The 72,089-nt window shown below is 40.3% G+C and overlaps 2 protein-coding genes across 3 annotated transcripts; both read right to left on the bottom strand.

Moving 5' to 3' along the window:
- Positions 1–31,129: 31,129 nt before the first annotated feature.
- COPB1 (COPI coat complex subunit beta 1) lies at positions 31,130–54,447 on the bottom strand. 2 transcript variants are annotated; one of them, XM_065682960.1, is made up of 23 exons: positions 54,317–54,447; positions 51,919–52,017; positions 51,080–51,231; positions 50,150–50,379; positions 48,660–48,829; positions 47,860–47,974; positions 47,093–47,185; positions 46,427–46,564; positions 45,246–45,365; positions 44,700–44,807; positions 44,459–44,605; positions 43,886–44,031; positions 42,782–42,878; positions 42,100–42,260; positions 39,793–39,913; positions 39,184–39,411; positions 38,830–39,009; positions 37,635–37,779; positions 35,937–36,056; positions 35,344–35,489; positions 34,046–34,135; positions 33,088–33,243; positions 31,130–31,461 (listed from the first exon to the last, which is right to left on the bottom strand). In XM_065682960.1, exons 3-23 carry the CDS (start codon positions 51,168–51,170, stop codon positions 31,402–31,404), a joined length of 2,862 nt encoding a protein of 953 aa, XP_065539032.1. In that variant the 5' UTR covers positions 51,171–51,231; positions 51,919–52,017; positions 54,317–54,447; the 3' UTR covers positions 31,130–31,401. The 2 variants fall into 2 exon arrangements, with proteins under 2 accessions (XP_065539032.1, XP_065539031.1); XM_065682959.1 differs by lacking the exon at positions 51,919–52,017.
- A 1,394-nt stretch (positions 54,448–55,841) lies between these two features.
- Positions 55,842–65,705, bottom strand: PSMA1 (proteasome 20S subunit alpha 1). The gene is made up of 10 exons (XM_065682958.1): positions 65,599–65,705; positions 64,744–64,788; positions 61,823–61,924; positions 61,227–61,330; positions 60,310–60,398; positions 59,521–59,591; positions 58,458–58,587; positions 57,636–57,715; positions 56,685–56,789; positions 55,842–56,186 (listed from the first exon to the last, which is right to left on the bottom strand). Exons 1-10 carry the CDS (start codon positions 65,599–65,601, stop codon positions 56,130–56,132), a joined length of 786 nt encoding a protein of 261 aa, XP_065539030.1. The 5' UTR covers positions 65,602–65,705; the 3' UTR covers positions 55,842–56,129.
- Between the last annotated feature and the right edge of the window lie 6,384 nt (positions 65,706–72,089).

Below are 72,089 nucleotides of genomic sequence, written 5' to 3'. Positions count from 1 at the left end.
CCTTTCACCAAGGAAACCTTTCTTATCTCTAAAGAAACTGGCTATTTCACCCTTTACCTGGGCTTTTGGCCAGCTGCTCTGCTCATGGAGAGGACGTGCCTTCTGAACCTCACAATACGCCACATGCACACTGGTTGTTATTAAGGATTTCTGTTTTGTGGAAAGGAGATGTCCCAGTGGTCACCATGTGGTGTGGAGCCTGCTGCCGTTTTGTGTCCTTTCAGCCTACACCTAAAAAGGTCTCCAAAGAGAGAGGGACACAGCAGGCATTATTCTTGCTTATACTCCATTGACTGGTCTACCTAGCACTTCTTGGAAGCACAACTCAGTAGCTGTAGAGGGAGCCAGAACCTATTCTGGCAGAACCTGCAACTTCTTCCCCACAACGAGTGCTCAAAACCAGAAATCCTTAGAAAAGCAGTTCACTTACTCAGGCTGGAATGAGAAGTACCGGCACAGAAGGCAGCTGATGCAGGCTTGGGGCTAGGAGTGGGCTGAAGAGGTTTCCTGTATTTGCCTTCTCTAGGGCACTCTGTGGTGTCTGTAAACAGGATCTAAAGGATACCTACTCCTTGTGACTCTTCTGCATGGTCTGCCCAGAGCATGGATATCCAAAGGAGTGTCTGATTTGGTGGTGTATTCTCACTGGAAGATGGGTTCAAGGTATCTATACCATATCGTAATATGAAGAACAGCTACTAAGTCACCACTCTGCATGGTTCTTTCCCCATGTCTTTAAGGACACCTTGAACTTGCTCTCATTACCAGCTGGCAACCTCCTGATAGTACTGCAGTGCTGTTTCCTCTAAGCTTGGTTAGGTTGCTCTGCACTGGCTTTCCTGGAAGAAGAGAAGGATTGATGTTACCAAACAAAAGAAAAAGTCCAACAGGGGTAAAAAAGAGGGAGAGAGAGAGACAGGAAAGGGATAAGTGTTTCAGCAAGGGAGAACAGCAACAGAACGTACAGCAAGCAAAGCAGGGAAAAGCTTAGGTGTGAGAAGTCTCGGGGAAGATGAAGAAGTGAGCTGCAAAAGTTAGAGGACTAACAGCAGAGCCGGACATGTTTTGAGCATTTGTACCTACTGAAAAGCCCCTCAGAGTGTCATAGGATCTCCCAGAGAACTTTAGCCCACACTGTAGGACTTTGTGATGGTGTGGCCCGCTCGCTGCCTGGAACACCTTAGGAATGGGCATACAGTAAGTACCCACCTGAAAGCGGTTTGGTTTCCTCTAGAAAGGATAGAGTCTGCGTGCACCAAAGCTGCTCTGTGGTTCAAAACACCAGGCAGCACATGAAGGCAACTGAGGACATTAGCTACAGAGCCACAGCAGCCCTCCAAGCCAAACTGCATATGTACCTGCAGCTGATGGCCAGCATTGCACAGACCACAAATGTAACTGCTGCTGTAAGGAAACTGCAAACTGAAGACAAGACAGCGATACAGCCCTGAGATAAGACAGAACAAGCAGGCTCCTGATTACAGCTTGGCAACAGACCAGATCACAAGCACAGTCAAACCAGGTATTGCAGGAGGATTAACCATCCCCAAGGGGAATGGGAACAGGCAAGTCTGTGGCTTCAGACACAGCATTAAGGATCATTGTCTCGCTGTGCCTGAGAAGCCTCCTCCAAAAGAGCACTGTGACCAAGGCAGGAGGAAGCAAGCCCAACTTGCTCTTCAAACAGGACAGAAGAATCACATCACCAGAAATTATTAGATGATGCAGCCAAAAGGTTTGGTCTGTTCATTTTGTTTGGATTTACCTGATATTACTGAAATGCTAGAGCTTGATGCTAGCACTGGCATTAAGCTTTCTACACTTATGCCCAAAGTGATAAAAAGGCTTTGGTTTCCAAATACTTTCATCATGCCATGCCTCCATAGTTGCCAAAAATGCTCCTCAGTTTGTTGAAAGCAAGATTTCACACTACATGTCTGACCAAACTTTTTGTAATTCCTGATCTCAGAAAAGTTGTTTCGTATTTCATTGTAGGAAGTCCTAAAACCAAACGTGTCATTCATCTGTGCCCTACAGGCTTTTTAGACTCTCTTCTTTTGGCACTTGTCTTACTATTGGAGAACCATTCTAGATAATCAAGTAGTGAATTGTTAATGTTTTCCAGGGTGGAGAGTGAGGAATAAGTGTTTTCTTCCAAAAAGAAACAAAATAAAACAATGTCTAATGTAGACAAAACTTCAGTTTTGCTCTTTGATAACCTTTTAATGCAGTGTCTATCTGAACAGGGATTCATCCTCACCACTTTTCTTTCATGTCAGTCTGGATTTAACAGGAAGAGGCAGAGCCCAAAGGCCATCTTTCTCACCATTCGGGAATGGATTGGATATAGTTATTACATCCACAAGAAGCATGATTGTATTATTTTTGTGTTTCAATACATAAAAAAAATCTGCCCTAGGGGTAACAGGCAGGTCTAAGTAATGTACACATAACATATGGGCTCCTGCTGTGTATTTTTGACACTCCTTAACAGTGAGAATTATGATCTATAGCTCTCATCTTTCAGCTGATAACATCATGACAGGCTGCAGTGACTACACAGAGCTCTCCTGAAATCAAATTGGTTTCTGAGCAAACAAAGCAGTTCGTGTGTTCATGTAAGTCAGAAGAATTTAGAAGGGCAGCTTAAACTGCAGCATCTATAGAAACAAGCCCTAGTTGCTGTAGCAGATGAAGCTGTAGTTGATAGCTGGCTCCGACTTGGTTCTGTGATAAAGGGTCATGTTTTTATCTGGGAAATGGACAGGAACTACCAACAGCAGCTCATAGCTGTGCAAAGAGGTAATCTCCGGTGGAAAAAAACCCCAACCATCACCAAATAATTAATCTTGCATTCCACTTGAGATCTCTCCCACACAAATGGGGGAAGGTGTGTCATGATTCAGATCACTGCCAAAATAACACGACGTGGCATTGCTTAGTTTAATTGTTTCAACAGATCATTTATTTTCTTCTGTAAGAATGAGTTTGATTTGAGCTCTCATCCTTGAAATACCAGGGTGGACTTCATTAAATGCAGTTTACTCTCACTGAATGACTAACAAGACCCCCAGTGCTGTGAGAAGTACAGCAGGCTGCACGCTCTCCAGGCAGCTAAGCCAACACTGCACATTGCCAGTCACAGCCATGCTCTCCCGTGTCCTTCAGCACGTGCTCAACATAGGAAAACAATGGCCTGTGACAGACGGTAAGCACACTGCTAGAAAGTTCTCTTCCTGAGAAGGCTAGATTTTGAGGGGGGAAAGTCCAGGGGAGATAGGGTGACCCCACTACAGGGAATTTGAATCAGACAGATTTCTACTTTCTCCCTTTTTAGCCATGAGCTATAAGAACAGCAATAAGGATGTTCTTATGTCCCAGAAGTCTCATGAGAACATCTACAGACAGCACTGAGAAGTCCTTGTGTGCCTACTACACACCTTACTCACACGTATAACTTACTCATTTCTTCAATGCTATTTTTTCCCTTAGAAATGTCAGAAGTAATTTCTTATATTAGTAGTTTCAACTCAGCACTTACTTATTAGAGACATAGTATTTTAAAATAGGTTCATAATAAGTTCATAAAGCCTTTGCAAAACCCAATGCATTCAGCATGCACTTGCCTTTCATACATCGGTTGTCTGGCTTTCTCAACAGTAAAAATGAAGACAATGAATCCCTAGTTAGACAACTGCTTCCTTAAAACACTGGATACACATCCAAGGCACTGAAATGCTTTTTAGAGAAATACTCAAGTGCACGTGTGTGACTACTAACAGGCTATTGGATTTTCTATCCACGCAATTGCCACGGAAAAAGAAAAATACACAGAAATATGAAGTCAGTTGTAGAAACAAATCAGAGTAATGGGCTACAGCTTCCCAGATTTTTCCCTGCTGAAAGATAAACATATATTTGTACCACTTACTAATACACTACGTTGAGATAAAGATGAGTTTGATTTGATCTCAATACTGGGCTCCTGAGCTTAGAGTATCCACAGCAAGCACAACAAATGAGGAAGATGGAAAACACAGTGAGGTAAGCAAAGTACTCAGCAAGTCGCCCTGAGAGTAGATCAACTCTTAGGGATCAATGCAACACTGATTGAAACTGGTAAGGATTTTACTGAAGAGACAGTAAGAATTGTGAGTTACAAGTTATGACAAAAAAGGCTTCTGCAGTCATCATGGAGGGGATAGTGACATAGAAGGGAAGAAATAGTAAATTTCTTTTTTAAGCATCCTAGTGTTTATCTGAAAATAATCTGTAAGTTCACACAAAGTGTATTCGTTCTCCATAACCAATAAACTGATAAATTCCCTTTCACCTTTGCACTGAGATAGCCTTCCACTGCACTTCAGTAGGGCAAGCCACAGGTCACATACAAAAGGTTTCTTCAAGGCAAGATGGTGTCACTCATATTAGTCATGAAAATGAAACCTGCACTGTTAGAAAGTCCCCACTACCTCCCTTTTTTCATTGACATAGAGGTTGGGTTCCAGCTTTTAGAAGCAATATTCACACTGCAATGAAACATTTGGATTTATTTCACTAATAATTATAAAATAATACGGATAAGTATAGGTACCCAAGACAGGAGCTATTCTGTGATCCAGCAACCAATACCTGCACTTAATTAACATCTTTAAAGGCCAAACCTAGCAGTAATGAAGCACAAATACTGAGATTCTAACCATACATCCTTAAAGGGCAAAGCCTCCTGAGTCTTTCAACTCCAGACAGCACCTGCCCAGAAGGTAGCTTGCACTAGGTACTAGTGAACTTGGACTTTGCCCTTACTTAAATAGCACATAACTATCATCAACAACACAAATAATACCCCTCCTCACCCCTAGCAGCAGCTGAAACAGAAGCCAGTAGAATGAGAAAAGAGAAAGATAAGCCCACAGTACATACGACAACACTGAACAAATGTGAAAGCAGAGCTGCAGTCTGATTTGCAGTAGCCCTTCACCTCCACTTAAAATCCTGGAACAGACAGCCATGACTTAGCTAATATACACATTAGAGATAAAGAATGGATTCACTTACACAGTATTTGCAGTGACAGTAATTTATTCAATAAAAAGCAGCTCATGCCCACCCAGTCACAAATCTCTAGTAAATAGATTCTATTTGTCTTTCCACCTACTTCTCATTCCTGTCTTTCTTGCCGCTCATTATTCTCTCTGCAGTCAAGAGTTGCAGCATCTGATGCACTGCTTCACTAGTGCTCATTTCTTCAGTTAAAATCTCACCAGAGACATCCCCCACTGCGAAAGCTCAATCACCACCCAAACAGATTATTGCTAACCTCCCTCTATGGCCTCCTAAACCCCTCTCAGCTCTTCCCTACTTTGCCCTAGGCTGGTCACAGTAGAGTTCTAATAGCAAGTCATCTTCCCCTTCATACTGTCTTGAAGTCCACTTCTTTTGAGGAATTCCTTTGCTAGCCTGATGCCTTTGTGTTCATGTTCCCCAGCTCCAGTGACTGACAAAGTCTCACTTATGTTTCTCCCTTTCTTTCCTCAGAGCTTTTCTAAGCATCTCTTCTTGCTGAAACCCTGCATCTTTGCCATCATCTCCTTTCTTCAGCTACAACATCCTAAAATCAAGATTTTGTTTAAGCACTTGGGAGACAGAATTAAAGTTCATGAAAGGCTTTTGAGATCATAAATATCTAAGATCAGTAATCATATATCAGCCTAATACAGTGTCTATTAAACAAGGTCCTCAAGCTATGTTTGATGCACCCATAAAAACAGAAATAGCAATAACATGAAGGAAAGGGACAATTGCTGAGTAGCACATGACAGGGATAAAGATGGAGATGACCGTAAACAAGTTTAGACTCATCTGGCTGCCCCTCATAGTGAGACTTTGCACTGAGCTCTCCTGATGCTCATCACCACCAAGAGGGCAAAATGGGAACCCATTATCCCATAAGTTAAGGTGAGTAGCTGGAGGTGTGATGGGAACTTCATCTGAGGCTTGGGAGGAGAACAATGGAGGAAGGGACTGGAAGGTGGGAAATAGTGTCATAGGTTAAAGTAATTTTAAGTTAGAACAACAACCACCAAACAAACAAACAAAAAACCCCAAAACAACACCAGAGAGGGAAGTTAGAGAATGTGGATGAAAATAGAGGTGAAATGCAAAAAAAATAACTCTAAACATCAAAATATTCCAGTATATCATATATGACAATTGCTATCATATACATGGTGGGAATACACAAAGGCATCAGAACAACAGAAATGGAAAAGTGTAAGGAGACAAGAAAGTCAAAGTGAAGCGTCCATTTCAATATTGAAACGCTTCACAGTTTTCCCAGTTTCACTAAAATAGACCATCATAAGCAAGTAGGATTTGCCAGAGGGAAGCTGGTTAGTTAAGTAAAAAATGATAAAATATTATCAGGTCTTGCTATAAACGATACTTGTATCTGTGCCCAGATATTTTGCCTTTGGGAGCAAAGTAGGATTTCTCCCTCCATCTGCTGTTCTTGGAGAGATTTTACAGTAATCCCTCATGATGTCTCCCCATGGTTCCAGTGGAGAACTTGGTGTAGTCTGGGGATACAGATATACCATAATGAATTTAATAGCAAAGAAAAAAGATGACAAATCTGGTTCTAGAAAGTTAGCTTTCAGGTCATCTGCTGCCAGATTACTGTTTTAATTAAGGTACTGCCCAGGAATATCAGACAGAAATTAGGAATCTATTTCTGAACACAACATAGTGACAAATAACACAAATTTCACCGCTTCCAATAAAAGAACAAGAAAATGCTAGCCAAATTCTGTGCCCAGTTCAGATAGTCTGATCACAGAAGCTCACAGTCCGGGGGTTTGTCTTGACACAGGGGAGCCACCAAACAGAAAAGAGCAACAGTGGTAGCAAGAAAATAGGCAACAAAAAAAGGAATTTAAATCTAATGCGAAACCAGGACTTTGAGGACACAAATTCTTATTTGCTCACCTTCTATCTTCTCAAAGCTGTGATAATGGTACCTCCAGTACAGTTTGCCATAGGGCCTTTTCGTTATTTCTGTTCCCTGGAGGAGAAAGGTGGAAACTCATACTGTACACCACTGATAAATACTCACCAGGTGTAGTAAGACCTGCACTAAGTAAACTCTGAAGTCAAACACATTTTAGAAGTTCACTGGAATTTTCTGCTTTTATATTGTAGGTTTTCTGATCAAACTTTTGCAGCTCATTCAGTATGAGAAACTATAGCTCTACAGGCACTATATAATCTTCTTAATTACTACCAACCATTACTTCTTCACTATTCATCAGTTTTTCATACTCTGGTAGATTGTCCTCATTTTAATCAGTCAACTCATCCCACGAGTCAGAATCTGCGTAAATGTCAAGTCAATACCGAATTCTGTTAAGGTTGAAATTGAATACCTTATCTCATAAACCAAACTACATTTTGCAGTCTGGGCTCTGAGTCAAAGTCAGGTGACATGAGGGAAAGCTCAGAGAATCAGAAGAAATTCCTGGAATATTTTATAAGTGAGTGACAATAAATTGCGTGTCCCACCAAATTCCACTCCAGGTAGATCCCTGTCACCTTATGCTAGAACATATTGTCAAAGGCTTACCATTTCCAGTAAAGATTACTGTATTTTAGTAAGGACTTAAAGGGATATTCTGCATCCATTAGTGGCCTGCTCAGTGCTGGAAGGCTTAATGAATTGCTAGAGATATCTAGAATAGTGTATTATCACTCACTTTTTGGAAAAGTACCAGGCAGGTTATAAAAGGATACCCTTTTATATTTTTTTAATTAATAACTAAGGAGAAGCTGCTTTTAACTGCAAGAAAATTCAGTAATCATTAAATACATAGAGCTCTCACATCACAGACAAATTAAAAGGAAATATAGAAAGATTCCTTTGGACAACAGTAGGTCCTGAATCTACAAAGACTTTCTAATTCCAAAGCTTCAAGAAGACACCATTTTCATGATTTGACAGGAAGATAGAAGTAGAGACATGCTCCTGCTTAGATATTTGCTGGGAACTCAGACTCTCAGCACGGTGACTTTTTTCTTGGTGGTTTAGATGTAAGATTGAATTTTCAGCTAAATGAGCTTCATGATATTAGTAAATGAGATGGCACTGCTCTGTATTTATAGTCTTCTTGGAAACACAGGATTTATCTGCCCTTTCCGAGACAGACATCAATGAACAGACTAAGAACTCAAAGCCAAACATTTTCCAGAAAACAATGATTTAGTCTTTTTTTTTTTAGGCTCATATTGTTTTACTTATTTTAGATATAATCAAGTAGAGGCACTAAAAGCATGGGGGTTGAGCTGCGGAGTACCCTGAGATTTCTGTGAAAGACATGCTTAAACAAGCCAGGTAGGATGCATCCCTGGATGGGACCTGCCTAGCCTCTGAGAAGTGAGGAACATTTTCTGGTTTCTCACAAGCCCCTAAGACTGCTTTACAGGCATTAGAAAGGAAAATGCAAACAAAACAGAACAAGCTCAGCTGGGAAACACAATTTCTCTTTTGAACAGAACCTACAGCAGAGCAAGTGCAGCCTTTAGAAGTGTCAGTCCTAGACCTGGGCATTCACCTCTGGAAAGTGCCCCCTCTTCTAGTGACTGTTGGGCCCTGTTACCACTAACTCAGGTCATCAAATATCTGGGGAGAGATCGTAATATTTTTTAATTGCTTGTTTTAAAGCAAGACCTAAAATGTTCAGACAGATTCATAGACTTACAAAAAACATTTCTCAGATGCAGGTCTTCGGTTTCAGCATGGACTTTAATAACTGAATTCCCAGCTAGTCTTGAGGCATGACCAGAATAACTTTGGCAAGATCTTCCATCCTGAGCAACTGAGCAAGAATTTTTACTCCCTCAAGCACAACCCCCCCTGCACTATCGACTGAAAATGAAACCAACCTCTCTTTTTTTTTTTGACATATCACTTAGACAAATAGGGTGGGGTTAAAGTGTCCTCACAGTGAGGGAAGGGGGATGCAGAGCTACAATAGAAAGGAGACAAAAGTCATTGCTTTGTTACCCTCCATGCTGGCAACCACACCCCTGTTGCCCACCATCCTATTTTCAAACCTGCAGACTGCCTCCAGCTCAGACCAACGTGTGCTAGGGGGACCACAGGTATTCCCCTGCATCAGAGCATCATTTGGCTATATTGGGCCTGGGAGAGGGCAAAGACTGCTCGAAATCACAGTTGCCTCTCCTAACCAGCAAGATTCAGAAGGGATCCTTTTCCTCTAATTAGGACACCTTTAAAGGATAAGACCTGTTTAGGAAAATGATGAAGGGTCCTCACTGTTCTCCTTTTTGTCTTGCTATCCAGCAAATAAAAGAATTAACTCTTATCTGTAGGTTCCAATTTACACCTGCTTCTTGGAAGTGCTTCTCAATGAGAAAGTCCAGGCTGCCACCATGCTATGGCCAGTGAAAGGGTCAGATGTGGAGCTCTTGCAAACCTGCGCTACCTTTCTGCTTGCTGCAAACCAGCTGGCAAACTTGGAGTCACTAGGGGTTAAAACATGCTCTGGGACACAGGCTTGGCTAGCTGCTGTTATTCAAACAAGTTGGCAGCAACTCACTTTCCACTGGAAATAAAGGCCCCTCTGTTAGGTTTGATAACTTCACCTTTCATTTAGTAAGTCTCCTCATCACGAAATGAACTGAAAAGCGAAGCCAGCATTATGGACTTTGAGCCATCAGCTTTTTCACTGATTTCAATGTTTTTTAAATTATACAGCAGAGTACCTGGGAAGTACTGGAGTAGAAAACATTAGGCCCTAGGGAGCACCTGAGGAAGACAGTTTCTAAGTCAGGTTCTCAGCTTGATTTGATTCCTGCTTCTAAGCTGCTACATTCACCATCTCTGTTTTCTTTAGCCTTTGCTGAAGTGTCTCCTCCAATGGTGAATTCCTCCACACAGGGGTTGCCTCCCACTGTGTATGTACAGAGCCCAGCAAGAGAAAAATCCATCCAGATCTTGCTGAAACACAAATAATCATCCAGCTTGACTGTGGCTGGGGATATACCTCACTACAACGAGATAAAACACTGACCTTTGCTTAAAATGAGTTCAAGAAATCAGTAAATTCCTCTGTGAGAGCTGATACTTGAGATAATAGTCTCCAAAATACAGCACACAAACCCAAGCAGAAATGCAAGCTTAGGTAGAAACCTGAGTGTGGCAGGAGGCATTTGTCCAAGTCCTGCCTTGGGAACTCATACACACATACGTAATGCAGAAGAGAGGCACAGACCAAAGACAGAAGGAAGCTCACCCTGAACAAGTATGGCAGTGTAATCAAGAAAAACACCTTGGTGAGGGAAGGAGGGTGCTGGCTCTAAGAGCATGGAGTGACAGTCTCTGTTCCAGCATTTCTCCCAAGGAAGGATGACAAGCTTCTCAAATAAACAGGGTCTGTTCGTAGCAGATAGCACAAATACCCAAACTGCACTATTTAGAACGTTTTCTCCCTTGATTAGCTGTGACTTTTACTCTGACTTTGCTACAACAATTCACATGTGATCAGTCAAAAAGACAAGTTACTGATTTACTGAATCTATGGACACCGAAAGTTCTTCACAAGCACAAAGGACCAAAGAGCCACAGGTTCATGCAGTAATCCAAACCTGCAGAGACACTGAGTAACTCTGCTTCCTTTTTTCTCCTAGCAGAACAAAAACTAGACTTACATCCTGGAAGACAGATCACCAAAGGGTGTGCTAATTGACCTAACAGACCTTTTGTATCTCTATTGTCTGATTCAGTGCAGAATGCAGACCTGTGAATCACAACAGAGAGCTGAACAAGCAGTGACATGGCTGGAGCCAAAAGACCTCCAAGCATTTCCACTATACCCTATGCCTTATCATAAGCATACAGTGAGCAGAAAAAGGTGACGCATTTAAGACAGGGACACAAACCAGAAGGCGGTGGTGCCAGCCTAATCCTTCCAGAGGCACATTTTGCTGCAGAGGCAGCAGTCTCTGGGCTAATGACTGCGTGGGCAGGGGATGGAAAAGAATCCCAAACTCGGTACCTCGTAGGTAGGTGGAGGATCTGATTCACGTTTTAATCATTTGTAATAGCCTGCAGCCATAAGGCCAAATACTTTCATCTCCTCAGATCTCATAAGCTAAGCAGTGTTAACTCGATCAATATTTGCAGTGGAAGGTCTCCAAGTGGCACCAACTTGAGCAGGAAGTGATGCTGACGAGAGCTGGGCTCAACCTGGTGCTGAGCCAGAAATGCAGGATGAGGTTTGGAAGGAGTTACTCTGCCTCTATTGCCACTTCTTACACAGGGCTATAAAGGGCAGCCCTGGTGCTCTGTGGTCAATAAAGGCACCAGGCCACTTTCTCTCTGAATAGGGTTTTCTGGTACCCTGGACAAAGTCCAGCCTATGCAATTGCATCCTAACTTCTTGCCACAGCTGGACACCACACAGATTCTCCCTGCTAGAAACCCCACACAGGTTCCTGGGCTCTCTGTATGTGCTGATCTAATGCAGTCCAGAACCACAGTGATCCACAGTTCTAATTAACTTTACAAACTTAACAGGCTAAGGCTGCTAAACCTGGCCCAAAATCTCAGACTAATTTCAATCAAACCTAAGGTTATGCTTAAGGAATGGCCTGTTTTTTTCTGAGCTGTTGTCTCTGGTTAAAAATAATGTGCCAGTAGATAATGCTAAGTTTGAAATAAGGATCTTTGCATATGCTTCAGCCCATTTTGTCTATTCTGGGAATAGCCAAAGGATTCAAGACTGAAAAAATAAGTACAAGCAAAATACAGTTGTCTCCTTGTTACTGAAACAAACACCAAGCAGTATATTATCCTTGTCATAAAAAAGATTCACTGGAACAAAGGGACTCAGTGCTGCAGCCTGCAGCAAAGATACCATTAATAAAATAAATCACATCATTCACAACTACAAGTGCTTCACTTTAAAGGCAAAAAAATAGGGAGAATAGGACTGTGTGTACTTCGATGAAACAGTACAATCTGTATCAGTGTACCGCACGCGTAAACGCCGCTTGTACAATGAATAAAGAGGAAATGCAGCACAGTCAAATAACTTCATTAATCTTCTGCACAATGACCTTCTACTAAACTCATATAACCAATGGTCTGCATGCAGTATAAGCTATCAGATTGCTCCCCTGTGAATAAATAAAATTCCACGGGAAAAAAATATGTAATAAAAGCTCTATTATTGGTATCTTTTAAGGCTAATGGGCAAATATTTCAATAAAATATAAGATGACTTGGGTCCAAATAGGAGCACACGGGAGTTTTTCAGCATAAGAAGTAAACTAATACTCCTGTTAATACCGATTTCAGCCAAATTTGACATACTACCTGAGATTATTTCTTTTGTTTAAGCAAATCAGCTGGATGGATGACAGAATCCCCAAAAAGTAGTCACATAGAAAGGAAACATGGATACAACGAAGGAGCAGCCAACTGACTATCAAGCTCATCAATACTTGGTTCTGGCAAAAAGCTTTCCGGGAGTGTTAAGAGCCCCCGCCCTAGACTAAAGGAGCAGTCAGGGGCATATTTATGGAGCAGTAAGAGCCCTCCTAACCTCGTATCCTCTTCAAAATAGGATAAATGTGGTTTAGCTAAATTGGCTCAAGATGAATTAGAAAAATAGGGAATAATTAAAACTAACTTTAAAGCAGTTGAACAAAGAACTATGATCACATAAATATAATATGGACAGCAGATCTGCTACAAAAGGGCCTGATTCAAAGTCTGTAAGGAAAGCTATTTCAAACAGCATTCTTCACAGCAGCATTCCCTTTTATAGCACAGAAGAGATGCGTGACTGTATTTAGGATATCCAAGCAGAAAGCCTGTAAGCAGAGTAAGAACCAAAGAGTTTTTATGTCAACAGAAAGGTATACTTTATTCTCCTCTCCTTTCTTCTTTACATAAACACATTATGCAGTGCCAAAAAAAAAAAGAAAAAAGAAAAAAAGAAGGAAATGAAAAGAAAATGGATCAGTTGAAGCCTCCAGGAAAGATAACCTTCAAAGGAAATTTAGCGGAAAATTGAAGAAAATAGAAGCTGAGATTTCTCTTGTACCTCGTGGCTACAGAAATAGATAAGTAGGGGAAAAGGCTGCAAGCAGCATTGCTCCTTTTTGGGACAAGAGAGAAAGCCCCAGATATATTCAATCAGTTCCAAAGGGAGAAAGATAATGAGAAATTAGAAATACCCATGAATAGGTTTGAAGTCTGCTCCTTCTGGACACACATCATTGACAAGCACATGCAATTTCAACACAGATGAGAGTGGGAATCAAATGGTCCATATGTGACACACTTTAAAAACCCACAGAAATACCCAGGCAAGCTTTCAGAAGTTACCAATGTCTTCAAACCACCGTTAGACTTTCAGAAACATTTTCCTGTTATGACAGGTATATCTGTGAATAAATAGAAAATCGGTATTTCATCTACAACCCAACACTCCCGAGGCTGTGGCATCCAAGTATAGCCACACTAATAACCAAAAATTAACTTCCTTCCATCGACTTGTTCCTGCCTGTGTGGGAAAGAGTGTCTGGAAAAGGAAAAAACAAAATCACAGGGAAAAAATCTGAGACAGAAACATTTAACATTAATATCTCAATTTGAAATCAACAGCAGTTCCAAGAGACAGGGTGGTTTTGTTTTGGGTGGGTTTGGGATTTTTCAGCAGGATCACTGGGCAAGCAGAGGAGCTGCGGTAAGAACTTCAGTGCTCCCTTGCTACACTGTCTTGACTTGGTGGCAGGGAAAAAACATCAGCATTTTCTTTATGGTTTCTGGGATTAATTAACTTGCCTGTTATGGTGGTGTGTCCCCAGAGTAGGGGGAGTCTGCTGCAGGGAGAAGACAGCAGAGAAAGAATCATGAGATTGCCCTCTTTAAACTGAGGGAGGAGGATGAGGGATTAGCAGAGCCCATAAAACAGACACTGCTGGTTTGTGCAGGGGAATAGCCTGTCCCCACCCCTGCCTGAGACCAACCAGTCCCACCACTGGGCATCCTCTGGTACCTGAAGAATCAAAGTTGATCCCAACAGCAGGAATCTTCACAAAGGGTAGCCATGGAAACAAGGCATTCCTACAAAAAAACAAAAACCAAAACAAAAGCTTTTCTGCAACATCAAGGGACTTGCCTGTTACACCTCATTTTCTCTCATGCATTTCCGTTGTAAACAAGAAAAATCAAGCATCTGCAGTTTTCAGATGCCATTTGTAAGTGACCTGAATCTTTCAAAGCAGTCTCAAAGATAAGGCACCCAGTTGGAGAAGCGGTAGACACTCTTCCAGTTGTCCAGCTCCTTCCATGAATGCTGGCCTGCGATCCGCATTGTCACCAGTCTCACAAAACAAATAAATCTTTAAACAGTAAGGTACAGATTAAAAGCCTGAGAGGGTCCCCTGTGACCCATGCAGAAATAAGAACATTACACAGAGAGGACTGGAGACCAGTGGTGCAGAAACTCAAGTCACTGGAGACTTGAGTTCATATTTGATGCATGGGTAAAGGTGAAATGGGCTTAGGGCCCTCAGACACTTCAGGGATTTGGTCTTACTGCAGCACTCATGCAGTAGCCATTTCCTGATGATCAGTCTCAGGACTAGAATAATGGATGTTTGTGCTGTAGGCAGAAACTGCTGAGGTTCAACAGCAGCACTGTGTGGAAATCAGTACCTGCTTTGTCTGTTGTCAAAAGTACCTTGAAGTACCTGTTATCTTTGGGTTTAAATGCCAAGTGAGATTAGCGTAATACTAAACCTAGAGTGAATCATTTCTGCTGCTGACCAGTGGAAGACATTTATTTCCATGCCTTATTATCTATCTCAGAATCAGATAAAGTGTCAGCACCTGATGGTAACCACCCCTCTCAAAGCGCAACTATATATTCCTAGGGACATCCAGAGGAATATAAAGCAGCATCAGGACGTGCAGTAGTGGACAGTGTGTATGTAAAGGAAGGTGTGCTGCCCAAGACTCTGGAAAATTAGAGAGGGAAAACATGGGCAGTCCACTCTTAGCTGAGAGTGATTCACTGATGGGAAACCAATTCCATGCCAGCACTAATAGAAAAGTAGCTGTTCCCAAAAAGCAGAGGAGTCAGTTGTCATCTTTTTGAAGCTGCTGTTTCTACCAACAGCACACGGCAAAAGAGGGAAGCACAACCCATTTTGGCAGCAGCCAGCCCAACGCCATGACCTGGCTCAGCACAAAGCACAGGAGAGATAAAACACAGAGCCAGAGGCTTTGAGCAGCACTCGGTTTCTTTCATCCATACAGACAGTACCACCGTGCACAACGCAGTCCTCAGGGGAACTGACCAGCACATTTGCTGACTCCAGAGCTGCTGCTGCACAGGACCTCTGGTGAAATAAGAACAATTTCACTCAAAATGTACATGTATCTCAAATCCAACTGACTATGAAAACAGAACACTGCCACAGGACTCTTACACTGTATGAGACATTGGGTAAGTAAAACCAAGTCCCTATTAAAAACAAAGCAAAAAATAAAGCCAACAATGTGAGTCCATAAATAGATTTTCCCTTACAATTGACATTGAATCTGAATTAAACTAAATGGTTTTCATAATCTGCATCCTCTGGTTTCTCCATAATTATGATGTTGTGAAAGGAGCAGGAACAGCTAATACATACCCACAGGGAAGAATTACTTTTAGTGACCTTATAATAATCCAGGATGAAGAAAGATGCAATGAAGGAACCCATGGTATTCATTAATGAATAAGATCCATAAGAAAGGAGGAAGTTAGAGTTCATGAATGTATTTAGGATTTTGATGTAGAAGCTGCAGGCAGAAGTAGCCAACTGTTTTATTCCAGCAATGGTCTCAGCCATAAAACACTTCATTAGAGATAATCATCTTCTGAAAAATTCCCAAACTCTCCCCATCTGCAGAATGCTTGAAAAAAACCCCTATTTTAAATATGTTTTGCCTTTAAAATAGGATGTAAAGAGGTATTATCAGCTATTACAGATGAAACAATCTGCTAAAAACTAATCTTAACCTCATCTGATTTTAGAATTGCTGCTTCCATCTGTTATTCCCTTGCACTGTTGAACAGTCTTTCTGCTGACCACCAAAATTAAAACAATCTCTCAGTGATACTGTGTTCTCCTTTTCTTACCCACTAGTATTCTGGGCCTGTTCAGGGTTTATAAAAAAAAAAAAGTATAAGCAAACCACTAACACAGGTGACTATGGAAAATTGCAGAATTACAGGAAGTTGGAAGGAATTTCCCTTCCTACACACGATCTTCCCTTGTTCACAATCCTTACCTCCTTGGTGAATGAGAATATATGGCATGTTAGGTAACAAGAAGGCACATATCATTTGAAGCTTATGTTATGGTACCACTCAGATAACCCAGTCATAATGATGGCACAGCATACCATGGTCCAAATATGTCTAGCACATGTTACATACATCCCTGTCTCCACAAAGCTTATTTGACAATCTAGATTAGTTTGAAAACAGAACTTTATGGTGGGAAGAGCTCATCTAGCTAACACAATGATCTGGCTAAAGCACAATTTGAGGGGTACCTTTTGCGAAAGGCAAGTTCCCCTTTGCCAACACAGTTTGCACTAATTAAACTGTGGCTTTACATTTGCACCTGTGACTGATCTGTACCAACAAAGATCTGGTTTGTGTTCACGCTTTGACATGCAGATACAAAAGCAGAGAATAAGCTTTAGCTTGCTTCAGCATCATTAAATAACGTAATATTCCATACATGCAAACTCTGTCCTGCCTACTTAACACTCCTACTTTACAGCATTAAATATACACTTGCCTCTAGTGAATAATTACATCTGGCATCAAAACTTGATGGTGTACTCTAACTGCTTGACAAAACTTATCAAGGATGAGTGTCATAGCTGCCATTTTCTTCCAAGTCCATCGCTGAGAAACCCTCCTCCTTGTCCTCAGGGACTAGGCATCCACCAGCGCTCTGAGCTGCTAGAAAAGACCAGTTATTCAGAAAACAGTTTTCTGAAGAGTTTCCTCAAAATTCTCATTTTTAGAAAATTATTCTTCGAAAATTTGAATTCTTTATCAAAAACAATCTTCTGGCATTACAAATGGTATTATGAGCAGCAGACAGTTGGACGGTTAGGATTTCCATTGTGCCTTACAAACTTCACTCATAGCTAAAGAGAGTATATAAGACTTGCTTTAGAAAAGTCTCAAACACATCTGTTACACTCAGAGCTACCAACAGAAGTTAATAAATATCTCAGAGACTCATTTCATCTCTCAGCAGTCTGCTAGATGAAGAATTGTGAAGCCATTTATTTTGCAAAACCCCATTAGTTTTCGATAAACTCTTTCAGAAGAATGGTAATTTTGAATGATTCACCTGGGCAAAATAACACACCCACACTTTCAAAATGCCATTGGGGTGAGGTCAGGCAGAGAATGAGTCTGCCACCGTAAATGGCTGCATTTGTCTGCTGTCAGAGTCCTCCACTTTAGGCACAAAAAGTACTACCCTAAGATTACTGGCTCGACAGAGAGCGAGAAAACAGATTGATTTTTAATTTTCAGGAAGTCTTCAAGGAATTCAGAATAATAGATCCTATTAAAAAGCTTCAGATGCTATGAGATGAGCCCATGCACACATGGGCTTGTGTGCATGGGGAAGCGCACCTCCCTGTAAGATTTACTGGTGTATGAGAACCAAGGACCACCTTTGTCTCAGTTATACATTGCTACATTATATACAGTTGTGAACATTTGTGGAAGTAAACATGCCATACCTGGGTTTCAAAGTACAACACAGCCCTTGACAGAGACCCCTAATCCCCTTTGGATGAGAGCTGTTATGCTTTTAGCTAGAAACAGGCTTTCCAGACCACACCAACCACTACACCCTCCTGAAAAACATATTCCTAAAACAAATCAAACATATTCATTTAAAATTAAAGCCTGCATTAACCCTCTTCAGCAAATTTGCAAGTAGTACTAAAGATTGTTTCTAAGGATATCAGCTAAGGCATCAAAACAGCCAGTAATAACTGCTACTACAACCACAGGTAGTACCTGGCATGTAGATATTACAATGAATGCATTACAGGGGAAAACCATTTACAATCCTCCCATTGCCCTTAGATCTACTCCTTGTCCTTCTCTTGTGGGGAGCAACAGACCAGCCCAGCCAGCCCCGAGCCTCTTGTGCTCCAGATTGCAAGATTCCATCTTGCTTACGCTTTTAAGAATCTCTAAGCTGGCTCCAACAGGGACACCAGTAAATTGCCTTGCCACTTGAGGACCAGTTTCCAGCAAATGATGGCATTCCTTGTCTGCCTTATCAATGACATGCTAGTCCTAAATATAGCACTGAAGAAACTTGAATTAACACTCAATTACTGCACTGATGACATTGCAGTTAACTGTGCATGAGGCTGCATTTCCTTGGATACAAACTGTAGGGCAGAGATGATCACCAGTCAGCTATTCTCAAGCTCAGATCCTGTTCTCATTCCATAATGCAAATTCTGCATGGAAAGAACTAACCAAAGATCCATTTCTCTGAGTAGCTGCTTAAGTTAAAAAAGCTGAGGTTTAGTGGAACTTCAAAGAGACAAGTATCTTCCACCCAGTCAGAAACACCAGAATTAATTTCAGGCACATAACGTATATAGAACCAGTCAAACAAAAACGCACTGGATTGCCACTGGGCAATCTACAGGATTTAGCCAGATTTTGAAATGATTACATGGAGCTCATCTATGTGAATGGCACCAATTCAGCATACTTTTCAGATGACTGAACCTTATATGATAATCTATCAGGTTAGAGCTAAATCACGTTTAAAACTGCCATCAAAAAAAACATGAAGAAACAAGTGGTTGTAATACTTCCATCACTTACATCACCCAGGAAAACTTTCATCATATGACATAGACCCACTCTAAAACATAATTGTTATCACTGTCATTCACACTCTCTGCATAGCAGTGTTTTAGTGCAGAAATCTTTGTGAATCAGTACTACCACGAGTTTAGTATACAGCATCATTTATTTATATGTCATTGCATTTCCAAACTCCCAATTAATTAAAAGCATTTTCAGGTTACTTCAAAGTATACTGTATACTGCAAAACGTGCAGTTAAAAAGCTACACCTGGAATCAAGGTAACTGCAGTGATCAGACACAAAATATTCTAGGCTAGCAAAGTACATAATCCCTTGCTTTGGTAAAATCTTGGAGCAGATTCTCCTGGACAGCATGCTAAGGCACATGAAAAACAACAAGGTGCTTGGTGACAGCCAGCATGGCTTCACTAAAGGGAAATCCTGCCTGACCAATTTGGTGGCCTTCTATGATGGGGCTACGGAACTGATGGACAAAGGTAAAGCAGTTGATGTTATCTACCTGGACTTGTGCAAAGCGTTTGACACTGTCCCACATGACATCCTTGTCTCTAAATTGGAGAGACATCAATTTGATGGATGGACCACTCGGTGGATAAAGAACTGGCTGGATGGCCGCACACAAAGAGTTGTGGTCAATGGCTCAATGTCCGGCTGGAGACCAGTAACGAGTGGTGTCCCTCAGGGATCGGTGTTGGGACCGGTCTTGTTCAACATCTTTGTCAGTGACATGGACAGTGGGATTGAGTGCGCCCTCAGCAAGTTTGCTGATGACACCAAGCTGTGTGGTCCGGTTGATATGCTGGAGGGAAGGGATGCCATCCAGAGAGACCTCGACACACTTGTGAGGAATGCTGATGCCAACCTTATGAAGTTCAACCATGACAGGTCCTACACCTGGGTCGGAGCAATCCCAGACTCAGCTACAGGCTTGGAGGAGAAGAGATTCAGAGCAGCCCTGCGGAGAAGGACTTGGGCATGCTGGTTGATGAAAAAATGAACATGGGCCGGCTTCAGTGTGCGCTCGCAGCCCAGAAAGCCAACCGTATCCTGGGCTGCATCAAAAGGAGTGTGACCAGCAGGTCGAAGGAGGTGATCCTGCCCCTCTACTCTGCTCTTGTGAGACCTCACCTGGAGCATTGTGTGCAGTTCTGGTGTTCCAACAGTTCCATGTCCTTTTTATGTTGAGGACAAGTCCAGAGGACGGCCACGAGGATGAGCAGGGGACTGGAGCACCTCCTGTATGAAGACAGGCTGAGGAAGTTGGGGCTGTTCAACCTGGAGAAGAGAAGGCTGCGTGGAGACCTCATAGCAGCCTTCCAGTATCTGAAGGGGGCCTATAGGGATGCTGGGGAGGGACTCTTCGTCAGGGACTGTAGTGACAGGACAAGGGGTAACCGGTTAAGACTTAAACAGGGGAAGTTTAGATTGGATATAAGGAGGAAGTTCTTTCCTGTTAGGGTGGTGAGGCACTGGAATCGGTTGCCCAGGGGGGTTGTGAGTGCTCCATCCCTGGCAGTGTTCAAGGCCAGGTTGGATGAAGCCTTGGGTGGGATGGTTTAGTGTGAGGTGTCCCTGCCCATGGCAGGGGGGTTGGAACTGGATGATCTTGAGGTCCTTTCCAGCCCTCACTATTCTATGATTCTATGAAAATACGGGCACTTCAGCAGCAGAGAACAGTGCCACTAAAGGATCCTTACATGGTTCAGGGACACTAATCTTTTCTATGAAGTAATTAACTCCCCTTAAAATTTTATCATAATCTAATTAAGCAGGATCAGCTAAACCTGTCCAGGGGCTGTGGTGGGTTGACCCTGCCTGGATGCCAGATACCCACCAGAACCACCCTATCACTCTTTTGTTTTCAGCTGCACAGGGGAGAGAAAATGTAATGAAAATGGGTTGAGACAAGGACAGGGAGACATCACTCGCCAATTACTGTCACCAACTTGACTTGGGGAAATTAACTTACTAGCAATCAAATCAGAGTAGGGTAACAAGAAACAAAACCAAGTCTTAAAAATACCTCCCCCCCACCTCCTCTTTCCCAGGCTTAACTTTGCTCCCAGATTCTCTACCTCCTCCCTGCCAGCGGTGCAAGGGGACAGAGAATGGGGCTTGTGGTCAGTTTATCGCATGGTTCTGCTGCACCTTTCTCTTTATGGGGAGGAACTTCCACACTCTTCCCCTTCTCCAACATGGGTCCCTCTCATGAGCTGCAGCTCCTCATGAACTGCTCTAGCAGGGGTCCCTTCCTGTGTCACCAGTCCTGCCAGCAAACCTGCTTCAGCCTGGGCTCCTCTCTCCAAGACGCAACAGGTCCTGCCAAGAGCCTGATCCAGCCCCTGGGCTTCCCACATCATCACAGCCTCCTCCAGGCATCTGCTTGCTCAGGCATGGGGTCTTCCATGTGCTGCAGATGGGTATCTGCTCCACCATGGACCTCCATGAGCTGCAGGTGGGTATCTGCTCTATCATGGACCTCCAAGCGCTGCAGGGCACAGCCTGCCTCACCATGGTCTGCAGCGCCTGGAGCACCTCCTCCCCTCCTTCTGCTCTGACCTTGGTGCCTGCAGGGCTGTTGCTCTCACATATTCTCACTCCTCTCTCCAGCTGCAATTGCTCCTGTGCAGCCACCTTTCCCTCTTCTGAACTACATTATCCCAGAGGTGCTACCACTGTTGCTGATGGGGTCAGCCTTGGCCTGCAGTGGGTCCATCTTGGAGCTAGCAGGTATTGGCTCTATCAGACATAGGTGAAGCTTCTAGCAGCTTCTCACAGAAGCCACCGCAGTAGTCCCCTGCTACCAAAACCTTGCAATGTAAACCTAACACAGTCCTCCAAAAGTGGCTGTGCCTGAATCTTTTAAAGAGAAGACTTACTGGAAAACAGAGTAAAACAATAACCTTTCACTGTAACAAATAAGGTGGTGTTTTCAAATTTCTTTTCATTAAAGGCAGCATGGCAGCAGCAGGATGAGCCGGCCAGGCCCAGCTTTCAATAATTTATCAATCCCCTTTCCTTGGCTCATGGAAAAGATCATCTGAAACACACCAGGCTGACCCTCCTGCAGATTGGCCCTGCTACTGCTAAACAACACTTCACCTACCCAACTGTTTTTATAGCTTTTGTGTACACCAAAAACTAGTCTTGCTTTGCTGAGACCTTACAATCTTCACATTAAATTATGGCAAAGTGTAAACCATAGGACAAAGCTGGTAAAGTCTTTGTTCATCTGTTAGCTAGCTGCTTACCAGCACTCTTTTGCAACCTGCGCATGGCCATCCAGCTCCCAGTTCTGTCTTGTTGCACTCACCCAAAGCTTTGAGACCTGACTCAGCTCTGTTACCCATTTACTGACTAGGAAGAAAAAAGTGGGGACTGTTGACTAGGCTTTCAGAAGCAAAACAGCATTTGAACTTTCATCTAGAACCTTTCACCACCAGATCTCAGAACACAAAGGTGGCAGCATAACTCCGCTTCCCAGCGATGAAACTGAGGCCCTAAGGCGATTTCCTGGGCATGTAAGAAAAATGGCAGAAATCCGTGTCATTCTCAAGACCTCTACCACATACCATCCATTAAATACTGCTATAAAAATCAGCTGCACGCTTTAGAAAACATGGTTGCCCCAATTATAAACCCCAGTAATTTTCAGGAAAACTGGTAATGCAAAAATAGGTTGGTAACAAAAAAGCAAAGGTTAAACAAGATTTGCAGCTTCATTATTTATGTGCTTTAATATATATAACTTGGGAAGTTAAGGACTACTTTACGTTTCCAGAAATACAAGTACATATTTGTTAGGGCTTGTATCTTCATGCTCTCAGTAACACATGGTGAATTAGCTGGAACACACACAATTCCTGATTTTCACTTAATTAACAAATGCATTCCATAGCCTCACATGATCTGTATTTTCCATAAATAATAAGCTTAACTGATTAACTGATAAATGCCTTCATCTGCTTTTAGCATCTGCATGCTGCAAGAACAGGTTTCTCTGGCATACCATACCTCTCTCAAAGTGACAGCGTTTCTACAGCAATGTTCACATTTATCAAGGCTCCATATAGTATCACTGCTGAACTTGTGCACCTGAAGTGTAAGTGAGAACAGGCACAGGAAAAAAACACCTGCTCTTACTTATGGAATAGGCATACAAACCCTGGAATAAGCCTGCCTCTTGTTAAAGATGGATTAACATAGTGCTACATGCTTTAAAATAAAGTATTGACAGATCGAGCACATTAAGGTTTTAATAGCTTTTTTCTTGCACCTTCATTAAAGAGTTTGATATGGCATTAAACAAACAAACAAGCAAACAAAAAACCAACCCCCCCAAAAAAAACCAAACAAAAAAAACCCAAACAAACAAACCAAACCCAAACCAGAACTACTACTACTACTATCCAACGCAATTCCTTCTGAGTAAAAGTTTTCCATGATGGAAACTATAAGAAATAAAATTTCAGTTTTGTCAGTCACCTTGTGAGTCTCTGTATGTCAGGAAGTTCGGAGATAGATAGCCACTTGTACCACGGGACAGTACAGCATGGCACACGGAGCCAGTGACCATACCTGGGGTGAAATTACTCTTCTGAGACAACCTCTACCAGTCTATGTCAGATAAAGCAGAAAAGCAGGAAGCTCCTACAGCAGGGTTTTTACTGGCACATCAGTGCTCTCTGGGCAGGTAACACCTGTCTGAATGCAGCCTAATAAACTAGGGAAGACTGGCTTAATAGCAACAGGGATTTTAGGAGCAGGTACAGTCAGCAGGACTCCCCCTGGGCACACTTGTGGGACCTGCAGACTGAATCAACCAGCAGCAATACATGCTTTGCTGCATGTGCCACCAGGTACGGATTCAAGTGGCCTTTTCTTCTCCCCCTAGCTCAAGTATGGATGAAGGATGAGCTACAGGATCTTTGAGGACAACAACATTTTGAAGAACCATAGCTACTCTGGAATAAGAATTCACTCTTTCTCCTTCAGAAAATAATACATGTCAAAACAGATCTTATTGTAAGGAGACAGTGAACATCACTACTTTCTACATGGGGACAACATTAGCTGTACTAACCAAATAAACTGGAACACTTGCCTTCCAGACTGGTATCAGATCTGTGCATAGCATAATAAATTAAGTGGACCATTTCAAGTTGCATTTTTCAGATATTAGAATATTGTAAGCAGGCAGAGATATTTCTTAAGATCTAATAGACAGAAGCCTGGAGCATAACTCCCATCTGGTACAAAGAACTGCACATTTGGTCTTTGTGACGAGATGTCTCATCACATAGAGTGGCCTCCTACTGACAGGCACAGGAACAGCCTGAAAGATCTCAGAGCATGGGATAATGCCTGGAGCAGGCAGCTACTTCTCTGCCAGCAGCCACTGAATGAGGTAGGAATGGCATAAATCACAGAATCACAGAATCCCAAGGGTTGGAAGGGACCTCAAAAGATCATCTAGTCCAACCCCCCTGCAAGAGCAGGGTAACCTACAGTACATCACACAGGAACTTGTCCAGGCGGGCCTTGAATATCTCCAGTGTAGGAGACTCCACAACCCCCCTGGGCAGCCTGTTCCAGTGCTCTGTCACTCTTACAGTAAAGAAGTTCTTCCTGATGTTAACGTGGAACTTCCTATGCTCCAGTTTACACCCACTGCCCCCTGTCCTATCACTGGATATCACTGAAAAAAGCCTAGCTCCATCATCCTGACACCTACCCTTTACATATTTGTAAACATTGATGAGGTCACCCCTCAGTCTCCTCTTCTCCAAGCTAAAGAGACCCAGCTCCCTCAGCCTCTCCTCATAAGGGAGATGTTCCACTCCCTTAATCATCTTTGTGGCTCTGCGCTGGACTCCTTCAAGCAATTCCCTGTCCTTCTTGAACAGAGGGGCCCAGAACTGGACGCAATATTCCAGATGCGGCCTCACCAAGGCTGAGTAGAGGGGGAGGAGAACCTCTCTTGACCTACTAACCACTCCCTTTCTAATGCACCCTAAGATGCCATTTGCCTTCTTGGCCACAAGAGCACATTGCTGGCTCATGGTCATCCTCCTATCCACCAGGACCCCCAGGTCCCTTTCCCCTTCGCTGCTTTCCAGCAGGTCAACCCCAACCTGTACTGGTACATGGGGCTGTTCTTCCCCAGATGCAAGACTCTACACTTGCCCTTGTTAAATTTCATCAAGTTTCTCCCCGCCCAACTCTCCAGCCTGTCCAGGTCTCGCTGAATGGCAGCACAGTCCTCTGGTGTGTCAGCCACTCCTCCCAGTTTTGGGTCATCAGCAAACTTGCTGATGGTGCACTCAGTTCCCTCATCCAGGTCATTGATGAAAATATTAAATAAATTAATGGCTGAAGTGAAGCCCAAACACCAGCTTGGAGATCAGCTTTGATTTGGTCTGACCTGTTGCCATTCTGGCACTGTATATTCAGGCTCAGTCTTAACTGGGAATGAAAGCACCAAGTCCTGGTCCCAGGTGCACATCACAGGCATACAGACCTAACTGCTGGAGGTCACAGAATAACAGAATGGGTTGGGTTGGAAGGGACTTTAAAGATCATGCAGTTCCAACACCCTGCCACAGGCAGGAACACCTTCTACTAGACCAGATTGCTCAAAGGCCCTCTTGCAGTCATGTTGCAAGTGATGTACCAAGATAGTGCTCTGGTTCACAGCTTCAGTCTGGGTGCCACAAGGAAGAAAACTGCTTTAAGTTCAAGTGCATACCACAAGACTATAGCTATTAATGTAAAGTAGATTCACACCTAAATCCATGCACACCGTTATTAAAACAAGAACCCAGTGGGTTTTCATTGTACCCATGGCTCCCACATTCTTCTGCTTAACAGGTTAAAAAAAAAGTAAAAAGAAAATAAAAAAGAGTACTCTGCATCAAGATGGGAGACCTCTGAAATCACAGTGCCTCCCTCCAGAGTCTGAAGGGGCTTATGCACGCCTGCACTGTTCATTCACTACCCCTGGCCTCAGAAAAGTATTTACTGCTAAATGATGTATGCTTCTGCACACGAACAACCCGTTCATGCGTTTCAGCAGGCACAGCTCAAAGAGGAAATTAGCCCATGAGCACCACTGAATTCAATGGGAAGAATGACAGAATTTAATTTTAAAAACAGTTACAAGCAGGGATACCTATGCAAAACATCACGTGAGTTTTGGACAGTTCATCAGGTGTACAGTTATCAGTAACATACATGTTTTAAAATTAAGAAAGGAAAAAAGTAAAGGTCATGGGGAATCTCATCTAGAGTGAAGTCTCTACACATTAATAAAATATTTATGTATTCTCATATAACATAGCTGAAGGACAACTCAGTGGAAGTAATTCTTTACTCTTGTGTCTGAATATGAGTGACAGCAATTATAAAACGTCAGATTAGAAGCTCATTGCTGTATTTTGGAATTCAAATGATCATTTCTGTAAACATAAATTTTTGCTAGCAACTCCGATGTATTCTTAGCAATTGTGGAGCTTTCTGATGAAATATACTGCACTGATGCAAGAAAAAAAAATAAATAAAATTAATATTAAACAGTCTGGAAAAGGTTAAAATTACAAGCTAAAGAACACACAAAAATCCTCAGGAGAAATATCTACTGAAATAAGATGGATATTTATGGCTTAGCTCAAACAAAATTGCTTAGGTTAGCATTACAAATGTACAGGCAAAAAAACAGTTGGAATTTCCTGTATTTCACTCATATCCCTCTCAATTAACTCATTGTCTTTCAAACAGGAGATCCTCCCTAGGCCAGCTGTATACAGCCAAATCTATCTGATTATGCTTTAGAAAAATAAAATCTCTAGAGAAAGGGCTGTGTTCGAACATATGTACTGTATCAGTAATCGGGGTTCTCAGCATCACTGTGCACTGGTTATACATAGCCAGGCAACCTGAAAATACACAAAAAACGTCAGGAAGTGACTCCAAGAGGGGGCTAAAACTACCATGTGTTGCTTTTACGATGAAACCTGCAGAACAGCCTTTACTTGCTTTGACACTTTTAAATAAAACAGAGAAAGCAAAACCACCACCCCATTGATCAGTTGTTAGACAGCACCCCCTGGTGTAGCAACACATGAAAACCTTACAAACGTTATAAAAATAACTTTATTTGTGATGGGGTGCAGCTAACCAACAGGTATTACCATATAGATTACCCAAGATGTGGATTAACTGACTGGGTCTTTCCCTCACATTTCAGCTGCAGCTCTGTGCCAAAAAGCACATGATGCAGAGCAAATGTCTTTCACACGAGGCTTCACATTGCCGAGAGCTGTGCTGAGCTGTCTCTACAGAAACCCCTTATAAATCTTTTTAAAGGTCATTCTAAAAATTGTGTTCCCCCATAGCCTGCTTTATTTTTGTTTTATACTACCTACCTACATGTTTGCTTGACCCCTTCCTGTCCACCTGAAAGTTGCCTACAGCATGCCTGACATCAGATGAACATTCCTGCTTCTCATGTTATCATCTAAATAGGACACAAATATAAATCCTCACTGGGCTCTGACTCACGGCAGCTCTACATCAGGAGCAAGGGCATAGGAGAAACTTGCTATGCCAACACTGCACTCTGCAGTGACTTTACAGAACTTTCATTGGAAAAGCAGCAAAATTTCCACGCTCTGTTTAGCCCTACTGGGAATTCATTCCTGTTCTTACCAAATTTTCTGAAATAAGACTTGTGGAATAACACTACCTTACCCAAGCACAGTGTATGCTATACTTACCGCTGTGCAGAAAATAGCTTAACCACACGTACAAAGTTTTGAACAGTACAGGATAGCCACAGCTATACACTAGCTTTTACCAAGTTTTGCTGCAATAGAAAAGCTGTAAGTGGATCCTAAAGTAGGATAGTCTGTGTAATTCTTTTTTATATGCAGAACATTTCTCTAAATTCTTTTATATGCAGAACACTTCTCTAGTATCTAGGAAATGTTTTGCACGTCATTAATGTTGATCAAACACTTCAACAGCAATTACTTCAGAGTTCCCATTCTCCAAACAGCGATTTTTAAAGTTAGCAGTAGTGCATCTGTGGTTCTCACCTCTCCCATTTGCTTACAATCACTAATCCTCATGGAAACCAAGAGGATCATACATCAACTTTCCTCCTATTTCCTTTCCCTGTAAATGGCTGTGATAGTTGTCACAAGCAGAGATGTTTTTAAAGCACTGACAGGCCTGCACAGGAGTGACTGAAGACCAGTGGGCCACCAATCTCCAGCAACAGAACTTGAGAATCCTGCCTGTGTACACAAGCAGATGCAGAAAAATCTCTGTCAGTCTCTCTGCAGGGTACAAAGCTATTTTAGAAAGAGGTGTTCTGAACCAAAGCCAGTCAATTATCTGAGCTACTGAGCAAAAGTTTAGCCAAAACACAAAAGGACAGAATTTAATCTCTGAAGTATGGACATGAAACACACATCCAACCTTTTTGTTACTGAGAAAATGCACATCTTCAATGAAAATGTCTATACAAGACCAATTATGAAGAGCTACTGAAAAGCATGACAGGTGGAAAATTAATCCTGAAGTCATGGCAGCATCTGGTGAACAGGTGTTTTCATGCCTTTGCATAAAGTTCTGATAGCAAAATACATCGTTAACGAAATTATATTCTGCACTCCTCCCAGCTGACTAGAGTCACACGCAATGTGGGTATCTGCATATGCCAAGATGTTTCTTCTGCTCTCCAACAAGGATATCAAGATTGTGACTGAAACAGGACTTGGATAACAGATACTGGAAGTTATTCCTCTTCACCAAAACCATCCTTTCCTTGGGTGCAGTTAGCAAACCCTTCTCATCCAAACCAGGCAGTATACACGCAGCTATGACTCAATCTTTGTTAGCAATGCCTTTGTGAAGAGATGAAACCATCCACTGGGAGATTTTCTTCTCTCTTGCTTTGGCTTAAAGGGGTTGGAGAATAGAAATCCTTCCATGCTCACCCAAGCAGCATACTAATACCCATTGAATCAGAACACACACAACATTCTCCTATGCTTCTCTCCCATTACCCACCCCTCCACCCCAAATTAAGTACTGAACACTTAAGATCACAATCTGATTAACTCTGTTACAGTCCTGTGAACCTGGCATAACTTCACAGAAACGCAATACTCTCGTGAGATCATACAGAGATAACTTCATTATCAAGGCAGACCTGCATATCCAGAGCTTCAGCTCCTGCTGGCATCATGATGTAAAAGTTGGATGGAGCTTTCATTAAAAACCAAAATAATGGCAGAATCAAAAGGGATTTCAAAAGATGAAAACCAAAACAAGTCACACAGCAAAACTATGTTGTGCTACTTTACTTCCTGTCTCTAACATCTACTTGAGTACAACAGCTGGAAACCCATCACTATGGCAGGTGAAGGTTTTAAAAATCAGTCATAATACTTAGTGTCAACAGCATCTACTATTTATACCTGAAACGCATTACTACAACCGTCACCACCACACTCAGTGCTCACAGAAGTACACAAGACAATCAGAACCTTCAGAAGCTACTTTAAAGGGAGTTTTCTCTGCTCAATCTCATGGAAACAGCCTTGCTTATTTAAGACCCTTCCTTTTTTCTTATTGTATGTAACAAGCATGAGCTGTATGCCTATGAGAAAACAGTAAAATAAACACACCATAGCTTTGGAAAGTCACACATTCTGAATCTAGAATATTTAACAAAGGAGCCTTAGCAAGTATACAGGCTTGTCTGTACTTGAGGTGCGCACAGTGGAGTACAGTAATGCAGACTTCAGTACTGCCAGACACAGCATGGCTTTGATGGCTAATGGCTTAAAAATATAACTACTGCTAGCAGACTTTTATGCAGTTAATGATTTTTATGCACTAAAAATTCAGAATTGTACATCTGCATCAGTTTTAGCTGTTGACAGATCTGCCCCCTTTTTTTTTTTTTTTTACTGTGGAGAAACTATTTCCTTTTAGCACCTAAGCTTAAGAACAGGATTGGAACAATTCATGAACTTAATGCTTATAAGAACAGACCAAAGTCAGTTGGCAAAAAAGCAGTAGTGGAAGTAACAGGTAATGAAATATTTATATGAATGTCACTTATTAGCTCAGGTTTTGCATTTTACTTCTGGGACACTCCTTTAGCAGATATAACAGCAGCCTAAACTTTTTCATCTCAGAATTTACACTTCTCCTTTCTGTGCTTATTCAGTGTGGAAGATACGTATTTTCATCACTGAGGCCTTAAACGTTTTGGGAATCAGCTACTTAGGATACTAACTCAGTTTTCTTCTGTCCTACTGGAGCAGTACACAGCCCTTCAACTTCAGCAATAGGACTTTATGCCAACTGAAAGAGTATTGTTGGCTCTGTATACTCTTCTGTAGAACTCCTTGCTTGCAAAAATGTAACAAAGTTAGAATTAATGCTTAGCAAATTCAGCTAAAAGTATTTTCAATGAAAGGGTTGTATGCTTTAATCTACTGCTAATTTGTGTGACATTTAGTAACCAAATGGAATTAACTCACTTCCACATTCTGACCTGACCTTCACTCACAATTCCTCCTTTTCCAGAATTCCTCCACTTGATTCAATTCACTGGAAAATCATAACCAGTCAAAATCCTTCCTTCCTGAGCTTACATGTGGCTAATGTCTGCATTAACTGAAAATACTGCTTAAGATGCTACAGCTTTAATATTGCCCTTGGCTGTCTTTTCTGTACTGACTACAAAATGATAATACCGGCAGCAATGTTACGTTACTCATGATAACACTGTTAGGAAAGTATTTCAGAAACAAGGCTTAATGTTCTACTACTTGCTGGAAAGAGCTGAATTTTGACAATCTCTTCTGATATTACAAGCTTGTCCAAACAAAGTGATTACATTACTAACCAAACCATCTAGAATAGCTTTTCATTTAGTTGTCAAAATATATATTCTCCTAGGTATAGGGTATTTTAAGAGTCCTAATCACATGTTCATACAAATTCAGGCCTAGTCATTACTGTAAACACTTAAGCTATTACACACTCCCATGTTCTTAGAGTAACAAAATATCCCTGGCCAGATATTCAACAGTGATCAAATAATAAAGATATTATATAATTTACAGATAAAACAGTACTGGCATAATTTGTTTATTGTACTGTAAGCATCAGTATATATTAGAGACAAAGAATACATGACTTCCAGGACAATGAAAAAAAAACCTTGAGATTTAAAATTCTGCTCAGTATCAATCATGGAGAACTATAAATTATCTGCTGGAATGCTTTTAGCTCAAAAGCTTGGCTTCTACAGTTACAGAACATTGAAGAATATAAGATGTTCTGGATCCCAAAAGCCACATACCTAAGGTTAAATTGTAAAAGACCCAAAAAACCAAAGTAAAATTTATAAACTTGTTTTCTTCTGAGACAGATTGATCTTATCTCCAAGACTCAGGGCCATTCCCTGTAAGGAAAAGAAAGAAGACATTCATGACACAGTTCAAAGCAACTTTATCTTACCTATATTAAAATGGAAGATCCATGCACAGAAATTTAGTCAAGGAAGTTAGTGGCATAGAAATTAAACTATTTCTAACTGTTCATTTAATTGTCTATATTTATTACATACTTTCTTAGCACTAGATAAAGACTAGATCCATACATAAAGCTGAAACAATGAAGCTTAAATGAGCTAGCAACTGCTAAATTTGTTATCCATACCAAAGGTAGAAGAACAGCAACAACAACAAAAATACATCTTTTGACTTCCCAATTGAAACTATGCTGCCACTGCAGAAATCACAGCTGTTGGCCCAGTTGCTGGAATTCTGCTGTTGAAAGCGTCAGTGCTGATACTAGCATTCAATGCACTACAGCTATAGAAAATAATTTAATCGCACAACTACATTAACATTGCATAGAAACTGAAAAAATGTCAGAAAAAACTGCATTAATAAATCCACGTAATCAAAAGCAGAACGGTTTCAATGAAACCACGCTGGCATATGTAACTGAATGCAGTCTTATATAAAAGTGACAGTGTAAACATACTGGAAACATTAATTTAAACAATTCCAAAATCTTTATACAGTAACATCACACAAACTAAATGATTTCTTTGAATGTAAATATTCGCAGGTATTGATACACTGGGGTTTTCTATTAAACAAATCTTGTACTTTTTTTTTTTAGTTGGAAGGTAGTAGCTCTGAAATCCAAAGCAGACTCACAGATGTATCTACAGAAAATAATCCTACTGAAAAACTTTGGGTTTGTTGTTTTAAAAATAACCAGTGAACAGTAATGACATGCATACCATTTCCTTGGGTGAAACTGAAAAGTGTAACTTCATAGGAAATGGATTATGGAACCCTGGGGAGCACTTGGTCTTTATTTAAAAGCAAATAAAACCTAACATCCCACTTGTAGCACTATAGATAAAACGAGGAAATCTTTGCCCAAAGGCCTATTTTATGATTATGCACTGCGAGATGGAAGAAAAAAACAAAAACCACAACCCAAACCTATTACATGTGTTTAGGGTATGATTACAGCTATTAGAAATACATTCTTTCCTCACAAAACCTGTGTCAGACAGCTTTAAAACAAAGGCTAAAGTTCTTTACTCATCTTCCCCGAAAATTTTCCCATTAACCTAGTACTAGCAACTAACATACACCACTCCAGTACCTAAAAGGGGCCTATAAGAAATCTGGAGAGGGACTTTTTACATGAGCAGGTAGTGATATAAAAAGGGTAATGGCTTTAAAATTAAGACAAATCAGATTTAGATTAGGTATTAGGAAGAAGTTCTTTACTGTGCAGGTGAGAGACTGGCTGCCCAGAGAAGCTGTGCCTGCCCTACCCCTGGCAGCGTTCAAGGCCAGGTTGGATGAGGCTTGGAGCAACCTGGTCTAGTGGAAGGTGTCCCTGCCTACTGCAGGGGAGTTGGAACTAAATGATCTTTAAGGTCCCTTCCAACCCAAACCATTCAGTGAGTCTACCCAGAATTTGCAAATTTTTAGAGTGCTTAATACAATTTCTTGAAAATGACAATGCAAAACAGCACTGTAAATATACACCGTCTTACCTGACTCTTTGCACGGATTCGTATGTGACCAGTGACAGGTGCCTCTGGTCCAAGATGAATTGGCTTTTCAATGCTGACATTTGCAAGTGCATCTTCTCCAAATATGGAACGTGCATAAAGATTGGCCGCCATGAAACCACAATAACCAGAAAGTGCCTATGGAAAGTAGATTTGAACTCTTTAGAAAAGCCAAAATCTTCTAAACACATTTTAATTCATCCTAGGTTAGCTAGGCAGATATCAGTATACAATGTTTAAACTTCACATGCAACATATTGTGAAATGTTAAGAATCATGCGATAGGAAGCAGTGGTGGCCTTTCTATGAAATTAATATGGGAAGATACACAATCCATTCATCAAGCAAAGGTAGGACGGAATTTTATGGTCTGATTTAACAAAGAGCAAAATGGTAAAGCCGCTAAATAGTACTAATAGCTCTACACTTATTTTGGCTACTTTACATATATATTAACTAATAGATATTATACAGGTTCTATCTTGATAGCAAATAGTATTGTATGTATTTTTTGTATATATTTTTTGCTTTTACAACATGTATGTCTTGTATGTATTTTTTGCTTTACAACAAAAAGGCAAAAAAGAGCAAAAGAAATGTAAATTTTGACAGAGGAAGGAAGGAACCTGGAGCTACTGGAAAAACCTTTATAAAAACAGATGGTCCCACCAAATCCATACTACAGCTTAAATACTATGAATTAAATCAGGCATTTTCTAACCGGGCAAGAAATAGCTACTGATTAAGCAACACAAACTTTTGATATTAATTTGCTTTCACTCATTTCAGACCACTGATTTAAAAAATCTGAAGTATATGTACTATTTCACACTGTAAGCAAGTATCTGTTAATAATATTCCTAACAAATGCTAAACAAATTAAACAATAAAGCACACAAACTAAAAAGGGTGTTTAAAAGTCTCCAAGGAAATAGCTCACCTTCTCTGGAGTCAGGCATTTCATATTGGTTGACTTCAGTATGTGCTGTAAGTATTCATTTAGATCAATGATATTTGTATTCACTGTAACCTTCAAGAAGATAAAAAATGGCAATTACTTCAATTAGCAGCTCAGGCATTTCTGAAACTATATCTTCAGGGCTCTATAAAGAAGACTACCGCTACATTTTTCCTTGAGGATTGCCATAATCAGTAAGCTAGCTGCACTTCCCATTATGTGATGGCATCACACAAAGTCTTCACATCCTGCCATCCACTTGTTAAAGAATGAGAATTTCATGTTATTCCCATGGTTTCCAAGATGTATTAGGTGAATGGTACTCTGATGAACATGTAGTCTCCCTACAGCAAATATTGGACTTCTTGACTGAGTACAGTTTACACACTGCCAGAACAAGAAAAAGTGGTTATCTAGTCCAAAAGCTTGCTTTTAACCAGTGAGAGAAATTACTTTAATCTTCCTCTTCTAGAACAAAGCTCTCTGGTCTGCCTTAGCTTTCTCATATTCAATTTTGTGGTCTTGTTTTAACTGCTTTTTACGACATTTTTTAGGAGTAGTTTACAAAGTAATAAGGCTTTACATAACATGAATTAAAATTTATTGTTCATAAGTTTCCTCTTTTTTTAGTTTTAAATCTAGTCTCAAGTGAGTACACTTAAATACTTGTAGCAAACTAGGCTACAGTTTGTGTAAAATATCTCCCATTCTGTTTTAACGTTTCTACTCTAGTCTTAAATTATGCTGCTCTGTTGTACAAAGTATTTCCCTTACAGTTTGACCACCCCCTAATATTAAGAGTACCCACCATTTTGTTGATCTTACATAGCATCTATAACTGTGTGCTACAGCTGTATTGTAAAGTCACGAAACAAAAAACACAATGTAATTCAGAACCAGAGAGGCTTAGCAGTATGAGTAATTCTGCAGTCTCAGCACAAACTTGTACATACTGCTATCTCACCTTTGAGCCAAAATACACAGTAATCACTAGACAATTTGGACGCCTTCCATAAAGGAGGTAAGGCTCAATGCACATACTTCTTTTGTAAAAGAAACCCAAAAAACTAGTTATTGCACCATTAGGCTTGTGAAAGAGGTAAGATAGCAATACAAGAGTAAGTTACTTGAGGCCAAGATACAGTGAGGATGTTGGAAGAGGTCTGTATCCCAAGAGATAATGTTGATACAATGAGCTGATGTAGAACAAGAAGCAGAACTAACAATGAACATCAACATAAACCCAAACAACATACAAAACGTATGTTTTGAAAACTAACTTTGTTTTCCCACTCAAATTCAGCCCACATCTGTCTGAACTCCGCATCCGTACAAGAAGCAGGCTGGATGTAATCCATGATGTCAATGTGAATATCACTGAGAACCACGCAGTTTCTGTCGCTGGCTGCTCCAGAGACATCATACACTGCAATACAAGACACAAACCACTTTAATGCTTAAAAAAGTGAATTTACACTTAATAAGATAGCTCGCTTACCACCTGCCAGTTAAGAACAGTCAACACTTGCTCCACCTCATTGGTGACCTATGTCCTCTTCAAGTGCTTCACCCAGTTGCTACAGAGCTTTGAGTTAAGTGTATTGGCCTTTCAGGCATGGCTGCCTAGCGTATTTCCAATTCAGAGACCAGGGCTCAAGTATCATTCTGACAAGCAATCTAAAGGCAGTATGTTCTACTACATTTAAGTAGAAGCAATATAATTATTAATTTTTTTTATATCAAATAAGCATAAAATATTCATTGTAGACCACTTAATTTCCTCTCCCAGTATGAAGTGTGTTAATTATTTTTTAGCTCAGTTACAAAATGCTACACATTAATGTTAATTTTGCAAAATGAACTGTTTACTTACCAACATTACCAAAAATTATTCCATTTTCTGTTGAAGCCACTTTGACATTAGCTTTAATGTTTGCAAAATCATGTGGAGCAAGTGTCAGAGGAGATGGTTTTTCCACAAGTTTCAAGTCACCTGTGAAAAGAAATTGGGAGATGGGGATCGGGGAACATTAACAGTTAAAAGAATTAACAATTCACAATGAGTTCAGCTTTTGGAACGACATTTTTTTACTTTCTTGCCATTAAGTTCTAGTGTCTACAGAGTTGTGCTAGACACCACCATAAAGGGATCAGCTGATTTGGAATTTTTTTTTTGGTTGGTTGTTTGCTACAGTTTGCTACCTGCAAGACAAAAATCATTTACATTAAAAACTTCAGTTAAAAATACAAGCACATTCACCCAACCCCCACTGAAAACAAATGCAATTACTGACTTAAATGGGCTTCAGATTAAGTCTAGCATTACCTTTCTAACAATTGGGAAATGGTTAATTCTACCTTGTGTTTTAATCACTGACATCATCATAGTTACTAGTCCTGTAGTCAAGTGTCTCAAAACCAAAGTTCAACGTCCAGTATTACACGCACTAAGCTATTTATAAACAGGTCAAGTATCACCCCAGCTTGGAATGTAATTGCTCTCAGGAAACAGCAAGAGATTTATTTTTCTTAATCCTTGAGCAAGAAATTGTAAAAGACTCCTTAGTTCTATTAAGCTGTGCAATTTGAGAACACAGCATGAACAGCATCAGCTCTATACACAGAAGTGATTTCCTGTTGGTTTTTGCAGTATCTCTGAAGACACCAACTGGGAAACACAAAATTCCACTTCACAGAGCTGATAAACAGAAAAATTCAACATATTAATATATTTTTATTTATCTCCATTATTAGTCTGATCAAATGATTTACAGAAGATTAGGAGGAAGTTTACGCCACTCCAGTCATATTTACATCAACTAAAATCATTTAACATGCATTCTCCTAGCATGTTGCAAACATATTTCAACTCTTGACTGCCAAGACAGAGGCCAGCTAATACAAAACTCATTACTGTTCTTGAATTATCTGCTCCAGTCCCTCCTCCAAAAGAAGTTAATGAAGCTGTTGGTACATGGAACGGTTTCAGCTGTGTAAATGCAGTATTTAAGTCCTTTAGGCTGAGTGCAAGAAAAACCTTAGGGTAGATGGCTTTCTCTTGCCTGACATTTGCTCCACACCAGTTTGGATTTTGTCCTCTTGCTCAATGCTAACAGCAGAATAGAGAATAAGTATATTTAAAAAAAAAAAACCCAAACAAAAACAAATAAACAACAACTAAAAAAAAAAGAACCCACAAAAAAAACCCTGCCCATATTTCAGCAAAGAGGGGAAGTGAAATGCTACTTTTCCAGTAGAAAAGAAAAAATACACAAACAAATCACAAAAAACCCAACCAACCAAACCAAAAAAGACAAATAAAACAAAACAAAAAAAACACCAAATTGATTACGGTTTATATCATGAGACAGTATTGTCAATGCCAATGGAAAACAACTCTTCCTGGAATAAAAAAAAACTATTGAAGGCCTTCAAAACCGTCCTTTCAAAATGGCTACTAACTGACATAAACTCATGATTATTTATTTCAGACACTCCTTACAACTGGGTGCCAATGTCCAGCAGCTCACTGCTGCTCAACGGCTGCTTTGTTTCCACCAGCACTCCTTACCTAGTGTGGCTAGTTCTAGCGTGCAGTTCTGCAGAGTGTCACTGGTCTGGTTGACCACAAGCACATCCAGCACAATGTCATATTGATTGACGTGGACATATGCCTCTGCATAGACAGGATCTGAGAAACCTGTCAGTTGAGTAACCTGCGAGAGAAATGAGTTTATGGTACTTCTCTTAAACCAGTTCAAAACATGGAATCATTTCAAACAATAACAAAAAATAAAAATGAAGTGCAATCAAATCCATTACTTTTTAACTTGAGCCTCCAAACCAAGCAGGTGTGCACAGAGCTTTTAATTTCAGACTAATTTACTAGTAAGAAAAAAAATAAAAAGGAAATTGGAAAAAAACCAACACTGAATACAATCACAAGTTTCATCTAGAAAATAGTATCTAAAGAAGTTGTGATAGTTAGGAAACCTAAAGTTCATGCGTAAGTCTTCCAAAGTAAACATCTCACCAATTTATACAGTGACTGTCCATATTATTCAGACAAATAAATTTTAACTGCATCCTTCCTTCATATGTCCTCTTGTGTGCATTCCACAATTATAGTCTTCCCAGATGACATGGTATTCTCAACTGAATACACGTGAGTTCCTAAAACATGGACTGTAATGCCATTTATTCTTAAAAAGATCATCAGCATAAAGAACTGATGACTTAAAATGAACAGGTAACTTCAAACAGTAAAAAGAATTAATCCAGACTTGAAAAGAAAAAAAGTCTGAGGTTTAAAGTCTTGTGAGTTAATTTTTAATCAATGCATTGAAAAATTTACTTTCTTCGGACCTTCTCTGCAGGTCCTGGTAACCAGCAGCAAAAAAAGGTACAAAAATTGAGACAAGGATGGAGTAGGCATAGTAGGATATGGCAAGCAAAGAAAGGCAGATGTTAATCACTTGTGACATCCCTGCTCTCTTCCCTGAGCTTTACTGGACTCTTCAGCCAATAATCTTAATTTCGCCTCCATATCCCATGAACTCAGCACTCTTCAAGTCTCCTCTTTATTCTTCCTCTCCCACAAGAAGAGGGTAACAACTTTAAGCAGAAGGGGTTTTCTTTTTTACCTTATCCTAACCAGGAAATACCTTTCCCATCAACCAGCATAGCCTGGTTCAGCAGTTCCAGCCTGTGATTCCCAAAGCTGATCCAAACAGCACAAGCGTACGTAATGAAAACACCGACTTCACCTTATTAAGTTTGGATGCAAGAGGATCAGCAGCCTCTTTCCTCTGTGTGTTTCCCATTGCAGCAAGAAGGCTAAGCTGAAACTGGTCTTCTTTTGAGCTCATTTCATTTTTAGCAGTAAGCTGCATGAAGGAAATGGGATCATCTGGCTGAACCGTCACATTCCTCTTCTCAGATTCTTTCTGCAGGAAGAGAGATACCCAAGAATTCAGTATGAATTCCATCCCTTAGCACAGAAACACAGTCAAATAATGTCAAATGGTGACATTTCTGGGACCAGCTTAGATGTTAACATCCATAAAAAAAGAAATACAAACATAGAAAGTGTTTCTGGTTACACGCTCATAGCGGCTCACCTTCTGAGAAAGTTTCTCCTCCTCTAGCTTGGCTGACAGCATATGAGAGAGGGACTGCCTGCATTCTTTGTTGAAAATATCATTCATGAGAGGAGAACATTCTGATAAAACTTTCAGGCACAGGGAAATACGATCCACATCATCATCTGTAATTGGCTTCTTGGGAAGAGAAGACTTTCCCAAATGGAGAATAGTGGCCATCAGCAGCATAGCTTCAGCAATAAAGGACTGAGAAGGAGGACAAATGGAAGAGAATGGAAGGAGGTTATTGCATTTTATATAGCTTTACAGAAATGTTTATTTCTTATTTACAGAAAGGTGCACAATTAATAAAATCATTAAATATATTATCAGATTACTTATTTTTTTTTTACTACTTGCTATCTAGAAACCAAGCAGCATGATTTGTAGACTCTCTAAATAGTAGACTCTCTACATAGAGCGGCTGGAAAGCAGTAGACCCTCTTCATGACCCAAAATTTCATCATTTTCCAATCATGTAACTGGCACTTCACTTTGGACTTAACACATTTTGCATCTGTTTAAAAGAAAAGAGGCAACAACCAGATGGTCTGCAACTAAAGTGAAAACACAGAATAAATGACTTACATTTTGTTTCTTCTTTTCCTGAACTAAAGATACATATCGTAAAGCAATCTTAGTTAAAGTTGTAGCAAGGGAAGCTGCAACAAAGAAATCACCATCGAGCAGGAATCCTCGTAATGGAGGTCTGCAAAGACAAATAATAACCATAAAAATAGCTCTGGATGATAGTCTTCACCCTACTTATTTTAGAATCGTAGAATAGTTAGGGTTGGAAAGAACCTTAAGATCATTAAGTTTCAACCCCCCTGCCATTGGCAGGGATGCCTCACACTAAACCATGTCGCCCAAGGCCTCATCCAACCTGGCCTTGAACACTCCCAGGGAGGGAGCATTCACAGCTTCCCTGGAGAACCCATTCCAGTGCCTCACCACCCTAACAGTAAACAACTTCTTTCCTTATATCCAATCAAACTTCCCCTGTCTAAGTTCTAACAAGTTACCCCTTGTCCTGTCACTACAGTCCCTAATGAAGACTCCCTCCTCAACATCCATATAGCCCCCCTTCAGATATTGGAAGGCTGCTATGAGGTCCCCACGCAGCCTTCTCTTCTCCAGGATGAGCAGCCCCAACTTCCTCAGCCTATCTTCATACGAGAGGTGCTCCAGTCCCCTGATCATCCTCCTGGCCCTCCTCTGGACTTGTTCCAACAGTTCCATGTCCTTTTTATGTTGAGGACACCAGAACTGCACACAATACTCCAGGTGAGGTCTCACAAGAGCAGAGTAGAGGGGCAGGATCAGCTCCTTCGACCTGCTGGTCACACTCCTTTTGATGCAGCCCAGGATACGGTTGGCTTTCTGGGCTGCGAGCGCACACTGAAGCTGGCTCATGTTCATTTTCTCATCAACCAGCACGCCCAAGTCCTTCTCTGCAGGGCTGCTCTGAATCTCTTCTTTGCCCAACCTGTAGCTGTGCCTGGCATTGCTCCAACCCAGGTGTAGGACCTTGCACTTGGCATGGTTAAACTTCATAAGGTTGGCATCAGCCCACCTTACAAGCGTGTCAAGGTCCCTCTGGATGGCATTCCTTCCCTCCAGCATATCAACCGAACCACACAGCTTGGTATCATCGTCAAACTTGCTGAGGGGGCTCTCAATCCCACTGTCCATGTCACTGACAAAGATGTTGAACAAGACCGGTCCCAACACCGATCCCTGAGGGACACCACTCGTTACCGGTCTCCAGCTGGACATTGAGCCATTGACCACAACTCTTTGTGTGCAGCCATCCAGCCAGTTCTTTATCCACCGAGTGGTCCATCCATCAAATTGATGTCTCTCCAATTTAGAGAGAAGGATGTCATGTGGGACAGTGTCAAATGCTTTGCACAAGTCCAGGTAGATGACATCAACTGCTCTACCCCTGTCCATCAGTTCCGTAGCCCCATCATAGAAGGCCACCACATTGGTCAGGCAGGATTTCCCCTTAGTGAAGCCATGCTGGCTGTCACCAAGCACCTTGTTGTTTTTCATCTGCCTTAACATGCCTTCCAGGAGAATCTGCTCCAAATTTTGCCAGGCACAGAGGTGAGACTGACTGGTCTGTAGTTCCCTGGGTCATCCATTTCCCCCTCTTGAAAATGGGGGTTATATTTCCCTTTTTCCAGTCGTCGGGAACTTCACCTGACTGCCATGATCTTTCAAATATGATGGACAGTGGATCAGCAACTTCATTCGCCAGCTCCTTCAGGACCCATGGATGGATTCCATCAGGTCTCATGGACTTGTGCACATTCAGGTTCTTCAGATGGTCTCAGATCAGATCCTCTCCTACAGTGGGCCCAAGGTCTTCATTCTCACGGTCCCTGCATCTGCCTTCCAAGTCTTAGGTGTTGTGGTCAGAGCATTTGCCAGTGAAAACTGAGGCAAAAAGTCATTAAGAACCTCAGCCTTCTCCAAATCCAATCCATTTTCCTACCTTAACATCCATACTGCATAAACGAAACAAGTTTGAACAGTCTCAGAAAGTCTTTTTTGCCCCTCCTCCAGAAGGAATTTTCCAGATACATTCACAAGTCACACAGCCACTTCTACACAGAATAGGGGTGAAGTGAAAAGTGTAATGTATAACAATTTCATTGTAGCTCTGAGATCATAATGACTAGTCAAGATGAAGTAGTTCACTTGCAGTAATTAAGGAAACAGAGCAATTGTTCTAGCTACCAATAAACTATATCATGTCTTAAATAGTGTGTTACTAAGGAAAAAAGGGTTTTAATCTAAAGGCAACATCTTCGCATTCAATTAAAATTATGATGGACTTTGTACATAAACTATAAAGAATAAACTATGAAATCTTAAATACAATACCTGTCTTCTTCCTTTTTGGCAGGTCGGGAACTACTGAGAGCACTCTGTGTTGCGTAAGTGCCCATCTCTGTCACCAGTTTTTGGGCTGGACCCACAGACACCTCTTCTTCAGGTTTTAGCTCACCAGTTTCTTTCTTGATTTCAGATTCTACAATTGGGATCTAGAGATGAACATGAAACAACTGTTACAACTAAAATACAAAATATTTTTGCTCTAAAGATGGTTTCAGTAAAATTTATCTGCATTGTTAAGGCTTTTATAGATAAAAGGTCACTTACAGTTTAATAGTCTTAAAAGAATTTGAAGAGAAAGGCAGATGTTGAAATATACACAGAAGGCTCCTACACATGCAACAAAGCTCCCATCTTGGATCTCAGAACCCAGACTTAAAGCACTATTCCTTTGTCAGTGCATACAAATGAGTTGCATTTAAAGCTGCCAGAATTTTCTGAAACAAGGAGCTTCTCTTCTCTCAGTAAACGCTAGCTACAGGTAAGCTACTTAAAAAAATTAATAGTGAATGCAAAACCTTAATTTTTACAGATTTCTTGTGCACACACCATTATGTATCGCAAGTGCTCAAAACCCTGTCACATCTTGAGCTTTTAAAAATGTTTTTTTCTTGGAATACACACTGCACAACATTAAGAAAAAACACCACGTGTAACAAAGTAAATGCACCTCTCCAAGTGATCTGCGAACTTCTGTCATTACACTTTGTATATCTTCCTTTGTGCTGCAATACTCTCCAAGGATCCACAGAGCTCCCCGATAAATCCTAAAACAAGAACAGTAACGTAAGTCATGCTTTCATGATATGCTCAAACTACCATCAAGGGAAGTGGTTTCTGGTCAGGTGGTAAAGGCCAGTCCTGACAAGTTCAGAAGCACATGACTGATAAAAAGCAAGTTTGATCAAAAGCAATCATCCTTTCAGCCTTAGTAAACTGAGTAGTAATGAACAAGTGCATCAAGTGACAAATTCTCTCCTACAAATTTATTCTCATCTGTGCTAATCTTAGTAACTATTGAATGCAGAATCAATCAAGGTATGTGAATCAAGTCAGATCTAACTTCTCCAGTTAACTAAGACAAACTACTTTTTCCTTCATGCAGGAGAAAATAAAAACCAAGAAATAAGTGAAGATTAGGGGGAAAACTGGCAAAGCTTCTATTTTTTTCTCCCACTTAATTAGGCAACAATGGAGATAGGATTCAGAATTTCCTGTGTATTGGAAAAATGGCAGAGTGCTGTGTTCATACAGAGAAGTTCTCATATGACTTAATCTTTACAGATCCATCAGAAAACCAAATTTTATAGTCCTGCAAGGTACCAAAGAAGTTCTGCAGATTGCAAAGCCCAGTCTACATTAAATTTTCTAACAGATGTACAGGAAGTATCTACACTTGCCTACAAGTGCAATTTCCTGCCACACTAATCCCTTAATAACTCTATTTTAGCAAATACACCACCTGAAAGTTGGCTTTCAGCAACTCTACTATCTTTCAGCAAATGGAAATATAATTATCAATCGCATCATAAAATTAAAAAGAAGTAGTATTTTTTGCATTCAATGCAATAAATGCCCGATATATCTGTTGTACAAGTAGGCAAGAAGGAAGCTGTACCTAGAAATCATCAACCCCCAAAATATCTCAGCTTCAGTTATTCTTCTTTGTGTGTGGGTTGCAAGGATTTTGGTACATATTTAATGACAATATATATTCAATATAAGTGTGCTACAGGGTGCTCTGATGTCTGTTTGATACATATTTTGGACTCACTTGACAGATTTTATAGCATGAAAGACTTCAAGCATCTTCTCAACAATAAGAGGTCTGAGGTTATCAAATCTCTGGATCGCTTCCCGCACAAACTCCAAGACATCAGCAGCTGCTGCTTCATTGTTATCACTAAGGAACTCCATCAGCTAGCACAAAAAGAGTGAACATGAGCACAGACAACAGCACAGCTAAGTTTATACCACAGTATTTTCCTTCTAGATCCAGAAAATTAAAGCTTTATATCTCCCATTAAACAAAGCTGAAGTCAAACATCCTTAAGTACATTCCAAACAACTTCCAATTATCATAATCCCCAAATTGTTTTTTCTAATGATATGAATTACTGCACTTTTAAGTAAAGGTACTCTTCGGCTTGTGTTCTTGAAAAATATTTCAACATAAAGTCTCAGAAGATAACACTACAGCATTAAAAGTCCTGTATTTCTTTATGGATTAAAAATAGTATTGCTTTGTGTGAGGCTACTATTAGAAACACCTCAGTTTCAGTTATTCTTTGAGGTTTTGGGTATAGCTAGATAAATTTAATGACAATATAATTAAACATTCGCATACCACTGGAATAACATTTGCAGCCATATCTGGAAACCGAACGCTGCAGGAATGGAGTGTACGAACAAGCAGCTGCCTATACTTGTCTGTATCTTCATGCTCTGTCACATTATTAGTTTTAATCACTTCCTTCTTCAGAACAATCACAAGCTGCAGAAAAGATCAAGTAAAATTGAAGACAGTCCCATATTTTTTCAAAGACTAAAAACCCAGTATAATGAAACAGAAGTAACACATATTTTACCTCCTCCACATTTCTTGAAGAGACGAGGTCCAGAGCCAGTTGAAGGGTTTTTTTGCGCACCTCTAGATCTGGGGTACTCAACACCCTCAGGATGTCCATAACTAGATCCTGAAACAGTAACCAAATTGTAACTACTCTGTTACTTTAAATAACTTCCTTCATACAATTCTAATTTTCAGTCCTGATTTTCAAAGCCGTTCCAGATACGTAATATATCATCTTCTGACTAACAAGCAAGGTATACTAAGCATTAGGCACTTCACAGCGTTCATTTAACACATTCTACAGTTACATACAAGTCTTACCCTGCAAGCTACACCATTAAGGCTCACAATCAAGACAGCATTTGCCATTGTTAATTGTTACAGGGACAATAAAAGAATCAAGTCATAAACATAAAAATCCATCCAATATGTTTTTACCAAAACCATATTAACAGAAGATTTAAACTTTAGAAGTACATTTTGCCATACATCACAACACCCAGAAGTTTTCATTTAGGAAAGAAAAGCATTTAATAAGCTTAGAGGAAAAGAGCTCACATACCTGTAACACTCGTTCATGTGAGGGATGCTCCTTTAATTCAATCAACCGATCCAAAACAATTAGTTTCACATTATTATCACTTTCTTTAATAATCAAATCTATGTAGCATTGGGCCGCTGCCTAAAATTAAAAGGATCAAAACATTTTTTAAGTTATCAAGAGGAGAAACTAGCAAGTTTCCAAGAGAAATTCAGGAAAAAGACACCCTCTACACTGCTATTAAAGCAACTGCTTGAAGTGTTGGCACAGAAATGAACTTGAGAACAGACTTCAAAACTTCCCGGTCCACTGCAAACACCGATTCCACCACCACATTACAAAAAGTACACAGGAAGGCTCACAATGGCATCAGCTCACAATACACAAGACTTGGTTTCAAATTCAAAGAAAGCAATAAAGAGACAAATTTCCTGCCATGCTTTGGGTCATCTCTTAAGTACAGAGCAGGGCATGAAAACTAATATAAAACAGTTGCCACTTTTAGCCTATCTAGGCGTTGGTTTAATGACAGCTTCTATACAATATTCCTGCCCAATAAAAAGGACCATGCAAAAGTGAGAATGTTGGAATTAATAATCCTCCTTTTCAAATTACTATTTACAATGCTCTTAGTATAGGGAAAAAAAAAAAAAAAGAAAAAGGTCTAATTTTTAGACCTTCATGTTTTATTTTTGAAATTTTATACAAGTTCAAAATTTCTGTGTGATCTCAAATAACTACCTGTACCAACATAAATCTAAGAAAGCAAGGTCAGTCAGTAATCAATACAAATCTTCATTGCTTTGTGCTTCCACCCTGCTCTGGAAAGAGTGATGTTTATGAGTAAGGAAAGCCATTCGGTATCAGCAAATCTTCAGCTTCAGTCTGCCTTGCTAAGTATGCCAAGAAGACTACAGGTTAGTTCCACCTGTTTGCAAGTGTACACCACTGTACAACAGTTTGCACAGTATTCAAGCTTGTTCTTTACCAAAGTGACACAATCTGAAGGTCTGACAAATATAGTCTCAGTCTCCTTTTGTGACCAATTTTAAGAGGTATCTTAAGATAGCATTTCACATGTGAAGTGTTCAATACCCATATTACTAAAGCATTCACTCTTTCACAGTATCAACATACAACATATGGTATTCATTCCAGTGCACTAAAAGCTACTGAAAGATCTGAAAATATTATTTTTATACCTTGATTGCTGTTGGTGCACTGGAGAGTGTAACAAGAGTACCTGCAGCTTCATACTTCACTGCGGGACTCGATGATTGCAGCAAGTTGTAGATGCAGCGAATAAATCGAGCTCTCTCTGATGGATTTGCATGACAGACCTACATGAGAACAATACATAGGTGGCACATAAGGAAACAAGAAAAAAGCAACTGTACAGATTAACTGTTCCATTATCTTACAACAGGGTGAAAATTAAGCAAAAGGTGAGAACCTTTTCTGGGGATAGGAAATTGCAAAAATATAATTACAAAAGCTATTAAGAAGCTTATTATTGATGGTCTGTGCAATGCTACAAAGTCTTAAAATCATAGACCAAAAGGAAGGGCATAGCCTGCACTAGTTTCTGTAACAGCTGCCCTGCTCATGTCCAAGAAGAACAGTCTGATAATATACAGCCAACATGAGAGCAAATCAGGTGAGACACTGTTCTATACCGTGCACACTTGAGCAGTTTATTGTTTCAAGAGACAAAACTTATTTAGCTTTACTAAACAATGACATACTCCCGACATGGACTACATCTAGCCATAATGACTTTTCCAGCAATGTTCTATCCCTTTTAAAAAGCAGTCTAAGAATTTAACGGGTATAGTTATTTTAAACATTCCACAACATTTCCGTTTTACCTTATAAATTAGTTCAACAATAACCAATTGCAGTATGTCACCAAATGTCTGGACTTGGTCAATACAGGTACTCAAATAATCCAAGGCTCGATCCTATACAAATAAAAGACAAATTATTCTAAAATATTCTGAGTAATAAAAGACAAATTATTCTAAAATATTCTGAGTAATAAAAGACAAATTATTCTAAACTATTCCGAGTTTCCTCACAGAGCTATATTTTAAATCAAAACATTTTAAAAATCAAAATACAAACCAACATATACTCACCCCTTCAATATGACATTTAAAGCGATTTACGAAAACATTGTAAACCTGAAGAGCAAATTAATCCACTCTGTCTATAGGTGGCAAAAAGACAGACAAAACTAACAGTAATAGGGCACACAGGGCAATTGCTTGTAGAGCAAATAACCCAGAACACTAAATAGGAATTGCTGTTTCTTTCTCATGTGATTACAAAAGCCATAAAACAGTAGGTAATGGAGCACTTTTCACAGTCTGGTTCAGCTCACTTGGCAAAACAAATTGCAGTTGTCAGCACCAACACGTTTGTTCGCCCAATACAGTAATTCTCCTTTCAAATTAAGACAGCACAAAGACTTACTTTAACTTTTTCAGTTACCGAAAATCCCACAAATAGGTTAACAGTACCATAGTCGGGTTTTTATGAACACAAATAGTTTATACTACCAACAAAATACAGGCTGATTACCAAGCACGTTCTGAAGTATTTAAACCAAAAGAGTTTGAGGATGTGTCCCTACCTGATCTGCATGAATTAGCATCATAAATGCATTTCTTTTGCAGCTTGCATCTTTCTCATTCACCAAGAAATCATGAATCAGTTCAGGAGCATCTGGTATAAGATGTTCAAAATTTCTTAAAAAAAAAAAAAAAAAAAAAAGAGAAAAGATTTACTATTAGGGAGCAGAACCCATGGCTTAAAGGCATACCCTAATGACAAGCGCTTAAAGAAAGTCAGGAAGTGTGAAACTGTGATACATAGCTTTTGTGTAGCTACGTGAAACTGAACAGACTCAAGGAGCTTTACACTGTTTGTTATCAAGACAGCTAAGACATTACCCCAGCAGTGATTTCCATTTAATAGTAACAGTCACACTGTTCAGGTAACAACTGCAATAATGTTTAGTATGTAACTGCGGCACATGAAGAATGTCTCACTTCAAGTAGATTTATATATGCATATTCTTGCAAGGATTTTTCTATATTAATGATTGTGGTCAGTGGATCCTAGGAATTATGTTTATATCATTAAGAAAGGCTTTTTTCCATACAAATTAACCTGCAATATAAGGACCTCAGTCATACTTGAGAAAGCAACTTTTTCCAAACAAGTCCATTGGATAAGGAGAAAAAGCAAGCAAACTGAAAAAAATAAAACAAAACAAAAACCACCAAACCAAAAAAAACAACAAAACACTAAAACACCAAACACCACACCCGGTGACTGATAAGCATTTATGAGATTTCAACAACTATCCAGGTCACTGAAGCTAGACTTGGTCTTCTGCATCCATGACTTCACATGGTTTCTGGCATTTACCTATAAATCGTGTAAATAGCAAGAACTGCATTTCTGCGCACGTAGCTGTGGCGGTGTTCTAGACACGCACGAATGGCAGGCATCAAAGGCTCCAACAGTTCTGCTTCTTTCAGCTTACAAAGGAAACGGAGAGTAGAGCCTCGGATAAACTCATTTGGGTGCTGAAGATCCTAAAATCAACAAGAAACATACTTGAAATGCCAGACTGTTCAAATTGTTAAGCTCAGATGAATGCACTTGCTAGCCTTCCCCACACTCAGCCTTCCCATAGTACAAGTTACCAACATTCGCGACACCTTATCATCTGTCTTCTCATGAAATATCTTCTTAAAACACTGCTGCCTCACAATATGTAAAACCATGTATTTTCTTGTGGCAAACTTACAAGACTATGGAATTCTTCCTGCACTCTATATGTTTTCCCCTGATTACTACAGCTGTGAAAGCTCACCCCGCAGGCATTCCTGCACACTGGATACTAACCTCTAGTGTATATTAGTCCATCTGCTTCTAACCCATTCCAAAAGAAGCTGAAGGGCCTTATCTTTGTGAAGGAGTGTCCCAAACATACCAGTATGAACTTATTCCAAAAAGTGTCCTTTTATGACCCATGGCTTGTCCCAGGATACTATGAAGATGTGTCCTGGGTTCAGCAGCAGCAGTCATTTTTCTCCTTCTTAGTAGCTGGTGCAGTGCTGTGTTCTGACTTTCAGCCTGGGAACAGCGCTGATAACACCGATGTTTTTAGTTGCTGCTCAGTAATGTTTACTCTGACCAAGGACTGTCTGAGTCTCAGGCTCTGCCAGGGAGGAGGGGAAGCCGGGAGGAAGCAGAGACAGGACACCTGACCCAAACTAACCAAAGAGGTATTCCATACCACAGCACATCATGCCCACTATATAAACTGGGGGCAGTTACCCAGAAAGGCTGGATCACTGCTCGGTTGGGCTGGGTGTTGGTCAGCGGGTGGCGAGCGGCTGTATTCTCCCCCCTTCTTATTTCCCTTATCATTACGGTTATTGGTGGTAGCAGCAGTGGTTTGTGTTATACCTTAGTTACTGAGCTGTTCTTATCTCAACCCGTGGGAGTTACATTCTTTCAATTCTCCTCCCCATCTCTCCAGGAGCAGGAGGAGGAAGGGCAGGGGGGTACTGACCGAGTGGCTGTGTGGTTCTGAGTTACTGACTGGGGTTAAACCATGACAAGATGGTAATTAGGTTACCCCTCATCTTTGAGGTTCACTGACTTGGAAATTAAGAGCACTAATTTTTTGTTACAATTTTTGTTTTGTTTTTGTAATAGTAAAAGCACACATGAAAAAACCTTGATAGTAGGTATGCTGGTTATCTACAATTATCCACTAAGACATAACAATTAGGAAGAAAATGCTGAGCATAAACCATTTTCTATTTCTTAAATAGCACAAAATTATATAGTTTCTATAAAGATCCAGTATAGGAACATAAGCAATGAAATAAGCAATCGGGTACCTTCCTGTAAGCATCACACACAAGAATCATTTCTTGCAAAAGCCTGCCATCTGGAGTGGTCTTTGGCACTATCTCCCAAAAAACAAGCAGCAGTTTTTTGATGGTATGATCTTGGAGAGGCAGTACAAAACGTATAATGGTCATCAGAAGCCCAGGGAGTTTTTCACCATTCAGAATCATAATGATTACTTTCTTCAAGGCCTCCGTCTTCAACTTGACATCTCCTTTTTCTAGAGGAGGAAAAAAATTAAATCAGGAGAGTTAACATGTCACAGTTTAATAGCAATACTGATCTTCAGTGTCAGGAAAGACAAACCCCTTCTGAAGGGGAGTTTTCACACCCTTACTTCTATTAAAATTATAAAGAGGAAGCAAGAGATATTTAAATAATGAGAATGGAGTCCATTCTAGGATTCACATATTGGGATTTTCCAAGTTCAATGAATTTCATGGCTGTTTCAATGCTTAAATTTAAACAGCCTTTTATACTAGGATACTACAATGACCTCTGATGTCATATATATAATAAATACTAACACTGACATTTCTGCCTGCAAAATACAGCTGTGCATTGAACAAGTGGTAAGTCAACTTGTTGCTTATCATTACTTAAATCTGCCTTAGCCCAAATAGGTATTATCTCAAACAGAAAGACAGAATAAGATTTCAAATGTTTGCACCGAGGGAAAACCAAACAAACCACAAAACTAAAACACATCAGATAAATAACATGAAGTTCCTAAAAACAAAAACAGAGGAATATATACATTAAACAAAAAAAAAAAAAAGGCAAACAGAACAAAATAAACATGAAATTCACTTGTTTGAGTTTAAAAAATGTAAACAGTGCTCTAGAAAAGGCACAATGAGAGAATGTGAGAATAATTCAGGTAAGAAGGAGTATCCTTCAAATTTTTGTCCATTACTTGCCTAGGTCATTCTTTAAGCTGATTTCAGAAGGTGGTTCTGAATCCATGGGAACATTGATTAACGTGTAACACACATTCTCTGCAGCAGTCATGGTTCTTGGTTACAGAAGTTTTCTCAATGGAAGACTTATTTTGACACAAATAACAAACAACCTAAAAAAGAAGCAAACAAAGCCATCCCAAAGTTAACAGGTTTTATTAACAGACACACAAAAATGTTTTTGCAGCCCACTTAATGATTTGAAGGAACTGCTGGGTTTCTCAAGAAGCCACATTCAAAAGCCTTCTCAATTTTCTGTTACACAAAAATCTTGTTAATATCAAACAATGAAGAGTGTGACATTTCCTAAAGGAAAAAGGTAATGAAAGAAAACTTTTCAATACTTACAGCACAGTCAGAGACAACACATGTAGCTGACTGCAGCTGAACAGATGCAGCAGCTTTTCCTTTATCTACTCTCCCCCTCATTCTGGCTATATATTCCCACTACTTTCCCTGTAGGCTGTGCCTCTCCACAAGAACTGGCAAAAGCTGCAAAATCAGCTAAGAAACAAAGAAAAAACACACTCCCAGCCTCCTTCCTCCCCCCCAAAAAAGGAATACTTTACTTGTTTAACAAATTGAATCAGCTTATAAAGGAAGCTTTGAAGATGAGCACAAGATCCAACAGAGCAGAAGCCAAGGATGGGAGAAAAGTCAACATGGTGGAGAGGGAAGCAGCACTGCCCTTCTACGTGCCAAGACAAGGATCAGCTCAACTCTACTGTCCAACTGCTCCTCTAGACACTACTGAGAACAGTAAGCATTTTTATGGTGACAAAGTATGAGACGTTACAAACCTATCAAAGCTGCCGTGTGGCTGATAGTTCAGGTAACAGAATTGGCAATTACACTCAGCCCTCATTCTCATGTTTGTTTCTTCCATATATAACAGACATCTAGGATTAAATCAATTTTTTTATTACATTTCTTTTGTAAAAAAAAAAATCCTAAAGTTTGAGTTTGCTCAATTAAAATTATGATACCATACTGCCAAGAAGAGTACAGAAAACTGATACTTTATTAAATGTGCAAATTTGTGTTTTCCTGTAGAAAAAGTGTCAAGAAATTTACAAAAAAGTTACTTTATTGCTGTTAATTTTCTGGGACTCTTAGAATGAATTTAACAAATCATTAAAACAAGAAAGATGTCTTCTTACTTTAAATTATGATACTAGACAGCAGCCAATTATTCATAGAATCATAGAATCAATGAGGTTGGAAAAGACCTTTAAGATCATCAAGTCCAGCCTTAACTCCAGGACTGCCCAGGCCATCACTAAGGGCCTCAGCTACACTGGTTTTGAACACTTCCAAGGACAGCGATTCCACAGCTTCCCTGGGCAGCCTGTTCCAATACCTGATTACTCTCTTGGTGAAGAAATTTCTCCTAATATCCAGTCTAAACCTCCCTTGGCTCAGCTTGAGGTCATTATCTCTTGTCCTATTGTGTAAAAGCATGCATGGTTTATATAATTAATATGACTAACAACACAGCCAACAGAACTGAACAAAATTATCCCCAGCAAAGGTTGTGATGTACGTAAAGGTGAGAACACTGAACTCCGGAACTCTCCAACTCAAGGCTATGCTTTCACTGCACATCATTTGTCTGCTAAGTTCAATGGTCCTGAGCAGGGCCATACCTGCCTGACATAAAGCATTCAGTAACATACCAGTTCAAGAAGTCATTGTCTGGGGACACCAGCTTCCACCTCAAAACACTTCTTTAACCTGTGTAGACAACTTTTAAGATACAAACACTGTAAACTCTCCACTCCCTACCTTTTTTTTGAAGCAGTAAGGAAAACAAAATCCGACAGACGAACAAATGCCCATTCCCAGCCTGGTTAAAAGCACTGCCCCACAAACAGCTCTGAGGAAGGAGAGGGAAAGTGAGACAGAGTTGCAGCATTTGAATGAACACTTGAGGACCTACACAACCTGGTACTGGGTATAAAGTCTGTTTTCTCATCATACGGGCACATAGAGAACCTCAGGCAGAACAGAGAGCAGGCAAGTTGTGCTAACTTGGGCCATAGACTCTACACAGCAAAACAACACAACTAAAATATCACCACAACAACTACCCCAAAGTTCTTGCAATACAATTAAAAAGCCCCGAAGCAATCCACAACCTAAATACAACACCTCCTTTCTGTTATGAATTCTGTATTTTTAAAGACTAGATCCTTCAAGCTGTTGCTTACCAGTATCTACAGAAAGGATTCCTGCTCATTCTTAGAAATATAAGAGCTTTCTTGCCTCAGCAGCAGCATTTTGCATGCTTTTTCCATACTGCTACCCCCAGCTCCTGCCCCAAAGTCTTGCAGCTAGCACCTTCATCTCTAATGATGACTCACACAGGACATAACGCAGATCATTGCAAAAAGTAGACCAGGTAGTTTTTTTTGTATACAGATATCAGCTGCAGAAATCCTCTCCAAAATCCCAGCTGAAAAGGTCTCTGAAGCATGAAAACGTGAGTGTGTTTTAGGCTCGGAAGAGCAGCAGTGAAAAACAACTCCACACAAATGCTGAGCTGGGAGACTTGGCAGGAAGAAGCACCACCGAGTCTTCCTCCTTGCACGGTGCCAGCCCCGAAACCACGGTTTCTCTCTTACAGAGAATCCCCAGACACAGAAGTACGTGCTGCTTCTCCAGCAACAAAACTTCCGAGTTATTTGTAGAAGGAAATTCAAAGTTACTCAGGAGGACACAAAGCCTCGCCTGCTACACCCAGGGGAGCCTTATGAATGGGGATACCTTACAAACCAACCGCCTGAAAAAGCAGCATTTCATTGATGCACCACCTACAATATATGAACGTTTATTACAATAAAGCGCTTATTAAAAAATCCCCAGTAAACTTATCGCTAGCTTGGCGACATTTCCCTTAGCTTTCCGGGCGAATATTTTTTGCTCAAAACGCGTAGCGTTTTTAGCTATGAGCTAAAACATTTCATGCTGCCGTTTGCCTGCCACCGCCCTGAGGAAATTCAGCGGCCTATCACACCACAGCCCCACGTCCCCTGTCCATGGCGCCGGGGGCTCCCCTCAGGGGGAACCCCCACGAAGATGCCGCCGGGGCAGTGAGGCCTCGGGCCTGCGGGCCCCATGGGGCGGCGACACCGCCATGGCTCACTGCTCGCCATGCATCGCACGGCCCCGCTGCTCTTCAGGCGCAAGGCTCCCTACCCGGAGGTGAAGCGGCCCGGCCCGGTCGACTCAGGCCCGGTGCGGAGCTCTGCCCGCGGCGCTCCCGCTCCGGCGATAGCTGACGTGGAGCCACTCCTTCCGAGGCCACATCGATAGTACGGCGGCCCCAGCGGGACACGCCTCTCGCCCGTACGGCACCGCGAAAGGGGCGGGGCCTCCGGCGGAGGCCCCGCCCCTTTCGCGGTGCCGTACGGGCAGGGAAGAGGTGGACGCCGGACGGCCACGAAGGCGGGAGGCGGGGCTTCCGCCTCTAACGTCACGCTTACGTTGCGGGGCGGCAGGGCGGGTTTTTCCCTCGTGCGGGGAGGGATGCGAGAAACGCACACACTGAGGGATGGACAAATAAATACAGATAAATTGGGGGGGAATAAATGCGGAGAAAATTAATAGTTTAGTTATTTCCACTAATGGGGAAAAATAAAAATAAGGGGGGAAATACATAGCAAAATAATAAACAAATAGAAAAATAACAGCAGGAAAATATAAAAGGGGAAAGTAATAGTAAGATATCTAATGCTTAAAACCCAATCTACAGCCTGTTTTAAAGCCTGTTCAAAACAGGACCGTGCTTTATTAATAAACACAAGGTGTGAGTGCTAGGTGTTTGGGTTGCACGTTTTCATTTGGCGTTTTTGTTTGGGTTTGGGGTTTTATACACTACATTGAGCAGGTGATCAGGTTCCTGTGCAGGTCCACCCCAAAAACTTGTTTACCCTTTTCAATGTGTTCGTGAGGGAGAATAACTAAAACAGGATGAACCAACATGGAAACTGGGAAAAAAAAAGCCACAAACTGAACTCTTTTTGCTTAAAATACAGCTTCATACCCATTTTGCACTTCGGAAGCACCAACTCACTGAGCTTCCCTGGCAGCTGTCCTTAAAGAAGCCACTGTTAGTCCCAAATCTGCATCCCAGCGGGCAGTGGGTGCCCCTCAGTCAGACCATGCCGAACACGCTGAGGGAATCTGGCTTATTCCACAGCACTGCAGGGGCTCCACAGGTCAGGGAACCTGTGATAGCATTTTGGGTGCTTCACTCCTTACTCCAGTTTAGGCCATCAGTGAGCTAGAAGGCCCCTCCTTACCCACGCCTGGCTGATGGCTCTAAAGAAACCAAGTGATACAATTCAGCTGCAAACAGGCTGGGGTTTACTCAAGCAGAGAACTAAAAAAAACCCAAACACAAGCTGGTTGGCAGCTTTCAGCTCCTTCAGCCTGCAACATTTCTAGTAAATACCCATCACCAGAAGTGTCTTTTCAAGTTGAGTCTGAGATGATGACAAGACAACATGGGGAAACACGCTGCATCCTAGCTGTTCCATGACCATTGTGTAGTTTTGTAGGCATTTTAAAGTCCTCTCAGTTCTACAAAGCACCATGTTTATACACAGTAAGTAAATGCTCACTCTGACAAATGATCGAATACATGATGACGCCTTGATATGACAGAGTACTTGGAATAGTTGTTTGTTCAGATTAAAAAAGAAACCAAACCCACAGCAGATTCCAAGAAAGCGATTTATTTCCACTTGTCCTTACAAGTTTAAGACAGTATACTTTTTATTAAAAAACAGTTTCATGTACTATTTAGAAAAGATTACAACTTTCTTGTGAAACACCCGATTATGACCTCCTGTCTACCTTTTAAGGATAGGTGGGTTTGTTTCTTTCTTTTTTGGAGAGTAATCCTCAGAATGTATGGGCAGAAATAGGTGAGGATAAAGTTACCAGCAAATGGATAAACTTTCCTGTATAATTGGACATACATTGATCAGAGGAACTCATCCACCAACTAGTGCTCCATCGGCTCCTCTGCCTTTTCTGCAAGTTCATCAGCAAGTGGAGCAGGCTTGAAGAGAGGAAAAACAAGTATTTTAGGAACGCAGAAGACAACACTTTACAAATAAAGCAGCTTCACCCTGGTTTGAGCACCACCAGTGGCAAACACACCTCATGTCAGCAAATAGCTTACAAAGTAGCAATACCCAAATTAAGCAGGGGGCAGGATAGAGCATCTTGCTACAGGCATGAAACATACATAGCCACTTCTGCTGGAAAATAGTGAAAACTTGTACTTGATCAAAGAAGAGCAAAGATGACATTGGAACAGCATGGTGCCAGTTCAGCATAAACTGACTTAATAAGCATCTTAGTTTCCAACTAAGGCTATATGATTTTCATGTAATAACCAAGGTTATATGGTTTTCATATAGTAACTTCAAATATAAAAAATCCTATTCCTAAAACTGCTAGACTAGTAGAGTTAAATGTTGTAAACACAAATGTGACAGGTCATATATCACAAAATGCTGTCTTTCAACAAAGCCTATTTATCTAAACCACACACCTTTCTCTGTGGCCTCTCCTCAAGACCTTCTAGGAATGGTGCTACATCATCATCGTCATAGATGGTAAACTCCATGTCTTTGCCAACAATTCCAATGGAAACATTCTGTCAAGCAAAGTTTTGAAAGAAATGTAAAGCAGTCTTCTGCAAATAAACTCTGGCTTTACAGTTGTGAAACAGATGAAAAGTTTCCTCCCATGACAGAGAGACCCATCGTGCTCTCTGTGTCAAGTTAAGGGAAAAAAAAAAAAAAATCCAGAAACTCACTTTTTGGCAGATTTTACCAGGAAAGGAAAGGGAGGCAGATTTATACCCTACAAAAGCTATAACGTTTCAAAATCTTTTTAGAAATTTTTTAGGCTTCTAATTTCTTTCATTTTTTTTCTTTTTAATAAGACACGAGTTTTCAAACTCAACTATTTTAGTCTTATTTTGGATTTTCATTATTTTAAGAGTTCTAAAAAACGAGGGCTAAGAATAAGAAAAGATAAGCATGGAAAAGGGCAGATCAGCCACAAGCAAAACACCAACTAATGGATAGCCTTAGAATTTCGACAGTTACTTTATTGTCAGAAGTTTCTGCAACTTTTGATGCTGGATATTCAATCAACTGTTTGTGCACTACCTTCCCCCACATCCCAGGTGAATTACTGACTGTGCTTACAATGCCAAGTTGTAATTCTAGTTGCATATGATGCATCTTAAACATTGATCAAAGTTTAAAATAATGAAGCCACCAGGGAAGCAAGGTCTTATTTAGAGGCAATATCACTTTTGATAGGAAACTTAAATCTAAGATAAGGACACTGTAGATTACCTGGTGACAGGAAATTATCTACCAGTATTCAGCTTCCAAATTTCAGCGCCAGCCATATTTCACATGAATTTTGTCACAGTTATTTCTAGTAACAGGAGCAGTAAAATTTCTTGATGAGAAAACCTAGTTTTTACCTTGGTGGTCAGATCCTGTTCAGCAGGAAGAGTCTCTCTCAGGGCACGCAGTCCATGTTTAACTAGCTCATTTAGACTGCCTTCAAATGAAAACAGAAAGACATTTACAAACTATATGCTATTATCTCTAGGCACTCATTTTCCCTTCTTCGCGTTCCTAGTTGAGAACTAGAAAATCAGCTTGGCTAACTTCACTTCCAGAGCTCCTCTCCTTTCTGGTACTGAAGACAGAGTTGGTTTGATAGGTGTAGGTAGCACTGCACCAGCTACTAAGAAGGAGAAAAAATGACTGCTACAGCTGAACCCAGGACAATAGGTGTATCTTGAGAAACAAGCCCTTCCCTAAACTTGAGGTTGAATGCATCTAGTTTTGGCACCTGCCTTGCCACCAGTGCAACCAGTGATAATCAAGTTGTTTTTTTTTTTAACCCAAGCAGCTATTCAATAGCCTCCTCATCACTATTTCATGCAAAAATAAATTCCCCTTTTTCAATGCACCACTTAAATAACTGCCCTTACATACTATCCCTACTCTGATATGGACAGAATTGTCCTTTCCCTGGGTTAAACAGGGCAGAGGCCTTTTAGGTTTGTTTTTTTTTCTATGCTTTCCTGAGCAAAACTTCTCTTTTCATTAGACGTAATAAGTACCCAGAAGTTAAGACATGAAGATTTGTAACATTGCCTCTACAATTTTGTCCTCATGCAGATTTACACTTATACCAAAATTTGGCTCCCAGAATGCGAAAGAATGGAGCAGTAGTAGAAAACAAACGGCATAATTGATGAATACCATTAGACAGACAGGGTTTCACTACTCACAGTCAGTAAATTCAGTCATGTGCCTTTCCAAGTAAGTTCGTGCCGATTGTGAACGAGCACCAATAGACATTGCTTTGCAGTCAAAATAGTTTGCAGAGGGACAAGTCTGGAAGATATGAGGACCCATATCCTACAAAGAGAGAGAGAAAACCAACACACAGAATGTAAAACAAATGTATAAATTCACACCAAGCCTGGTGCTGGAACACATGATATTTTCTAAAACAGTTTTGCTTCATGATATATCACAAGGCTTATATGTATGCACATAAATGTATTTTATATTGCTTATCACTGTTCTTATACAGTTCCTTCAAATCTACTGAAAAAAAAAAGCAGTAACTTAAAAAAAAAAAAAATTAAACAAATTCTTTCTTTCACTTTGTTCATTAAAATGCAGTTTTTATGTGGGCAGGATAGCTGGCACTGGAAGTGTTTCCTTCTCTGTTCCTTAAACAGTACTATGCTTACGTATGCTTTCTACTTGTGGCTTGCAGCAGGTATTTCACACACATTCCATCTTATCTGCACAGAACTAAAAACCTGCTGTAGGCTTAAACATCTCATGCAAGATTTCAGGCAAAATGACAATTTCCTTCAACCTTCCTCATGTCAAAATTCTTGAGGTCAGAGATTCTGTGTGTGCTGCATTAAGCAAACTGCTGTTGCTAAACAAGTAAGATAGAGGCCAGCAATGATTTCCACACATTTTTTATTGAAAACATTTAAAATAATGGTTCACAAATCTTCATAATCAATGGTAAAATAATTACTGTAATTGTGGGATCAACACTTCGATCCCTTAAAACACAAATCTAATTTTTGCAGTAAAGAGTTGTTCATTTTTGCAAATGTACACTTCGTAAGTGTAGACAGAATTAGCTATTCAGAAGCATTTTTGAAAGTTATATTTTAGGTCAAGATACAGAAAATTATTTACTTATTCTGAGAATTTTGATAAGTCTGCCTCTTCCATCTTCCCCTCTTAACATGTATTTGTTGTATAGAATTTCATTAAGCACATTTTCTTCTAGATCAATAGCAACTACTGAAGCTTACTTACATCATAACCTGCAATGAGCAGTCCTACTCCATACGGTCTCCTGCCATAACGCTGTGTTGGTATCTGGGTTTCTTAAGAAAGCTAAGGAAACAATCTCAAAATAACATGCTAATTACCCATTTTCCTAAGCCAAGCAAATATACACCAAAATCATTATGCAGCCTTAGCAAACCTTCCTGAGGAGTGAAGACTATGTTCAAAAACACCCCCAGATCTCGCAATGTACTGGAATACCAATTTCTTTTCCATCAGAACAAACTTAGCAATTAGCTTTTCTGAAATAACTCAGTGGTGCATTAAACCAAGTAATACAAACACCTCACCTAATGCTGCACAGCCTCATTTAATTTCTTATCTCTTTGAGCATTTTCTAGGCACCTGACATCAAAATACAAGGGCTCAGCTGTGTTCCATGGAGAGACAGAAGTTGCCACACGATAAAAACCCAGTGTGTGTATCCCAGTGAGCAACTACAATCCAGTAAATTATCCTATTTTGGATGGTGCAGTCACCTCTTCTCCCCCACCTCCAAAGGCATGGCGCTGTGTCACAATAAAAAACAGTGCCATGTTAAATGTTGCATAGTGCTTTATTGCTTCTCTATCAGTTCAATGCACATCATGGGATATTCTCTGAAAGAATATACAAGCTATGTGAATAAAGAAAAATTAACTTTGAGTTAACTCTTTTAATTTGACTTTTAAGCTTGGCTATAGGAAAATAATTTTATGAACATGTATGAACAAGAAAAAATCTATAAAAGTGATGCAAGTGTAAAAAAAAGGATACTGCTTCCAATTAGTGACACTAGGCGAGAAACTGGCAGAGGTCTATCAAACACAAATCTAGAATCCAGACATTCCTGACGCATGAAATTGCTAAGAGGAAAAGAGAAAAAAAGGGGGGGGGGGGGAGAGAAAATCAGACCAATGCAGAGATCAAAGTCACAATGAGTTTTTGTCTCAATACTTGTCTCTTACTATAAGCATTTTTGTTTCAACTCTGCTCCTTGAGAAAAAGGGTCAAAGGCATTCCGTAATTTCATTTCATCATGACCTATCACTGTTATTTAAAGTTGACCACAGGTTTGAAAGAGTATTATTGTATTTCAGCCATACAAATGCAAAGAAGGTAGAAGTTCATGCAGGCAACAGACACCGCCTGGAAAAAAGCCACAGTGAAACGGTAACACTTCTTTGTAATGCTACAGCAACTCAGATTTATTTCAGAAACTTCTTCTACGCCCTTTCCTACCAAACTGAGGAATACTTCTCCTTCTGTGTACATTTATCTCATTTGACGAAACTATATGGCCAGCAGGTAAAAAGCAAGCCCCTCTGAGGCTGAGACATGCAGCAGTGTACTTTTTTAATAACTTTCTTAAACGTACATACAGAAAAGCAGCTGCTAGTGGCATCTAAGTGATGTACTTCCTCAGACTGCTTGGAAACTCCATCGCACTGAGGAAACCAACTGTCATACTACTAACAAAAACAAAGAGCAAAATTTTGGGCCAAACAAATGAGATTTCTGCCAACTAGTTAAACATCTGCTGGAATTTCATGCTGAGGTCTTTGGCATAGTACAACAGAGCAGCAATTCAATACTAATCCTTAGCTGACCAGAAAATTTCATTTGCGATAGTCTACAAATGAACTTTCACTCATTATTGCAGAACCATGTATGTCAACAACTAAGACACTCACCACAAGAGTCTTGCATCAGCAGTAAGTCCAGCAATTGAGATACCAATATGGTTGTCAACGTACAGGATTTTTTTCTGATGAGCTGCGAGCTCAGACTGTGCTCTCTATGCATAAAAGGAGAAAGCAATTTGGCAGACTGAACAGTTTGCCAAGCACTGTGGAGAAATCTCCTAACATTTACAGCAAGAACTGAGTACGATCATGAAACAATAAAACAAACAAATTTATAAACTTGCAACAGAAACCTATTTCCACTTCAGTAGGAAACTGCCAGAACAAGAGAAACAACAGACACTCAAGCCTTGGGAAAAGAAATAGTTTTACCACTTAACAACTAATGGGGAAAAAAAAAATGGATTAAAAGAAGAGGAACACATCTTTTATAGAGAAGGAAAATCTTTCACTCCCTTCAAAATTTTATGAAAATCTACTTTACATAGGCACTGAAAATATTTATAGTCCGATACCGATACACAAGCAAAAGGAAGCTGGGATTGATTGCATTCACGTAAGAGTTCAGACTGAGCAACACTGATTTGCCAAATCAAAACTTTTCTACTAAAATCACTGTCCTGAGAACACAGGTTTGAAGTTACCTTGAGAGCAACCAGGACGGCATGTGTCTTCGACTTCAGCCCCACAGTAGCTGAGCCTTGTTTCACAGCTTCCATGGCATATTCTATTTGATGAATTCGGCCCTAGAGAATAAAATCAAAAGGAATCCTTCTAAAGTTAATAATCTGAATCAAGTTTCAACAGTTTTTGGTTTTCAAACGTTTGATTCCTCCACCCCAATTTACTGCATAACAGCTTAAACCTACAATAGACTTCCTCAGTTAACTTCCACAAACACCTCACCATTAACTGACAAAAATCTAGCCATCTCTGAGCCACTCACTACTGCATACAAAGAAACAGGCAAACTAAAAACAAAGGGCAAAAAAATCTTGCCATTATAAGACTTCTGTCACTGTCTTCAGAAGAATCAGTACTTGACCCAGTGTGATTCAAAGACAGACCTTCCAGCTGAAGTTAGACGCTTAACTTTTAATCGAGTTTCATGAAGAAACAAGTCTTATGCAATTGTTGTGTCTCACTATCCATTCCCTAATAACTTCTAAACAAGTTATTAGTCAACTGCAGTAAAGTCTGAAAGAGGAGTAGAGGTCTTGAAGACAATTAAGTGCCCACAAGTTCTGCAAAGGCAGCCAGGAGCTTTGGAAGAAAATAAGACAATGTCCTTTTAATGCAACAACTGAGGGCAACACAGCCCATGTTCTGCACTCTAGTTGGCCAGCCTACGTCAAAGAGTCAGCATGTTCACTGCTGATGTGCAAGTATTAGAACTACTGACCACAGCACACAGTTGCATCCCACCAGTTGTGATGGAGTTCCTATAGTGATATGCATTGGAGATTACAAGAAATCACTTTCTATTAGCTTGTTGGGTGAGGTTTTTTTTGGTACAAGGCTTTTCACTTAATTTCTCTAGAGAAATGCAAAGTCCACTAGATGTTTAAAATACCCTACCATCCCGTTTCATCCATAAGTTATAAATGGAATTTAAGTAATATAGGATATTTCCTGCCCAAGAGCAGTATGGAATCACTGTGAATACTGTCCAGCAGTATGGAACACTGTCCAACATCTATTTATCAACTTTCATGAATGACTTGCAAGGCTGTAAAAGTGCAAAATCCCTTCTTGCCTTTAATCTCTCATTCCCTTTTCTTTATAACAGTATTTTAAAACCTCACCCAATAGAATGTGATTATTCTTTGCTCCTGTATTAAGAATTATTGCAGTATCATATAACTGCTTCACCTACAGGACAGTATGGAGCAGTAACTGCAGCACAGCACCTATTTTGAATGTCTTTTTTACAAAACGTATCAACACTACTCAAATTTTCAAGGCAATTTATGAAAAAAAAATGTTGATGACTTCATAATATCTACTCAGGGTGTTAAGAGAATGTTACAGCTTTAAAAGTAATTTTTAAAGTTTTAAAGATAGATTTAGAAAAAACTAAAAGTTCCTGATACAGAATCTGCCAGAGAAACACCACCGTTAAGAAGGATAAACCAGTTCAAAGCCATCTACAGCCACCATGGTATTGACTTAAGAACATTCCAACATTCAAGGTTGTCTTCATATAGGATGGAAAGTAGGAAACATGCTCTATTACAATGCATGTTGAAATTGTATCTTTAAACAAAACTACTACATGACCATGATTTTCAGTATTAATACAAACCCACAAACTAAAGTTATATTACCTTTACACTAATACAATTTACTATTTGCATTTAAAATAAAGCTTTAGTTTTGCTATCACTAGAAACAAGTCAATTTTCAAGACTCTGGTTTTCCATTAGTATCTTATCTTAAAATGTCCACACCAAGAGAGGAGGCAATATTAAACACATGAACTGACACTTGCTTTTAAACCTCTAGAATATTTATTTGGAAGTCAACACAACCTATGCGAGTTTCAGAACACACCATATATATTTTAATAGCAATACGTAATAAAAAACTGATTCGGAGATAATAACATTTCCAATTTAGGAGTAAATCTCAATATAACCGTAAAGACAGAGATAGCGTGAAGCCTCCCTAACATTCCACAACATTGGAAACACAGCTCCACAGACTTCATACCTGAAGCACAGTGTTTACTGCATTACAAAATGGTATTTAACCACTCACACGTTCTAGCTCTCAACATTATAATTAGAAGCTTTATACATCAAACTTACTCAGCAGGCGTTTTTCAACCATTTCAATTACAAAAAATTAAGATCTGTGAATTCATACTACAAAAATCAGTTCTTCAGATTCCACGTTTCAGACTGCCACATGGCACAGTCATTCAAAAAGGGGCTTACTGCAAGCCAATAAGAATTGTGTAATTGTGCATAAGACCAGAGATAATCTCAAAAAAACCCAGATAATTTTTATTCTGAAAACTCTGAATACAGTAAAGTTCTTAAAAAAAAATTAGTTCTTCCCAACTGTAAACCAAGCAGTTCCTTTCCAATATTAGCTAGTGAAAAAAAGAGAGAATGACCTAGCAGTAGCTTAACATTGGGGAGATTTAAGCTCGGTTTCATGCTTTCTCATGTCTTACTTAACTTTCCATTATAGGTCTGTAAATCGATCATAGAATCACAGGATGGTTTGGGTTGGAAGGGACCTTTGAAAATCATCTAGTTCCAAGCCCCAACAATGATAGTATTTATTTTGTACCTCACAGGTACGTTCAGAAAACAAGGGCCTTAAGTACTCTGAGGCAACATGGCCCACCTAAGCATCACTCAGGTTCATACACCAGAAGCTCAGAGGTGTTAACGGCATTGTAGAAAGCAACTGCCTACAAAGCCAGAGGGAACAGACTGCAGCAAGCTCTAGGCGCTTGAACACAATCTACACTATTGTGATACCACTTCTGCTAGAGTGGAAGAAAACCAAAAAGCTAGGAAGAAGTCTGTTAGCAAGCTTATAAAGATTTTACCTGTGGGCTCCAAACTGTAACATCATTGTCATACTGGTTGCGAAACTAGAATAAGCAAAATAAAATCCATTAGTGTAATTCATAAGCTGGCAAAAAGAGCACTGCCAAGCAAATCATCCCGGAATGGTGTGGGTTGAAAGGGACCTTAAAGCTCATCCAGTTCCAAACCCCTGCCACGGGCAGGGACACCTTCCTCTAGATCAGGTTGCTCCAAGCCCCGTCCAGCCTCAAGTTCTGGCTGTTTTGTTACAGGGCCCCCTGCACGACGGGTCTGCTCCCAGGCCTGAGGCAGGGACCGCTCTCCGGCCAAATCCTTCCTGCAGCCGAAGCACAGGCTGCGCCGGCAGCGCGAGTCCCGCCCGGAGCATCCTCAGGCCACGGCGAGACCTCGAGGGGTGCCAGGAGAGACCCCGGGGCCACACTGCGAGGGCCACGGCCGCTGCCTGTCGCGCTCCGCGCCGGGGTGACGATGCCGCTCGGCCCGTTGCGGGGCCGCCCGCAGTGCTGACCCTCCGCTCTGCACAGTCACGCCGGGCCGGGCCGCGCGGCAGTGAGGCGGGCCAAACGGGCCGAGCCCCACCGCCGACGCCGCGCTCCCCTTCCCTCCCTCCTTGCCCCAGCCCCGCAGAGGGGAGCGCGACCTCCACCTCCCCCGGGCAGCCCCGTCGGCGAGGCTCAGCCATAGGCCTGTCCCCGGCCCGCGGCGAGCCCGGCCCCGCATGGCCCAGGAACTGCTTACTCACGGCCCCGCTCCCTCCTCCTCGCCCTCCCCTTTCCCCTGGAGCTCGCTCCGCAGCCCTGGCCGGGTGCGCGGTGTGCCCCGGCCCGAACCAGCCCGGCCCGGCTGCCCCTCACCATCCTCCTTCCCCCGAAAGCGGCACGGGCTCCGGGGCAGCGAGAGGAGACCGCTCCGGCAGCGATCGCTCCAGACTGGCAGCAGTCAAGCAACGCTAGTCGCACCTCGAGTCATCGATGGAGCGCACGGCGGCTCGCCCCGCCCCGTCCCGTCCCGGCAGCATGCGCGGTGCCGGGGAGACTCGCAGCGGCTGGCGGCCTACGGCGGGGATCGCGGCATACCGGAGCTCTGCGGCCGCCGGCCTGGTCACGGCCAGGTAAACAAAATGCAGGAGCCGCTGCGTGCTGCAAGTGCTGAGCGGCGGCATTGAGCCTGCTCAGCGCTTCTGCCACCCGAAACAACGCAGCGTGTCTCTTCAGGCTCCTGCGTGCAGTACAGAAGTTTCATTACCTGAGGAAAACTTGCCTTTTGGAATTTGAAATGCATCTATTTTTGTCAATAAACTTGAGCTGTTGCTTTCGGAAAACCTGTGGTGCTTTTAAACACGCTGAAGATAAAAGCACTGACATAAGGTAGTATCATTTGCTGTTACCCCGTGTTCTTTGTTCTTTGGGAAAACTGTTCTTCACAGGGTATGAAGAGACCATGGGAACAAACAGCCGTTCCAGCCATTGTTACAAGTAGCATCAGGTTACATGAAAACCTTAGCTGCAGCCAGAGTACGTGTGGAGAAATTCAATCACAGTTACTCATTAAAAATTGATTAAAGAACCCAACTACTGCCAACTGGAGGAAGGGCTCTCCAGAGCAGCTGTAGGAACTTGATCACGGCGTCATGAGTTTGTGCACAGATGTGCACAGGCACTTGTAAAGGTCCTGCAGAACCATCAGTAGTAGGTTTGTATTGCCTTTCTCCTCCCATTTTGTCCACTCTGAGGCAAAATCCATTGCTATCGAGGAAAAGGCATCCCTGTAGAATTGAAGTACGTTGCACCAGTGTTGTGCAGACAGCACAGGAATGGCACCTCATGCTTCAGGAGGCTCCAGAGCCCAACCCTCCACACTCTAAAGCCACTAGAAGGTTTTAAAGCTGTAACGGGGCTGTTGCCCTTTTCTCACAAGCATGCAGTTTGTGAAGTGGTGTGCTCCCAAATACTGCAGTTAAGTTTTCTTACAGCGCCCGGGATCATAACGCTTATGAGCTTAAGCAGTTCAGGCTAAAAAAGCCAAACCAAAACCAAATGAAGGTGGCTGTGTAGGAGTTAAGACAACAGCCACTGTTAATCAGACGTAGCAAACTGGAAATCCTTTTATATTTCTGTTTTGGAAAAAAAGAGTAACAGAAGTCTCTATATGACACCAAATGAGAAGCACTATTATAAATTACATTAGAAAAATATTGCTATGTCTTAATTATAGCTAAGATGGGATTAAATTTCTAAATGTGTCTTTTTGCTCTCAAAGAAAAAACTACAAGTGCTTAACAAAAATTAATTGCTTACTGGGGCTCTTATTTTGGACAATATAAAGTACTCATATATTTAAAACTGAAAAGTGAGTTAAAAATTGCTGAGAGAACTCCTCTATAGAATTGCATGACTCAAGCACTAAGACAAAAAAAAAAAAACCAACAAAACAAACCAATACTGTATTCATATGTTTGGTTTTTTTAAAAACAAGTATCCAGCTGCTGAGGTCACAGTCTTTAAAGTCAAACTAGTCACCTTTTGAACCTCCAGACCAATGACACATTTCTCTTACCGCTGTACAATTTTCTCTTTTTCCCTGGAGAGGGCTACAGTGTTGTCCAGGAAAAATAAATAAATAAAAAAATTAACAGATTTAAATTATCTAACTTGTTTTGCTATTTATAAGCTTTCCGATTAATAAAAATGCATTTGATCTGAAGTAACTTCCTTTCTTCAACATTGTTCAGTGCACACTGGAACAGGATATATAAACATTTTATTAAGTGAGCTGAACAGCTTTCAAACTTCGCTGCAGTTTCAGCAGATAGTCCCTTAGTCTCGGCTATAACACCATCCTGCAATAACTTCCTAGAGCAATCAGGGACTCCCTAAAGATCCCTTTACTCCACCTACAGCAACAGAACAATAGACAGATATTTCCTCTCTTCTGGCAAAAGTATGTTAGTTGTAAAAAATGCTAAACTATGCCAAGACTCTACATTGTTCTGTATAAATACAGCAAGTAATGTTAGGAACCACAATTTTCGCGATGAAAAGGCAGGATTTGTGAAACTTCACATAGAAAACTGGTAAAAGCTGTATAGATTAAGAACTTTTGGGAGCTAAATGTACTATTGTATAGATTTATTAAATAACGTCCTTTACTAATTCTTTATTATTAATCCTTTATTACATGGATAGAAAAATATATTCAAAATCAAACTAAGCAGATGTCCAGCCATTAAAAATTTATTCTAAAGCAAGCGGATTCAGGCCAGTTGATGGCAGGAAGAGTGGCGTGGACTGGAGTTCCAGCTGCTCTCCAGTGCTTCAGGCAGGACAACTGTTAGTGTATTCCCAAGGCAGCAGCACAAGAGGATGTCAGAGGCAGGAATAATCTCTCAGAAGGGAAATGCTTACTGGGGAAGGAAGTCATTCACTTCCTTCTGAATGCTCCTGCTTGCCCTTCAGGCTCTGTATGAGCCCTGTGTAGGCAGGGCTAAAGTTACTGGATTTGTAATATATTTCTGATTACATTTCAGTGCATTGGTGTTAAAAAGCACCCAACCTATTCTGACACCATTCACACTTGAATACTGTCTGTAATTCTTGTTTCACACCTTAAAACAATGTGGCAGTACTTAAGACCTTAGGAAAAGTGGAAATAACTATTCAAATTATGGAGCAGCTTTATATAAAGAATAACAGTAAAGAGCAGAATTAGTCTTCAGTCCAAATACCAGGAAACAAGGAAAGGTCATGAACACTCATCAAATCACAATTGGTACCGAGATGCTGAATAGATAATTATACTTCTCCGTCCTCCAACGGTGGTATTGGGTGTCATTAAAAGCGGCAGGATCAAGCAAAGATGGTAGTACTTCCTGAGACAGGTCATACTTGTTCTGTGATAACCTTTGCACCTTGTGGTCTTTTAGTCATGTATTGAGAGAGCAGCTGGACAAATGAATGGATAAAATGACTTTTCAAGCCACCTTACAATACTGCTGATACAATGTTTGAACTATGTGCACCAGTGAAAAAACAGCTAACCTAAAACATGCATATACAGTCTCAAGAGAAATTAATGGTACTATTTTGTTCTATGTTATGTTTCCAGCCTAGTTATAAACAGCATCTGACATCTGAGCAATGTCAGGCATTGCTCTGCAGAGATTAATATACAGGAACTAGAAGGCAAGGCCATTATGCCTCCTCTTCTGCTGATTCACTAAGGGAAACAACATTCCTCCAACTCCCCTTTTGGTATACCACTCATCATCCATCTGTGTAAAACAACTGTGTTGCTATGTACTATACTCCTGTAGCTGTACAGAGTTTCTTCGGTAAAGATTTTCTCCACTGGGGCCACTGGTAAAACTTTTTGTAATACTAGGTTTCATAATAATACTATCACTGTTTAAATTAAATGTGGGACACTAAGGACAGCAAAATCCTGAGACAGAAATAATTTAATTTCTACAGTTTGCTCCCTTTTTTGTATGGCGAATGTCTATTAGATGATCAGTCATCTAGACCAACATGAGAGGAGGTAGAATACCTTCCTTTGGAACAGAGTACAAGACTCTTAAAAATTATCATCAGGAGAATGAACTGCTGAAGAGAGACCTTAAAATGGTGTTCTTCCTTCCGCTATTAAAAAAAAAATAAAAATATAAAAAAAAAAAGCCAAAAAATTGTCATCTTAGCCACTGTATCCTACAAATACTGAAGGTCAGAATTTGTTTCAGAAGACCCTTCAATTTGACATGCTGTATTTGGCTGGATGACATTTAAACCTAATTAGTTTCAAGTCACCATGGTTGATAATCATTTCACATTAAGTGCCTCTTACACTTCTCAAATCGTTGATTTGTGTCTTTTCATTTAATGCCACAAAGCTGGATCTTAATCTCTAAAATAAAACTGGATTTAAATGGCCCAAACACCTTTATTCCATTCTGACATACATACAAACATTTTAGCTTTGTGTTGGTTTCATCAAAATAAGGGTACTTAAGATTAAATTGGATATTATTGTAATACATTCAGGACTGAACATTTTGACTAAGTTTCTTTGAGAACTGCCTTACTCTCTCAACAACATGAACAGTCCATATTAGGATTTAATTCAGGTAATAAATTTACTTCATTATTAGATATTTTTATAAGGTGAAAAGACTACTTCAATGTAGGCATTCATGTATGACATTGGTCATATTTGACATCTTCATCAACTAGGTTAAGACAGAACAAAAGCTTGACGGCTGCTATAAAAACACATACTTGTCTTTAGAATCATTTAAAGATGATCTCAGAAGTGCTGACAAAGAAAAAAGATCTATTGTATTTAGTACTGTAAATAGGAAAAAATAACTTGTACTATAAATGATGCCAAATTCCTTTCCTATTCTTTTGCAAACTCTCAGTAGAGGTGCAGGCATTTCTTTCCCTGTGACAGCCTTGCATTCATGTTGCTAAAGGCATTTTTCAAGCTACTGACCAGTTTGAAACACTGGAATATTTTGTCATGAAAAATATTAACTACACAAATTTTTAAAGCCTATTCCTGATTTTTAAAAATCTATCACTTTTGTGAACTGCCATAATTTGTCTTTTTTCAGGACAGGCCTTCAGGGCAACTAACCATGTTTGATCATCAAAGCTGGCTGGCAAAGACAAGGCAGTGCTGAAAACAGGCTAAAATAACCCCTGCGGAAAGAGAACTGCTGAAAAGAGTCTCTTTCTCTCCAGGCCTGGAGCAAACAAGGGGCACAGGGTTCAACACAGTAAAGCTGTTGTAGCATATCCTGGTCATGGAAATAGCTTTTATTTGTAAGTTCTTGTTTGAATAAAACAAAAATATATTTAGAGAGAAATTCACATGGATATTATTGCTAGTTACTTCTTGGACCTGAAATTTCTTTCTGTCTTCTGAGGAAGGGTTTCTATATAATATACATTAATTGTATAAGAAAAAGAAGGGTTTCTATATAATATACGTTAATTGTATAAGAAAAAGGTCTTTTGAGCAGTAAACTGCTTGCTAGCCTAGAAGCTACAACTTAAATAGGGGACATAGTATTGTCTTAGTCACCAAAAGATAACTGAAGAACTATTATTGTAATTTATGGGAGTATTGTGGCATATATGAGAAATTTATGAAAATGTTAAGCTTTTTATTTCAATGAAGAAGAATGGCAGTTATTATTTTAAGTCTCTGAGGAGAGAATATCAATTTCAGTATGCATATAGCTGCATAAACTCTTGCAAATATATTAATTGCTATTGTTGATGGAATTATTGGAATCATTTTTGTCTGAGTACACCTGAATCTAAACCAAAGCATCATCATTCAGCAGTGGATATGTAACATTTTGGGGCAGACATCTATGAATGATGCACGAGTTCATGAATAAATACTGTATCAGTTATATTAGTGATGAAATTTTTCAAAACTTCTACCTATGAAAGAATCAAGTATAATTGTCAGCACAGACTGGAAGTAATAGATAGTGATACAGAAATAAAGCCTTTGTAATCCATGATAGCACTAATGGATCCCATTTCCTTATGACAGACATCATTGTCAAATGTAATAGCTAGACAAAGTATTACCTTCTTAGTTATGCATTTATACTGCATAAATATTTTACAATGAGTACTTACATGTAGATCATACAATAAAATGCTCACAATGTTTCTGCCACGTTAGTATTGCCAGAAGTTTCTGCTTGAAAAATGGGAATACATTCACATACAGAATTTGCCAGAGGCTACTAAAATAAGTACTGAGAGAAAGACTAAGAACCACTTGCTATTCCTGGCAAGATATTAGGGATTTCTCCAACATATCTCTTTACAGGCATTTTCAAGTTCTATGGGAGTGTTAAAACTCATTGTAATAGTCAGTTACTATTCAGGCAACAAATCTGCTATTTATGGACCATACTTTTTAAAAAGTGACTCAGCCCATTCTTAGCGTGGATTCAGTTTTTGATTAGGGAAAAGACAATACAGGATTAATATGGAGGAAAAAATATAAATGTTTGAATAAACTTCAGTCTTTGAAAGTCTTGCTGTTACCAGCCAGGGGTTTTAATACTGTTTGCCAAGCTCATAATTTTTCTAGATGAATTTTAACAGTTTTGCTGTCATGCATATCCCTGTTTTTATAGTACAAACTTCATTTGGCACTGCCATCTTTATTGCACATACTCCTAAACTAACAACAATGCAGGCAGAAATCTAAGCCTGTGAGAGAGCTTCTGGCAGTGTAATGCCCATTGTCTGCAATTGTTCTGACAGATCACTGAGCTCAGACAGTGCATCATACATGCTTAAATTATTAATAAATTCCA

The sequence above is a fragment of the Lathamus discolor genome, chromosome 6 (assembly GCF_037157495.1).
Source record: "Lathamus discolor isolate bLatDis1 chromosome 6, bLatDis1.hap1, whole genome shotgun sequence".
Lineage (NCBI taxonomy): Eukaryota > Metazoa > Chordata > Aves > Psittaciformes > Psittacidae > Lathamus > Lathamus discolor.
Note: the sequence above shows the minus strand (reverse complement) of the source record. Positions and strands in the feature narration are given on the sequence as shown.

Bases quoted from the DNA above. Each gene is read 5' to 3' on its own strand.
- PSMA1 (XM_065682958.1), bottom strand. The intron at 60,399-61,226 runs GTGAGTGTCTTA...TTTTCCTCTTAG, and splicing joins GCTGATGCAAGACTCTTGTG to CAATTTCATGCGTCAGGAAT. The intron at 56,790-57,635 runs GTAAAAACTAGG...TTTGCTTGACAG, and splicing joins AACAGGATCTGACCACCAAG to AATGTTTCCATTGGAATTGT.
- COPB1 (XM_065682960.1), bottom strand. From the start codon at position 51,170: ATGACTGCTGCAGAGAATGTGTGTTACACGTTAATCAATGTTCCCATG. The intron at 50,380-51,079 runs GCAAGTAATGGA...TTCCTCCTCTAG, and splicing joins CAGCTTAAAGAATGACCTAG to AAAAAGGAGATGTCAAGTTG. The intron at 46,565-47,092 runs GTAAAACGGAAA...GTTCTCATGTAG, and splicing joins TTGTTGAACTAATTTATAAG to GTCTGTCATGCAAATCCATC.